The following is a 51786-nucleotide window of genomic DNA, read 5'->3' as shown; positions in this document are numbered from 1 at the left end:
GTCTCGGTATCTCTTCTCTCCCCTCTCGTCTCTCTCTCTTCTCTCCCCTCTCTCTTTCATACTCTCTCTCTTCTCTCCCCTCTCCCCTCTCTTCTCTCCCCTCTCGTCTCTCTCTCTTCTCTCCCCTCTTGTCTCTCTCTTCTCTCCCCTCTCGTCTCTCTCTCTTCTCCCCCCTCTCCTCTCCCTCTTTATACTCTCTCTTCTCTCCCTTCTCCTCTCTCCCTTCTCTCCCCTCTTCTCTCCCCTCTCGTCTCTCTCTTCTCTCCACTCTCCTCTCTCTCCCCTCTCTCTCTCCTCTCTCTCTTCTCTCCCCCCTCTCCTCTCTCTCTTCTCTCCCCTCTCCTCTCTCCACTCTCCCCCCTCTCCTCTCTCCTCTCTCTCTTCTCTCCCCTCCTCTCTCTCTTCTCTCCTCTCCTCTCTCCCCTCTCTTCTCTCCCCCCTCTCTCTCTCTCCTCTCTCTATTCTCCCCCTCTCCTCTCTCTCTCCTCTCCCCCCTCTCCTCTCTCTCTCCTCTCCCCCCTCTCCTCTCTCTCTCCTCTATCCTCTCCCTCTCCCCTCTCCCCTCCCTCTCCCCTCTCTCTATCCTCTCCCCTCTTCTCCTCTCTTCTCCTCCTCTTCTCCTCTCTTCTCTTCTCGTATCGTCTCGTCTCGTCTCGTCTCCTCCTCTCCTCTCTCCCCCTCCTGTCACATATCCTCCTCTCCTCTCCTCATCTTCTCCTCTCTTCTCCTCCTCTTCTCCTCTCTTCTCTTCTCGTATCGTCTCGTCTCGTCTCCTCCTCTCCTCTCTCCCCCTCCTGTCACATATCCTCCTCTCCTCTCCTCCTCTTCTCCTCTCCTCTCCTCCTCTTCTCCTCTCTTCTCCTCCTCTTCTCCTCTCCTCCTCTTCTCCTCTCGTCTCGTCTCGTCTTCTCCTCTCTTCTCTTCTCGTATCATCTCGTCTCCTCTCCTCTCCCCTCCTCCTCTCTTCTCATCCTCCTCTCTTCTCCTCCTCCTCTCCTCTTCCTCTCTTCTTTTCTCTTTTCTCTTCTCCTCCTCCTCTCGCCTCCTCCTCACTTCTCCTCCTCCTCCCCTCTCTTCTCTTCCTCTGCTCTCGTCTCCTCCTCCACTCCTCTCTTCTCTCCCCTCTCTCTCTTCTCTCCCCTCTCCCTTCTCTCCCCTCTCCCTTCTTTCCCCTCTCCTCTCTCTCTCTTCTTTGCCCTCTGCTCTCTCTCTTTTTTACTCCCCTCTCTCTTCTCTCCCCTCTCCTCTCTCTCTTCTCCCCTCTCCTCTCTCTGTTTTCTCCCCTCTCCTCTCTCATTTCTGCCCTCTCTCTTTTCTCCCCTCTTTCTTCTCTCCCCTCTCTTCTCTTCCCTCCCCTCTCTCTTCTCCCCACTCCCCTCTCTCTCCTCTCTCTCTCCTCTCTCTCTTCTCACCCCTCTCCTCTCTCTCTTTTCTCCCCTCTCCTCTCTCTTCTCTCCTCTCTCTCTTGTCTCCCCTGTCCCCTCTCTCTTTCATACTCTCTCTCTTCTCTCCCCTCTCTTCTCTCCCCTCTCCCCTCTCTTCTCTCCCCTCTCGTCTCTCTCTCTTCTCTCCCCTCTTGTCTCTCTCTTCTCTCCCCTCTCGTCTCTCTCTCTTCTCTCCCCTCTCTCTTTCATACTCTCTCTCTTCTCTCCCCTCTCCCCTCTCTTCTCTCCCCTCTCGTCTCTCTCTCTTCTCTCCCCTCTTGTCTCTCTCTTCTCTCCCCTCTCGTCTCTCTCTCTTCTCCCCCCTCTCCTCTCCCTCTTTTATACTCTCTCTTCTCTCCCTTCTCCTCTCTCCCTTCTCTCCCCTCTTCTCTCCCCTCTCGTCTCTCTCTTCTCTCCACTCTCCTCTCTCTCCCCTCTCTCTTCTCCTCTCTCTCTTCTCTCCCCCCCTCCTCTCTCTCTTCTCTCCCCTCTCCTCTCTCCACTCTCCCCCCTCTCCTCTCTCCCCTCTCCCTCTTCTCCCCCCTCTCCTCTCTCTCTTCTCTCCCCTCCTCTCTCTCTTCTCTCCTCTCCTCTCTCCCCTCTCTTCTCTCCCCCCCTCTCTCTCTCTCCTCTCTCTATTCTCCCCCCTCTCCTCTCTCTCTCCTCTCCCCCCTCTCCTCTCTCTCTCCTCTCCCCCCTCTCCTCTCTCTCTCCTCTATCCTCTCCCCTCTCCCCTCTCCCCTCCCCTCTCCCTATCCTCTCCCCTCTCCCCTCTCTTCTCTCCCCTCTCCTCTCCCCTCTCCCCTCTCTTCTCTCTCCTCTCTCCCCTCCTCCTCCTCACATTCGTCTCCTATTTTATTTTCTCATCCCACCTCACTTTAGACTCCATCCATCTATTCCATTGTCCTGTTCTTCCAGAAATACTGAAAGTCATGTTTACGACTGGGTGTGGTGAGAGAGAGAGGCTTCACCTTCACAAAGAAAGGCATGCTAGTAATTCACCCTCTCCCCCCTTCTCTCTTCCTCTCATCCCCTCACAAAGGAGTGCTGCTGGTCCTACTGCATATCTCTCCTCCAATACTTCAGCCTTAAGACATTGACCCATCACCTCTCCTCCTCTCCTCTCATCTCCTCCTTCCCTCTCCCCTCCCCCCTCTCCTAACAACACAACCCTGGTCCTACTACATATCTCCCCTCCAGCCCTTCAGCCTTAAGACATTGACCTTTCACCCCACCTGTAATAGAATAAATAGAATGGAGACGTTGTAGAATTAGAATGACAGACATTCCTGTTCCATTTCAACGTTCTCTGCTGGCTGGACTGGACCAGCAGCCTTACAGGGTGTGATGTTAGGAATGTCTCTTTTATTGATGCTTAATAGAATCCTGGATAATACAAGTTATATGACGTTTTCTTTCATAGGTCCATTATGTAGTTTGCTGTACGACTGGTCTCATTTCAGATAGATAGTCAAGTTATAGATCTGTCATTCCCATGGAAAGTGAGTCTGATAAGTAGTTGACCTGCTCTATGTGCAATATGGTTTATTTTGACCTTAAGCTTCAAACACCTGAACATTTTTTGGTTATTGAAAATATATTTTACAGAGGTTTAGATGGTACAACGATTCTCTACACTCTACATTGCTTGTTTTGTCACATCAACTGAAATCAGGAGGATATTTTAGAATCGTAAAAACCAATGGAAATGGAACCAGGAAATGGCAGAGCTAAATTAGACAAACAGTATAACCCCTTTAGAGGTGACTATTTATGTGTTGCTCAGTTTACTAAACTCTAGTTAAGTAATTACCTCCTTATAAAGTTTTAAATTAAATCACACTGTGAGATTATGAGGTTTATGGTATTTTTTGGCACTTTGCACAATCCTTTTGCACTACGATTATGTAAAAACCTACTACAAACCTCCGCTAACATTAGCCACCGCTAGCTAAGAATCATTGGGAGTGGTGGGACATGCTGTGTCTGATGGGAAAAAGAAGGCTAAATCACCCTCTCCTCTCCTCTCCTCTCCTCTCCTCTCCTCTCCTCTCCTCTCCTCTCCTCTCCTCTCCTCTCCTCTCCTCTCCTCTCCTCTCCTCTCCTCTCATTTTTTTTTCAATTTAAAGTTTTATTAAGTTTTCAATCAACCAACCAAACACATTCCACATTCACAGATGTGAATTAATTTTTTTTTTTTTAAATAATAATAATAAAAAATCTCCTCTCCTATTTTTGCATTTTCAACGGTCTTAAGGGTGCTGGAAATTATTGTCTTGTAAATGCAAAGACCACGACACCCTGGAATAAAACCAAGTAGATTCTTTAAATTGATTGTAAAATGAGGTTACAAACAGCAACAGAAGACAGTGTAATACATGTGCTCAATTACATGGATAGCGTTCCAAATCACACCCTCCTCTCTTTATAGTGCACTAATTTTGACCAGAGTCATATGGGCCCTGTTCAAAAGTAGTGCACTATATCATAGGGGATAGGGAGACATTTGGGACATAGCCTTGGTAGGCCCCTAAGGGGCGAAGTGGCCCATCTCTGATGCAGTGGTTTGGGGTGAATACAGTTCAGAATGAGCTAATAGACAGACAGCAGGGTTGGCAGTTAATTCAAATTGAAGACAGTTAATTCAAATGAAAGTTTAAAATTCCAGCGCTAGCTAGCTAAAGTTATACTGAATCTAAAGTCTATCTGGTGACATCACAATGATGATGAAACGTTTTCCTACTCATTATTTGACTCCTTCTGAAATGTCATCGTGTTTCCAAGCCACTATAATGAACTTTAGACTAAATCTTCATCAGCACCAATTAGGTAGAATTAAGTACAACATTCAGTTAGACACCAGTGCTCAAGATAATATCCATAACCATATTGTGACCCAACATGCAACACAGGAATTTGTTACAAAAGTTGTTCAATTTTTAAATATAAATGACTACCTTCACTTTGAATTGACCCCAACCCTGTCAAACAGGTAGCTATCGGACAGGTCCAGCAGGTGTTGGGCTGGACAGAAAGAGATAGAGGGAGGGGTCTAACTGGACTGGTCCTTAAAAGGGAGAGGAGGGAGAGGTAGAACTCAACTCACAGGCAGGACAGAGAGATAGAGAGAGAGAGAGAGAGAGAGAGACCCAGTGAAGACCTTTGAAGATCTCTGAAGAAGTGAAGCTACAACTGAAGATTTGTGAAGGTGAGATTTTAGCATCTGTGCATTTAAAACTGTATCTGTCTGCATCCCAAATAGCACCCTTTTCCTTTTGTAGTGTGCTTCTTTTGACCAGGGCCCATATTACCTTTGTGGTCGTGGGCTATTCCCTATGTAGTGTACTGGGGACCCTGGTCAAAGGTAGTGCACTACATAGGGAATAAGGTAACATTTGGAAAGCATACATATTCCTGTGTACTAGGTTAATCTATTGTATGTGGTGGAAGATGATACCTGGTATTCCTTAGCCCTTCATTGGTAAAATCTAATCTGATAGTACATCTGATAAGTGGAATGGCTGAGGGTACTTGAGGAAAGGTTAGGGGAACACTGCACTCCGAGTTTGGAAAATGCTGTTTGAAAAAAACGAGTTTGGAAAATGCTGCCTTAGCAGTTGCATAGGTTTTGTACCTAACACAGGGTTTCCTTAACCTCTCCTCTGGTACCTCCAGCCATACAGTAGGTTATGTACCTAACACAGGGTTTCCTTAACCTCTCCTCTGGTACCTCCAGCCATACAGTAGGTTATGTACCTAACACAGGGTTTCCTTAACCTCTCCTCTGGTACCTCCAGCCATACAGTAGGTTATGTACCTAACACAGGGTTTCCTTAACCTCTCCTCTGGTACCTCCAGCCATACAACTGATTTGAAGTATTACAGTACAATCACAGCTGATTCTAATGGTCAACTTCTCTCTCTCTCTCTCTCTCTCGCTCTCGCTCTCTCTGAAGACTATCACCATGGCGATATTGACCATCATTCTGCTTGTCAGCATGGCTTTGGCTCTGGGAGATGCCATTATTCCGATAGGTAAGAGTGACATACCTCACACTTACTCACCAACATTTTTATTTAAAAACCATAAACATTATCTGTCCTATTTCACGCAAGTACAAGTGTGTATTAATACGTAGGTGTGAATTGAAAAAAATGTTTCTTTGCATATCCCATTCTCCCTGGGACACAAGCCATTATCAAACCGTGACACTGGAGAAATTAAGGTTGTGCCTTGCTCAAGGGCAAATAGACAGATATTTAAACTTGTCAGCTGAGGGATTCAAACTAGCAACCTTTCGGTTACCTTCCAAACCTCTAGTTCCAGAGATGTATATTGGTGTCTAGATGCTGGAGTGGTGAGGTATTCTGATATGAAAGGTTTGGTCCTTCAACTGGATGGATGCATGATTGGATTGTCAACTAACTATCAGGAAATAACACTGATATAATTTACCCCACTTTTACAGTCTTAGTTTCATCAGCTGTTGTACAATATGATACAAAGCACAGGCAAAACTGAATTTTGACTGCACTGGGCTTTTAAACAAGTAGCGTAATTTCAATATTTAGCCAGGAAGTCCCTTGAGATTGACATCCCAAGCTTCCAGAATGTATGTCCAGCAAAGGATATTATGTCCATGTATATGTCCATACATTCTCCAACTATGTTATGTCCACATTACAATGTATGCAGATGGTACGCGACCCAAGACCCGCTGTGAGCGTTTAAGAGATGCCATGATAAACAGCCCGCCTGGAGCCTACATCCCAACTTGTGACCGCAAGGGACAATACACCCCTAAACAATGTTCAGGATCTACAGGTTACCACTCTCTCAGACATACAAACACACACACACTAAATTCTCCAAGTCATTTAAAGGTGACAATTCATTTTGTGTTACAGTAACGTTTGTAATTATGTCAATATTGTATATGCAACAGGTTTTTAACATGTCCATTTCTGGTAGGTTACTGTTGGTGTGTGACCTGTAATGGACAGAAGATCAGGGGTACTGAGACTCCACCAGGCTCTGCTCCCATCAAATGTGCCCCCCTGGTAAACACACACATTCTCACTCATTCACTAAATGTTAATTATTTGCTGGTGGTTCTGCATGTTTTTAATGTTTATGTTGTTGTTTTTTTGTCTGTAATTGTAGATTTGCTCGTAGATGAAAGGCGTTGGAATGAAGACGTTAAAAATACTTTGACAGTTTCTTTACTGTCCTACAGGAACTGCTTCCCATTCCATACAAATAAATAAATGAAGAAATCCTGAGAGAATTTAAACTTTTAATGATTGGCTTCATTTATTGTTGGTTTGATATGCTGTACAATTTATATGAACCGGTCCATTTCTGGGAAATGGAGGAAGGAATATCAGTCTTTTAAATGAACCCTTTACATTAACTTTATAAGACAACATATTTTTGCTACAACGGTACAACAAGTACCATCTTACACAAGAAGCCTTACAAGATAGGATGGAAGCCAAATGGTTCTATTCCCTACATAGTACACTACATTTGACCAGAGCCCTATGGCCAGATTATGGTATTTTTTGTGCTTTGCACAATTCTTGCACTAGTAAAATGCGACACTAAGTACCTTCTTACACTAGAAAACGTACACGATGTCGTGTAGCTCAGTTGGTAGAGCATGGCGTTTCCAACGCCAGGGTTGTGGGTTCGATTCCCACGGGGAGCCAGTATGAAAATGTATGCACTCACTAACTGTAAGTCGCTCTAGAAAAGAGCATCTGCTAAAATGAAACGTCTTATTTTTTTTAAGTTCCTAACTTGATTGATAAGATTAGTACAGTTTTTCAGAGAGGACCCCACATTAGAGCCCTGCACGTGAATGAATTTTTAGCCCTACCCATGCCGGTCCTACACTACCCAGGCCCGATTGCTTTTGCTGAAACCCCAAATAACTTCCTCCATTAGTAAGTCCATTAACTGCGCCACTCCGTCTGTCACTCGGTCCCTGTGCATAGCTCACTCTGCATGCGTTCTGCATGGCTCTGAGTTTCCATATCAACTTCGCCACTTGGGCTGCTCTGCTCATGACACACAAGAGAGCAGTGAGGTGTTAGCTTCTTTTCCTCACTCTAAACTCAAGGAAAATTTTCTGTGAAATAATCTTATATTTCACGAGGTTGAATCACTGACACCAAGTTATGATTTTAGCAGACTTCTAAAAGGAATTTGATAAAGTACAACTGGGGTTTATATATAAATTCCTGGAGCATTTCAATTTTGGAGAATCTCTTATGAATTGGGTTAAAATCATGTATAGTAACCCTAGGTGTAAAATAGTAAATAATGGCTATTTCTCCTAAAATTTTAAACTGTCAAGAGGAGTGAAACAAGGTTGTCCACTATCTGCATATATATTTATTATTGCCATCGAGGACATCATGAAAATGATCTGAGGAAGTTCAGGAATAAAAACAAACAAAATATAATTATTATAGTGTCCATAAAATGTATATAGTATGTAAAAGCATGAAGTAGAAGCCTAAGCATTGTTGTTCACTAGTTTACTCCAATTAGGGAGGGGTGGTGGGGTTGGAAAGTAATAAAGAATGTACAGTGGGGAGAACAAGTATTTGAATCACTGCCGATTTTACAGGTTTTCCTACTTACAAAGCATGTAGAGGTCTGTCATTTTTATCACCAGCGACAGCCCCGAAACCTGAAGGATCTGGAGAAGGTCTGTATGGAGGAGTGGGCCAAAATCCCTGCTGCAGTGTGTGCAAACCTGGTCAAGACCTACAGGAAACGTATGATCTCTGTAATTGCAAACAAAGGTTTCTGTACCAAATATTAAGTTCTGCTTTTTTGATGTATCAAATACTTATGTCATGCAATAAAATGCTAATTAAATTACTTAAAAATCATACAATGTGATTTTCTGGATTTTTGTTTTAGATTCCGTCTCTCACAGTTGAAGAGTACCTACGATAAAAATTACAGACCTCTACATGCTTTGTAAGTAGGAAAACCTGCAAAATCGGCAGTGTATCAAACACTTGTTCTCCCCACTCTATATATATTTTTAAAGGATATGTACAGTGCTATGAAAAAGTATTTGCCCCCTTTCTAATTTTGTCTACTTTTGCATATTTGTGATACTTAATGTTATCAGATCTTCAACCAAAACCTAATATTAGATAAAGGGAACAATAGTGAACAAATAACACAACAATTACATATTTATTTCATAAACAAATTTATGCAACACCCAATTCCCCTGTGTGAAAAAGTAATTGCCCCCTTACACTCAATAACTGGTTGTGCCACCTTTAGCTGCAATGACTCCAACCAAATGCCTCCTGTAGTTGTTGATCAGTCTCTCACGTCGCAGTGGAGGAATTTTGGCCCACTCTTCCATGCAGAACTGCTTTAACTCAGTGACGTGTGGGTTTTCAAGCATTAACTGCTCGTTTCACGTCCAGCCACAACATCTCAATTGGGATTAGGTCTGGACTTTGACTAGGCCATTCCAAAACTTCCAATTTGTTGCTTTTTAGTAATTTTCATGTAGACTTGATTGTTTGTTTTTGATCATTGTCTTGCTGCATGACCCAGCTGCGCTTCAGCTTCAGCTCACAGACGGATGGTCTTACATACTGCTGTAGAATTCTCTGATACAGAGCAGAATTCATGGTGCCTTCTATTAAGGCAAGTCGTCCAGGTCCTGAGGCAGCAAAACATCCCCAAACCATCACACCAACACCACCATGCTTGACCTTTGGTATGATGTTCTTACTGTGGAATGCATCTATTGGTAAAGTGTGTATACATGCTATAGGAATGAACCATCTCTAAACAATAACATCTACTGGTAAAGTGTGTATACAGGCTATAGGAATGAACCATCTCTAAACAATAACATCTACTGCATAACTCTCATGTATTCAGTGCAATACAGGCACTTATAAACGACATACACATGGAGTATCTGAAATATACAAACTGCAGCAGTACTCTACAGCTACAGTTGTAATAAGGTATTTAGACCAAAGGCAAATGCTTGGAGTCAATCACCATAATGCAGTATGAAACCTAACAAACCCCACAACTCACTAAAATGAACACTGGTAACTTCGTCAGCAGCCAAACTTGCGTCTTAGTCGGGATTGGGTTGGCACCGCCACCTAGGATTTTAGACTAATGGAGTTGACCAAATAGCCTGACATTAAGGAATCAGTTTCAGAAAGCTTTTTAAAGTCTGAAACTAAAGATCTTTCAGTTAAAAATGTCCCAGTTATACTTTTTGGGAGTGTTTGGAATACCTTGCTCCAGACAACGGCAACATGCAAATTAATAATATTTAAAAGAATTCCAAAAGCAAATATTTCCCCTACATGTAATTTAAAATGAAAATCATTTTTTACTCAACCACTAAAAAAAATGAAGTGTTCCTAACAGTAGATGGTAAGCATGATACCTCTGCTTCAGGCCAGGTCCTTGCAGTCTTGACAAACATGAAGCAGCGTGATCCATAGTGGGTCCAACCGGAGGGACACAAGCGGTTTCCTGATGAAACTGTAAAGAGAAGTTGCAGCCGGCTTTTAAGACTAGTCGAGACGGATCTACAAATCACAACTACAATATTATTAGTATGTCAAGCAGTCACCTCTGCTACAACAAAACAAATACAGAATGAATCATGTAAAGTGGACTCTTACTTGCGTCTCCCAGAGCAAAGGCAGCACTGAGAAGCAGAAGAACGGTCAACATGGCCATGGGGAGTCTCCTGAGAGAGAAGCCATGAACACAAATTCAGTGAGTCCTTCAGAGTGTAGGGGAGTGCAGTGTTCCCCTAACCTCACCAAGTACCACAGCCATTCCACTTATCAGATGTATTCCAGTACTACCTAATCAGAGCAGATTCAACTAATGAAGGGCTAAGGAATACCAGGTATCGTCATCCCCATACAGTAGCTCACCACAGGAATATGTCTGCTTTCCAAAATGGCACCCTATTCCCTATGCAGTGAGGAGAATTTCTGGGGGGTTGGGGGGGTATTTCTCTCCACTCATACAGAAGTAATAAAGGCCTAGTTCACAAATTGAGGAATTCCCTGCAGCTATGTTATTGTCACTATGACGCGTCTGTCAGAATGCAGGAACTATGGTTGAAGACAAACTTCAATACTGTTTTGTTTTTTAATTATCCAACTAAAAATAAAGGCACAGAACAAACGGCCGGCAGGTAAGGCCTCGATAGCTGTTGTGTTCCTGGAGGGAATACACCACATTAACATACATGATTGACCAGTGCCATAACTAATAACAGCAGTATCTCAAGTAGGCTACGACAGCCCAACATTATACATTTTTATTAATTAATGAAGCAAGGTTTAAGGGCATTCCATAGCAACAGTTTGCTATGGAGCCCATTTTGCTACGGTGCCCATTTTGCGAGGCAGATTAGCTAGACAGACGTGCACAAAGTGATCATAACATGACATCCATTTTAGTTTTTGACTTGGGGGAAGGGGTGAATTTAACTACTGGAGTTCATAGTTTCTTGTTCACCGCGGTGCAACTGGCGACCAGTCAGAACAGTCTACCAGATTATAGACGTAAGACACATTCTGCTAGCAGGTACCATCATTGGACCATTCCTCATCTCACAAGCTGTCTCAATTCCCTCAGACTTAAATTAAATCAAAAAGGTCTAAATACTGGGCTAGCTACACCATATAATACACAAGCTAGGATAAACAGGATATTATGCTGCACTGCAGGAAATGTTCTAAGACAGTGTAGACATCAACCTAAAAATGTACAAAAGTTAGAATCACACAATAGACGGCACTTACTTTAGCTAGGACACAAAACAACAGGAACAATAAAGAAACTGGGCTACCACAAATGCTGAACAAACACAGATAAAACAAGCTGCTTATATAGCAGAAGAATGGGAGAGGAATTGGTGATTGGCAGAGTGAGTTCAGGTGTGGTGAGTTAGCAGGAGAGGGGCGTGTCCAGAGGGTAATTGGGAGTTTGTGGAATTGGCACGATCCTTCAAAACAAGTTCCCTACATTTGTCCAGGGCCACATATTCACTATGGGCTCTGGTCAAAAGTAGAGCACTACACAGGGAATGGAGTGATATTTGGGATGTAGACACATACAGTATTAGATGAACAGATGTTGAAATCTCACTTTCTGAAATCCTGCCTGTGAGTTGAGTTCTACCTCTCCCTCCTCTCCTTTTTAAGGACCCGTCCAGTCAGACCCCTCCCTCTGGAACCCCGAAGGGTTGGAGGTCAGAAATGGCGGCGAGTAGTGAGGACAAAATGGAGGAAGTGGATAAAATGTTGGTGAAGCAACAGCTGTGATGGAATGAGAACAATATGGCTGTCAGTTCTGATGGTATGGAGCGGGAAGATGAGGGTCAAGGACCTGAATGGTCGGTGGTGGAAAGACAAAGGAAGAAGAGAGATCATGATACAGAAAGACACAGGAAGAAGAGAGATCATGATACAGAAAGACACAGGAAGAAGAGAGATCATGATATAGAAAGACACAGGAAGGAGAGAGATCATGATACAGAAAGCAGTGGAGCGTCTAGTATAGAAAGCACAAAGACGGTCAAGGTAGGAAGTGTAGTGTCTAAACAATTTATGACTTTGCTGACATTTGCAAATGGTGTTAGAGGAAGTTGACTCAGCTTGTGGAAGCATCTGGAGAGCATTTCTATAGGGCACCCTAAAACAGAGGAAGTCTGTTATGTGGCGTCCTGGGGTTGGCCTGTAGGGAAAACGACCCATATCAGGTTACATAGGATATATATACTATGGTTTGGGACAAAGGAGGAGAGAACAACATATCAGAGATTGGGACGGTTGTTCTCCAGATGTCTGCAGAAGTCTGTAAATTGGCGCTGAAATCTTCAATGTAATAAATAATTATAATCGAGGACAGTGTCAGCGGATTACTTGTTATCACAGCATCTCAGCATTGTTCTTGGCACTACAGAAGCAAGAGTAGTGAAGTGTTGGAGTGGAAAGTGGTGATGGTGTTGGATGAGACCACAGAGCCTCACTTACACCCTATCTGACCCACTAATGCCGTAGAGAAAGCGGTAGGTGAAGTGAAATTAGCTGGGTTCATTGGAAATGGTAGATTGTTAATATTGTGTGGTAGCCAGGCTCCTGGCAGAAAAGGGAATTCCCAGTGGTTCCAGGGTAATATTCCAACCCGACCAGGCTGGTCTTTCCTCCTCCACCCAGACCCCTCTCGCATGGCCCAAGGACCCGGCCCTGGCGGCTATCCAGCCGTCTGTAATACGTCGGATCCCAGGCTACAGCGTATCCTTTCGTAGCAGAGTTTGTGGTAGCGTTCAGCGTTTGCCTCAATGTTTTGCTCCAATCTCGTCCCGGGAGAAGAGGGCTGATAAATTAGCCGTCATTCCGCTTTGATATTAACGTTATCATTCATTTCAGTTTTCAGATCTGGTTGGATTTATCGTAAATGCTAATTTTGCAGGTAGTCTCTCGAGGCTATTCACAGGGTACACGGAGGTGGTAGGTGTGGTGAAGTATCGGAGGTGGAAGGTGTGGTGAAGTATCGGAGGTGGTAGGTGTGGTGAAGTATCGGAGGTGGTAGGTGTGGTGAAGTATCGGAGGTGGTAGGTGTGGTGAAGTATCGGGGGTGGTAGGTGTGGTGAAGTATCGGAGGTGGTAGGTGTGGTGAAGTATCGGAGGTGGTAAGTGTGGTGAAGTATCGGGGGTGGAAGGTGTGGTGAAGTATCGGAGGTGGTAGGTGTGGTGAAGTATCGGAGGTGGTAGGTGTGGTGAAGTACTAGGAGCCCAAGGCTTGCACAGAGGGTCAGGATAAAGATGAGTCTATGACAGTAGGTGTGAAGTTTCTGGAAATAGTGGATCCTTGCCTTTTGTGGTTTCAAGAGGGGTCATATTAGTGTATTTTGATGGTGGGGTCATATTAGTGTCTTTTGATGGTGGGGTCATATTATTGGCGTTTGATGGTGGGGTCATATTAGTGGCGTTTGATGGTGGGGTCATATTAGTGCCGTTTGATGGTGGGGTCATTAGTGCCGTTTGATGGTGGGGTCATATTAGTGACTTTTGATGGTGGGGTCATATTAGTGCCGTTTGATGGTGGGGTCATATTAGTGCCGTTTGATGGTGGGGTCATATTAGTGGCGTTTGATGGTGGGGTCATATTAGTGTCTTTTGATGGTGGGGTCATATTAGTGCCGTTTGATGGTGGGGTCATATTAGTGGCGTTTGATGGTGGGGTCATATTAGTGGTGTTTGATGGGGGGGTCATATTAGTGTATTTTGATGGTGGGGTCATATTAGTGGCGTTTGATGGTGGGGTCATATTAGTGGTGTTTGATGGTGGGGTCATATTAGTGTATTTTGATGGGGGGGTCATTAGTACCATTTGATGGTGGGGTCATATTAGTGGCGTTTGATGGTGGGGTCATATTAGAGGTGTTTGATGGTGGGGTCATATTAGTGTATTTTGATGGTGGGGTCATATTAGTGCCGTTTGATGGTGGGGTCATATTAGTGTATTTTGATGGTGGGGTCATATTAGTGCCGTTTGATGGTGGGGTCATCTTAGTGTATTTTGATGGTGGGGTCATATTAGTGGCGTTTGATGGTGGGGTCATATTAGTGGCGTTTGATGGTGGGGTCATATTAGTGTATTTTGATGGTGGGGTCATATTAGTGGTGTTTGATGGTGGGGTCATATTAGTGTATTTTGATGGTGGGGTCATATTAGTGTATTTTGATGGTGGGGTCATATTAGTGGCGTTTGATGGTGGGGTCATATTAGTGGCGTTTGATGGTGGGGTCATATTATTGGCGTTTGATGGTGGGATCATATTAGTGGTGTTTGATGGTGGGGTCATATTAGTGGCTTTTGATGGTGGGGTCATATTAGTGTAGTTTGATGGTGGGGTCATATTAGTGTATTTTGATGGTGGGGTCATATTAGTGGCGTTTGATGGTGGGGTCATATTAGTGTATTTTGATGGTGGGGTCATATTAGTGTATTTTGATGGTGGGGTCATATTAGTGGCGTTTGATGGTGGGGTCATATTAGTGGCGTTTGATGGTGGGGTCATATTATTGGCGTTTGATGGTGGGATCATATTAGTGGTGTTTGATGGTGGGGTCATATTAGTGGCTTTTGATGGTGGGGTCATATTAGTGTAGTTTGATGGTGGGGTCATATTAGTGTATTTTGATGGTGGGGTCATATTAGTGGCGTTTGATGGTGGGGTCATATTAGTGTATTTTGATGGTGGGGTCATATTAGTGTATTTTGATGGTGGGGTCATATTAGTGGCGTTTGATGGTGGGGCCATATGTATGTAGACCAAACCTTTCTGACACTACAGACAGAAGTTGGTATATCGGGGGTACCCGTGATGCTTGTGGGGGTCGTAGATCAAAACGGAGAACAACATTGCGTTCGTGAGTCTCATTTATCTCCAAAAACTTTTGCCCAGTCCATTTAGTAGACATATCTCATTTTAGTCAACTCAAATGAAATATCATTTTCATTAGTTATAGTCTCATCAATTGTCACTGAACATGTGGTGTTTGACAAATATTTTTTGACAAAATTAACACTTTTCTGGCGGACTTGACGTTAGAGTTGTTTTATAGAGTTGACAGAAATTTCATTTCTTTTTCATTCAAGTGGTATACAAAGTAGCACATTAGTTTTTCCTCAGTTGCTTTATGACTAAAACCTAATGAAAATAAACATTCAAAGCCTATCTTAATCCATCAGGGAGATGTAGTTGACAGTTTCTGGTTGTGACCATGGTGATTTCCAAATGATTTGTTTAGATCTATCAAAAGTTGGAAGTTGAGTCGGAAGTTTACATACACTTAGGTTGGAGTCATTAAAACTCGTTTTTCAACCACTCCGCAAATGTCTTGTTAACAAACTAAAAGTTTTGCCAAGTCGGTTAGGACATCTACTTTGTGCATGACACAAGTAATTTTTCCAACAATTGTTTACAGACAGATTATTTCACTTATAATTCACTGTATCACAATTCCAGTGGGTCAGAAGTTTACATACACTAAGTTGACTGTGCCTTTAAACAGCATGGAAAATTCCAGAAAATGTTGTCATGGCTTTAGAAGCTTCTGATAGGCTAATTGACATCATTTGAGTCAATTGGAGGTGTACCTGTGGATGTATTTCAAGGCCTACCTTCAAACTCAGTGCCTCTTTTCTTGACATCATGGGACAATCAAAAGAAATCAGCCAAGACCTCAGAAAAAAAATGGTAGACCTCCACAAGTCTGGTTCATCCTTGGGAGCAATTTCCAAACGCCTGAAGATACCACGTTCATCTGTACAAACAATAGTACGCAAGTATAAACACCATGGGACCACGCAGCCGTCATACAGCTCAGGAAGGAGACGCGTTGTGTCTCCTAGAGATGAACGTACTTTGGTGGCAAAAGTGCAAATCAATCACAGAACAACAGCAAAGGACCTTGTGAAGATGCTGGAGGAAACAGGTACAAAAGTACACAGTAAAACGAGTCCTATATCGACATAACCTGAAAGGCCGCTCAGCAAGGAAGAAGACACTTCTCCAAAGCCGCCATTAAAAAGACAGACTATGGTTTTCAACTGCACATGGGGACAAAGATCGTACTTTTCTGAGAAATGTCCTCTGGTCTGATGAAACAAAAATATAACTGTTTGGCCATAATGACCATCGTTATGTTTGGAGGAAAAAGGGGGTTGCTTGCAAGCCGAAGAAAACCATCCCAACCGTGAAGCACAGGGGTAGCAGCATCATGTTGTGTGGGTGCTTTGCTGCAGGAGGGACTGGTGCACTTCACAAAATAGATAACATCACGAGGAAGGAAAATTATGTGGATATATTGAAGCAACATCTCAAGACATCAGTCAGGAAGTTAAAGCTTGGTCGCAAATGGATCTTCCAAATGGACAATGACCCCAAGCATACTTCCAAAGTTGTGGCAAAATGGCTTAAGGACAACAAAGTCAAGGTATTGGAGTGGCCATCACAAAGCCCTGACCTCAATCCTATAGAACATTTATGGGCAGAACTGAAAAAGCGTGTGCGAGCAAGGAGGCCTACAAACCTGACTCAGTTACACCAGCTCTGTCAGGAGGAATGGGCCAAAATTCACCCAACTTATTGTGGGAAGCTTGTGGAAGGCTACCCAAAACGTTTGACCCAAGTTAAACAATTTAAAGGCAATGCTACCAAATACTAATTGAGTGTATGTAAACTTCTGACCCACTAGGAATGTGATGAAAGAAATAAAAGCTTAAATACATCATTCTCTCTACTATTATTCTGACATTTCACATTCTTAAAATGAAGTGGTGATCATAACTGACCTAAGACAGGGAATTTTTACTAGGATTAAATGTCAGGAATAGTGAAAAACTGAGTTTAAATGTATTTGGCTAAGGTGTATGTAATCTTCTGACTTCAACTGAACATAAGATCCCTTTTCAGTTAAAATTCAATATTTGCCAGTTCAAGACTTTTAAAAAAAAATTTGGGAGAGTTTGAAATTGGGATCCCTTGCTCCGGACAACGGCATTTCTGGGCACGGAGCCGACATGGAAATGCATAATATTCAAAATATTAAAAGATTTCCAAAAGCAAATCTTTCCCCTTATAAAATTCCCCTAAATGTAACTCGTAATCTAAACTAATGAAACAAAATACAAAAAAATCCAACTATAATTGTTTGTTTTTTTTCCTATCGGAAAATGATTGTCCCGACTTTCATTAACCCCTGATAGACAGGAGTAATTATATAATTTTGGCAAGTTCAATTCCATTTACTTTAGCCTATTGAGCGCGCCTCCTTGTTAAGGATCGGACACATTTTTTTAGTTTTCGCCTAAAATGAAATAACCACATCTAACTGCCTGTAGCTCAGGACATGAAGCAAGCATATGCATATTCTTGATACCATTTGAAAGGAAATACTTTGAAGTTTGTGGGAATGTGAAATTAATGTAGGAGAATATAACACATTAGATCTGATAAAAGATAATACAAACATTTTGTTCGATCAATATAATATTGCAGTTTAGACGCAATTTAGATTTTGGCAACTAGATGGCAGAAGTGTGTGTGCAAAGTATCAGATTGATCCAGTGAAGCGTTGCAATACTGGACTATTTTGTATCAAGTCTGCCCAAATGTGCCGAATTGGTCAATTGATACATTTCCAAGTACATAACTATAGAGAACATACAAAAATTATATGGTAATACAAAATGTAAGTTTACACACTCCCAGGAATGTCATACATGATGGATCATTAGCTTATACACTAACTTTTACACATCTAGATGGCCGGGCACATCTATAAGCCAGTTCCCTATATTTGAATATAAAAATTGATTTTATCAAACAAAACTATGCTACATTTTATCTCAAAGACCCTTAGGATTACAAATCAGAGCAAGATAACTGAATGTAAGTACATTATTTACCTTCAGAGGTGAATGTATCAAACCAGTTGCCGTGATACGTTTTGTTGTTGTGCACTCTCCTCAAACAATAGCGTGGTCTTTTTTCACTGTAATAGCTACTGTAAATTGGACAGTGCAGTTAGATTAACAAGAATGTAAGCTTTCTGCCCATATAAGACATGTCTATGTCCTGGAATGTTTGCTGTTACTTATAACAGTCATGCTAATCACATTAGCGCACGTTAGCTCAACCGTCCCGCATATGGGACACCAAATCCATAGAGGTTAACATTCATGTTGTTTGTGGAGTAATAAAACATTTTGGGTTATAAAAGACACACATCTATTCTCTCAAAGGATTGGACAATTAAAGGATTGGACAATTAAAGGATTGGACAATTATGGTAGTTTAAAAACAACTCATGAGACAAAATAATGTGTACACCTGTTTTATTGACAACAAACCACAAAATCATTACTCAACATTTATGACCAACAAATAACTAATACTCATTTTACAGCAGCAAATAATCTCCACAAAGTATTTGACTTTACCATAACAAGTTTTCAGTTAGGATGCTGACACTATGGAGTAGCATTTTGGGTTTCAGGTGATGTTTTGCAGATTTAACAGGTTATCCGGGAGCACACCAAAGGCAATCTGTTTCCACATGCTATATCGTTCCAGCCTTGTACACCTTCAGAGGAAACACGGAACAGAAATTAACTCAGATGTAGTGCGTGTATCAGACTTATTTGTTGAAGTGGGCTGTGAATAAAGTTTAATTTGATGACTGGATAGTGAATGATAGTGGGCTTACTGTACCTCCAAAGTTCATCACAATACATGGCTCTCTGCCACCATTGTTGTTGGGCTCTCCTTGATTCCAGTTCTGGTAATTAAACTTGGACCCATCACTCCAGAACCATAGCCTGTCCTGTGGGGAAGTAGTGATGTCTCAGAATGAAAGAAATCCCACTGTGTTAGTGGATACTGAGCTATCTACACTCTTAGAAAATGGGTTTCCAAAAGTGTTCCCTGGCTGTCCCCATATGAGAACCCTTTTTGGTTCCAGGTAGAACCCTTTTGGAAAAAGGTTATTCAAAGGGTTCTCCTCTGGGGACAGCCAAATAACTGTTTTGTAGGTTCTAGATACAATACTAGCCCACTATACCCCGTGTGTTAGTAAATACTGATCAAATACTACAATATGTGCTTCCATTAAGTATTAACTCTGGGGTGTGAAGACATGCAATCAATGAAAAATATATATAAATTATTGATTTAGAAAATGTTGTATAATATTTATTTAAATTTGATCATGTAGATGGGTAGGAAAGAAATCCAATGTAATCTCTTTTTAGATTTAAATTTAAGGCAGCAAAATGTGAAGACTGTGCAAGGGGTGTGTAGACGTTCACTAGCGACTGTATCAAGAGAATGTGCCGTCATTCCTACGGCTTCTGAGCTGGCGGACTCACTAAACACAAATTCTGAATTTCTACATGTGTCAACATGTGTGAAAACAGCGCATTTCTACGTTTTGTAGAAAATATAGGAAGCTAAAAAGTTATACCCGATGACATCATCAACAGTTTCAAACATAGATTGGCGGAGACGTTGGAAGCAAGAAAACTCCCTCCCTCTGGCCAGAAACTCGATGCAGGTTTGGAAAACCCCTGTTTTGGTAACTTTTAATCCCACCATGTGACGGCACAGAGAAGCATTTTTTAGGACCTTTTTCCTTATCTAAACCACAGATCATAGAAACCGTTTTCACATATGTAGACACTGGTATGGTGCTGGAGATCAGGAACATCAGGTTGGAAAGTGGAGGAATTGCCCTTCAAGTAGAATTTTACTGGGTGACTTTCACTTTTACTTGAGTCATTTTCTATTAAGGTATCTTAGCTGTGACTCAAGTATGATAATTGGGTACCTTTTCCAGCATTACCTTAACAGCATCAAACCCTCCAATCCAGGTAGGAGTGAATCTGCCAGTCTCGGAAAACACCACCTCCTGTAGAATTTGCGCCTCCTCAGAGCTATGCACAGACGCCAGGTTTGCTCCAAGGGAAATACAATGCCGCTAGAGAAAGCAGCAGAGAGGGACAAGAGTTTCATAATGTAAGTATTAGTCAAGTTGTCCAGTCTTTTTGAGAATTTGTGTTCTGGACTCACACTATCAAATATTGTCCGTCGCAACTAGCTCTTTTCAACAGGCTCTTTGAGGTGTTAGTTTATCTCTGTCTTGACACGTGTCCTTTGGGTTCCATTATACAGGTGTCCTGACTCCACACATGAAATAAATATTCCAAACTTATAGAACCTCCCAATTAAACAATAACTTAAAGGGGAGGTTCAGTATTTTACATGAGGCATGCAGTGCCTGTTAAAAAAAAAAGCCAAATCATCTTCACGTTAACGTCAATCCAAGAAAGCGTGATACAGTACCTCTGCTTCTGGCCAGGTCCTTGCTGTCTTGATAAACATGAAGCAGTGTGATCTATATGCGGTCCAGCCTGAGAGACATGGTTTCACTGCTAAAAGTCCATCTGTAAGGAGAAGACTACCGACTTTAAAGGAGAGACTGACAAATCACCTTGCATCATAAATAATTACTCAATATTATTTTTATATCAGTCAACACACAAACACACACACACACCTCTGCTACATTTAAAATACAGAAAGAATGAATAATGTAAAGTTTGAGGTGGACTCTCGAACCTGCGTCTCCCAAAGCAAAGGCAGCGCTGAGAAGCAGAAGAACGGTCAACATGGCCATGGTGATAGTATCCTGAGAGAGGGAGAGAGAGACACACACAAACAGACAAAGAGAGCGAGACAGAGAATCCGTCAAGACCAACTCAGTGAATACTTCAGAGTGTAGGGCCTCCTGTAGCTCAGTTGGTAGAACATGGCGCTTGCAACGCCAGGGTTGTGGGTTCGATTCCCACGGGGGGCCAGTATGAAAAACTTATGCACTCACTAACTGTATGTCGCTCTGGATAAGAGCATCTGCTAAATGACTAAAATACAGTGCAGTGTTCCCTAACCTTTCCTCAAGTACCCTCAGCCATTCCACTGATCAGATGGATTTCAGTACTATCACATTAGATTTGACTAATGAACAATAGATTAACCTAGTACACAGGAATATGCATGCTTTCCAAATGTTACCTTGTTCCCTATGTAGTGCACTACCTTTGACCAGGGTCCCCAGTACACTACATAGGGAATAGCCCACGGCCACAAAGGTAATATGGTCCCTGGTCAAAAGAAGCACACTACAAAAGGAAAAGGGTGCTATTTGGGATGCAGACAGATACAGTTTTAAATGCACAGATGTTAAAATCTCACCTTCACAAATCTTCAGTTGTAGCTTCACTTCTTCAGAGATCTTCAAAGGTCTTCACTGGGTCTCTCTCTCTCTGTCCTGCCTGTGAGTTGAGTTCTACCTCTCCCACCTCTCCTATTTAAGGATCCGTCCAGTCAGACCCCTCCCTCTCTCTCTCTCCCATCCTTTAACCCCCCCGCATACTTTCTGTCCAGCTCAATACCTGCTGGACCTGTCCGATAGCTACCTGTTTGACAGGGTTGGGTTCAATTCAAAGTGAAGGTAGTCATTTATATTTAAAAATGGAACTACTTTTGTAACAAATGTTGGGTCACAATATGGTTGTGGAGATTATCTTGAGCACTGGTGTCTAACTGAATGTTGTACTTAATTCTACCTAATTGGTGCTGATGAAGACTTAGTCTAAAGTGCATTATAGTGGCTTGGAAACACGATGACATTTCAGAAGGAGTCAAATAATGAGTAGGAAAACGTTTCATCATCATTGTGATGTCACCAGATAGACTTTAGATTCTGTATAACTTTAGCTAGCTAGCGCTGGAATTTTAAACTTTCATTTGAATTAACTGTCTTCAATTTGAATTAACTGCCAACCCTGCTGTCTGTCTATTAGCTCATTCTGAACTGTATTCACCCCAAACCACTGCATCAGAGATGGGCCACTTCACCCCTTAGGGGCCTACCAAGGCTATGTCCCAAATGTCTCCCTATCCCCTATGATATAGTGCACTACTTTTGAACAGGGCCCATATGACTCTGGTCAAAAGTAGTGCACTATAAAGAGAGGAGGGTGTGATTTGGAACGCTAACCATGTAATTGAGCACATGTATTACACTGTCTTCTGTTGCTGTTTGTAACCTCATTTTACAATCAATTTAAAGAATCTACTTGGTTTTTTTCCCAGCGTGTCGTGGTCTTTGCATTTACAAGACAATAATTTCCAGCACCCTTAAGACCGTTGAAAATGCAAAAATAGGAGAGGAGAGGAGAGGAGAGGAGAGGAGAGGAGAGGAGAGGAGAGGAGAGGAGAGGAGAGGAGAGGAGAGGAGAGGAGAGGAGAGGGAGAGGGAGAGGGAGAGGGAGAGGGAGAGGAGAGGGAGAGGAGAGGAGAGGCACATAGAGCAGGTCAACTACTTATCAGACTCACTTTCCATGGGAATGACAGATCTATAACTTGACTCTCTATCTGAAATGAATCCAGTCATACAGCAAACTACATAATGGACCTATAAAATAAAACGTCATATAACTTGTATTATCCAGGATTCTAATATTCATCAATAAAAAAGACATTCCTAACATCACACCCTGTAAGGCTGCTGGTCCAGTCCAGCCAGAACGGAACGTTGAAATGGAACAGGAATGTTTGTCATTCTAATTCTACAACGTCTCCATTCTATTACAGGTGGGGTGAAAGGTCAATGTCTGAAGACTGAAGGGGAGATATGTAGTAGGACCAGGGTTGTGTTGTTAGGAGAGGGGGGAAGAGGAGAGGAGAGGAGAGGAGAGGAGAGGAGGAGAGGTGATGGGTCAATGTCTTAAGGCTGAAGTATTGGAGGAGAGATATGCAGTAGAACCAGCAGCACTCCTTTGTGAGGAGATGAGGGGATGAGAGGAGGAGAGAAGGGGGGAGAGGGTGAATAGCTAGCATGCCTTTCTTTGTGAAGGTGAAGCCTCTCTCTCTCACCACACCCAGTCGTCAACATAACTTTCAGTATTTCTGGAAGAACAGGACAATGGAATAGATGGATGGAGTCTAAAGTGAGGTGGGATGTGAAAAGAAGATAGGAGACAAATGTGAGGAGGAGAAGAGGAGAGGGGAGAGGAGAGAGAGGAGAGAGAGGAGAGAAGAGAGAGAGGAGAGGGGAGAGAGAGGAGAGGGGAGAGAGAGGAGAGGGGAGAGAAGAGAGAGAGGAGAGGGGAGAGAGGGGAGAGAAGAGAGAGAGGAGAGTGGAGAGAAGAGAAGAGAGAGAGAGAGAGAGAGAGAGAGAGAGAGGAGAGAGAGAGAGAGAGGGGAGAGAAGAGAAGAGAGAAAAGAGAGAGAGGAGAGGGGAGAGGGAGAGGAGAGGAAAGGAGGGGAGAGGAGAGAGAGTGGAGAGGGTAGAGAAGAGAGAGAGGAGAGGGGAGAGAAGAGAGAGAATAGGGGAGAGGAGAGAGGGGAGAGGGGAGAGAAGAGAGAGGGGAGGGGAGAGAAGGGAGAGAGGAGAGAAGAGAGAGAGGAGAGGTGAAAGAGTTTCTATATTTCTACATAACTACATATGAGGACACAGAGGTCCGGACCACAATAAAGAAAATCTATTATGGGTCAACATCTAAATATTGCTCCCATCATTTTGGAGTTATTTTTATTGTATAGTAAATGAGCTTCAACATTCAACACATTTCGTAGTTAGGATGGTCTTCCATCTAGTGGTTGTTGTGAACAGGATGGTCTTCCATCTAGTGGTTGTTGTGAACAGGATGGTCTTCTGTCTAGTGGTTGTTGTGAACAGGATGGTCTTCCGTCTAGTGATTGTTGTGAACAGGATGGTCTTCCGTCTAGTGGTTGTTGTGAACAGGATGGTCTTCCATCTAGTGGTTGTTGTGAACAGGATGGTCTTCCGTCTAGTGGTTGTTGTGAACAGGATGGTCTTCCGTCTAGTGGTTGTTGTGAACAGGATGGTCTTCCATCTAGTGGTTGTTGTGAACAGGATGGTCTTCCGTCTAGTGGTTGTTGTGAACAGGATGGTCTTCCGTCTAGTGGTTGTTGTGAACAGGATGGTCTTCCGTCTAGTGGTTGTTGTGAACAGGATGGTCTTCCGTCTAGTGGTTGTTGTGAACAGGATGGTCTTCCGTCTAGTGGTTGTTGTGAACAGGATGGTCTTCCGTCTAGTGGTTGTTGTGAACAGGATGGTCTTCCGTCTAGTGGTTGTTGTGAACAGGATGGTCTTCCGTCTAGTGGTTGTTGTGAACAGGATGGTCTTCCATCTAGTGGTTGTTGTGAACAGGATGGTCTTCCGTCTAGTGCAGGGGTGTCAAACTCATTTTAGCTCAGGGGCCACATGGAGGAAAATCTATTCCCAAGTGGGCCGGACCGGTAAAATCATGGTATATATAACTTAAAAACAACAACTTCAGATTATTTTCTTTGTTTTAATACGATCAACATACAACATAAAGCTGGAGCCTGAGGACAGTGTGTCCAAAATAGTACAAGCACAACATCACTATTAATCATAAAACACGTCAAGTTTATTTGAAAATTCTAAAGAAAAAGAACACACAAACACACAATGCCTCAGTGATTAACAGAACTGTTTCACAGATCACAGAACTATATCAGGGTGTCATTTCTCAGGCAGAAATGTAGATAAAAATAATGAAATCCTGTTCCCCAAACAAGTGCAAGAACCACAGAGTCAAGAATAGGTTAAATATACAAATAAAATAAAATCAATTAAAAACAATAGCACATCAACATAAAAACATATAAACATAAAGCTGGAGCCTGAGGACAGTGTCCAAAAGCACAACATCACTATTAATCATAAAACACCTCAAGTTCTTTGAAAGTTCTGAGGACAAAGAACACACAAACACACAATGCCTCAGTGATTCAAAGAAGTATATCACAGATCACAGAACTATATCAGGGTGTCATTTCTCAGGCAGAAATGTAGATAAAAATAATGAAATCCTGTTCCCCAAACAAGTGCAAGAACCACAGAGTCAAGAATAGGTTAAATATACAAATAAAATAAAATCTATTAAAAACAATAGCACATCAACATAAAAACATATAAACATAAATCTGAAAGCGTTGCTCAAACTCCCGTAACAGTCCAGTTATTTTATCTTTGAACCGCTTCATGTCTGCCACATGTTGGGTCGCGCACACATTTTTCAGACAGGGGAAGTGAGCTGCATCACCACCGGCAAGTTGCGTCTCCCACAATGACAGCTTCAACTTGAAAGAACGTATGCTGTCATAATACTGCGTGACAACTTTGTTGCGCCCTTGCAGCTGTTTGTTCAAGTTATTCAGGTGCTCTGTAACATCCACCATAAATGCAAGGTCCGGCATCCATTCTGCGGAATGAAATTCTAACACTGGTTTGCCCTTTTCTTCCATGAACTGTTCAATTTCTTCTCGTAAATCAAAGAAACGCCTCAGCACAGTACCTCGGCTTAACCATCTTACCTCAGTGTGGTATGGCAGGCCATAGATGTGGTCTTTCTCTCTGAGAAGGCTGTCAAACTGACGGTGATTCAGGCTTCTGGATCGGATGAAATTAACAGTTTGGATGACCACCTTCATGACGTTATCCATCTTTAATGACTTGCAACACAAAGCCTCCTGGTGCAAAATACAGTGAAAAGTCAAAAAATCACGTCCTCCATTTGCAGATTGCACTTTCTCTCTGAACTTTGTCACAACGCCTGCTTTTTTCCCGATCATTGAGGGCGCACCATCTGTAGCCAGGCTGACAGCGCGGGACCAGTCCACTCCGACCCTGTCCAGCGCGCCGACGAGTGCGGTAAAAATATCAGCTGCTGTCGTTGTATCTGTCATCGGCACCAACTCCACGAACTCCTCGGTGACGGTCAATGTGTCATCAACTCCGCGGATGAAAAAATGGCCAGTTGTGCAACATCTGTAATGTCCGTGCTTTCATCAATTGCAACCGAAAACGCAATAAATGACTTTACTTTTTGCTTCAACTGGCTGTCCAAATCCACTGAAAGATCGGAAATCCTGTCTGCAACTGTGTTTCTTGTCAGGCTGATATTTGCAAAAGCCTGCCGCTTTTCAGGGCACACAATCTCCGCTGCCTTCATCATGCATGTTTTTACAAATTCACCCTCACTAAATGGTTTTGAAGCCACTGCGATTTCATTAGCAATGAGGTAGCTAGCTTTCACTGCAGCGTCACTGATGTCTCGGCTGTGAGTAAACACAGACTGCTGTTTCTTCAGACCCGCCAACAGTTCATTCACCTTCTCTCATCTCTGCTGTCCTTGAAAGTTGTCATATTTGTCGGCATGAAGACTCACATAGTGGCGACGAAGGTTATATTCTTTCAGCACTGCAACATGCTCTGAACACACCAAACATACAGCTTTCCCATTCAATTCCGTGATTAAATAGGATGACCATTTTTCTTGGAACACTCTGCACTCTGCGTCCACTTTTCTCTTTTTTGACAGAGACATATTGGGGCAATGAGGGTGCCAAAGCACATAGTGTTAAAAGTAGAAGCCGTAATAAATATCGCGGGCAAAACAAAGTAGCTCATTGGCTGCACGTGCTTGACCTACTTGCTCTGCCCCGGTATAAACAGTTTGCTTGCTTAACACAATTGCTATTGCGCCATCCAGTGGACGCAATTGGAACAGCAGTTTATTTTATTGAAAAATTGCAGCGTATTTTTATACTTTAAAAAAAAGAAGAAAAAAAACATTTGTTTTTTTGTTTTTTCAAAATCATCTCGCGGGCCGGATTAAACCCGTTTGCGGGCCTGATCCGGGCCGCGGGCCGTACGTTTGACACCCCTGGTCTAGTGGTTGTTGTGAACAGGATGGTCTTCCATCTAGTGGTTGTTGTGAACAGGATGGTCTTCCATCTAGTGGTTGTTGTGAACAGGATGGTCTTCCATCTAGTGGTTGTTGTGAACAGGATGGTCTTCCATCTAGTGGTTGTTATGAACAAGATGGTCTGCCGTCTAGTGGTTGTTGTGAACAGGATGGTCTTCCGTCTAGTGGTTGTTGTGAACAGGATGGTCTTCCGTCTAGTGGTTGTTGTGAACAGGATGGTCTTCCGTCTAGTGGTTGTTGTGAACAGGATGGTCTTCCATCTAGTGGTTGTTGTGAACAGGATGGTCTTCCGTCTAGTGGTTGTTGTGAACAGGATGGTCTTCCGTCTAGTGGTTGTTGTGAACAGGATGGTCTTCCGTCTAGTGGTTGTTGTGAACAGGATGGTCTTCCGTCTAGTGGTTGTTGTGAACAGGATGGTCTTCCATCTAGTGGTTGTTGTGAACAGGATGGTCTTCCATCTAGTGGTTGTTGTGAACAGGATGGTCTTCCATCTAGTGGTTGTTGTGAACAGGATGGTCTTCCATCTAGTGGTTGTTGTGAACAGGATGGTCTTCCGTCTAGTGGTTGTTGTGAACAGGATGGTCTTCCGTCTAGTGGTTGTTGTGAACAGGATGGTCTTCCGTCTAGTGGTTGTTGTGAACAGGATGGTCTTCCGTCTAGTGGTTGTTGTGAACAGGATGGTCTTCCATCTAGTGGTTGTTGTGAACAGGATGGTCTTCCGTCTAGTGGTTGTTGTGAACAGGATGGTCTTCCATCTAGTGGTTGTTGTGAACAGGATGGTTTGTGAAGAAATAACAATCAAATCACACACACGCACTCACACACCCAAAGTCTTGATGAACCAATGCTTTATTTCTGTGTCACGTTAGTACCAGGGAAACAAGGGTTGAAGGTCAAGGTCAACAAGGAAGTGATGTCATCAGTGTTCGACGAACCTGGTCCTGTGCAGATTTTAGTGCCATCCAAGCACTAACTAACAGACTGGATACAGCTAATCAGCTAATCATCCAGACCTTGACTATAACTGTTAACAGACTGGATACAGCTAATCAGCTAATCATCAGACCTTGACTATAGGTGTTAACAGACTGGATACAGCTAATCAGCTAATCATCAGACCTTGACTATAGCTGTTAACAGACTGGATACAGCTAATCAGCTAATCATCAGACCTTGACTATAGCTGTTAACAGACTGGATACAGCTAATCAGCTAATCATCAGACCTTGACTATAGTTGTTAACAGACTGGATACAGCTAATCAACTAATCAACAGACCTTGACTATAGCTGTTAACAGGTGTGTTAGTGCTGGGTTGGAACTAATCCCTGCACGCCCTGTGGGTCCCAGGGACCAGGATTAAGAACAGTGATCTTAACCATTATATAGGCTTGTGTCCCAAATGGCGCCCTGTTATCTGTAGTGCACTAGTTTTGCCATAGGGCTCTGGTCAAAAGTAGTGCACTAGTTTTGCCATAGGGCTCTGGTCAAAAGCAGTGTGCTAGTTTTGCCATAGGGCTCTGGTCAAAAGCAGTGCACTAGTTTTGCCATAGGGCTCTGGTCTAAAGTAGTGCACTACGTAGGGACTAGGGTGCCATTGGAGAGGCAGAGTGAGATACAGAGTACAACCTATAGACCTAAACTGAGACGGTCACCTACTATATCATTAAAACAATTAGAAAATAACATGAAAACTAAGTGGAAATAACATTCCTGTTTAAAAGGCAGCATGAATGAATGTAAGGCTGTGTATTTAATGGCAATATGAACGAATGTAAGGCTGTGTGTCTCAAATAATGAGGTTAAGTAATTTCATTCGTTCGTCTGTACAATCTTTTCTCTAAACAAATTATCGTCAAGAAAGACAATCGTAAAACAATCTGTACAAACGTCGTTCATCGCAGATGAACAACTTTGATTTGAACATGACATGATAATGAAAATAAATATAAAATGGCGTGATAATGCATTTAGGCTATAAATAGAAGACTATGGTAGAATTCAGATGATTTACAGGAAAACATAAATAAATATATACATTATTCCTTAAATAAATAGCATTTTAAACGTCATCAAAAAATTATAATAAAGAAATGTTTTATTGTCACATAGTAGTACGATAGGTGTTGTTTTACAGGGTCAGTCATTGTAGTATGATAGGTGTTGTTTTGGGGGGGGGGGGGGGGGGGGCACAATGAGGAGACTTTCCCCAATGGCCCTTTCCCCCAAGCGTTTCCATGGCAATGGTCGAGTTCGATTGACCTCTTTACCATATCTACTGATACAGTGACTAAAAAGAAGAAGCATGCTTCTAGAATACTATGTTTTCTTTTCTAGAAATCACACTGGTATTATTCTAGAATACTCTGGTATCCCATTATGAGTGATATATTATTGTACTGACAAGCAACAGCACACATAATAATAATACTAATAATAATAATAATAATAATAATAATAAGGAAACTAATTTCGAATCCATGACAAGAAAATGATTAATCAAACATTAAGGGCTCGATTCACGAAGAGCTGCGCTACAGCGTGATGGAAATGTAAAGGCAATGTCCCCGCGTTCCTGGAGACTGCGTTCACGGTAGACACTGCATGTCGGCTCAATCGGAAATTACCTTTCAATTTAAATCGCGCCCTAGTTCTAATATTTCCTTCTTTTTTTCTTCTTTCTAAGGGTGAAACAGCACTGATGAGAGTTAGTTTGCAAATGGTTATTGATCAGTATTAATAATAAAGATAATTCCTCAATATATATATTCTTCCATGTTATCTTGCGACTGTGTATGTGTCCCAAATAGCACCCTAATAGCACCCTATTCCCTATATAGTGCACTACTTTAGACCAGAGAATGGCACCCTATTCCCTATATAGTGCACTACTTTAGACCAGAGAATGGCACCCTATTCCCTATATAGTGCACTACTTTAGACCAGAGAATGGCACCCTATTCCCTATATAGTGCACTACTTTAGACCAGAGAATGGCACCCTATTCCCTATATAGTGCACTACTTTAGACCAGAGAATGGCACCCTATTCCCTATATAGTGCACTACTTTAGACCAGAGAATGGCACCCTATTCCCTATATAGTGCACTACTTTCGGCCAGAGAATGGCACCCTATTCCCTATATAGTGCACTACTTTAGACCAGAGAATGGCACCCTATTCCCTATATAGTGCACTACTTTAGACCAGAGAATGGCACCCTATTCCCAATATAGTGCACTACTTTAGACCAGAGAATGGCACCCTATTCCCTATATAGTGCACTACTTTCGGCCAGAGAATGGCACCCTATTCCCTATATAGTGCACTACTTTAGACCAGAGAATGGCACCCTATTCCCTATATAGTGCACTACTTTAGACCAGAGAATGGCACCCTATTCCCTGTATAGTGCACTACTTTAGACCAGAGAATGGCACCCTATTCCCTATATAGTGCACTACTTTAGACCAGAGAATGGCACCCTATTCCCTATGTAGTGCACTACTTTAGACCAGAGAATGGCACCCTATTCCCTATATAGTGCACTACTTTAGACCAGAGAATGGCACCCTATTCCCTATATAGTGCACTACTTTAGACCAGAGAATGGCACCCTATTCCCTATATAGTGCACTACTTTAGACCAGAGAATGGCACCCTATTCCCTATATAGTGCACTACTTTAGACCAGAGAATGGCACCCTATTCCCTATATAGTGCACTACTTTAGACCAGAGAATGACACCCTATTCCCTATATAGTGCACTACTTTAGACCAGAGAATGGCACCCTATTCCCTATATAGTGCACTACTTTAGACTAGAGAATGACACCCTATTCCCTATATAGTGCACTACTTTAGACCAGAGAATGGCACCCTATTCCCTATATAGTGCACTACTTTAGACCAGAGAATGACACCCTATTCCCTATATAGTGCACTACTTTAGACCAGAGAATGGCACCTTATTCCCTATATAGGGCACTACTTTAGATCAGAGAATGGCAGCCTATTCCCTATATAGTGCACTACTTTAGACCAGAGAATGGCACCCTATTCCCTATATAGTGCACTACTTTAGACCAGAGAATGACACCCTATTCCCTATATAGTGCACTACTTTAGACCAGAGAATGGCACCCTATTCCCTATATAGTGCACTACTTTAGACCAGAGAATGACACCCTATTCCCTATATAGTGCACTACTGGGGAACTTACTGGATCACTTTTGTGTGTGGAGGGCTGGACTCTGTCTCACCCATCCCGGCCATGGGCACCCAGAATGCCCATGTGTGAGTTAGGAGCCATCCCCTGGTTCTCCTAGTGAAATCAGGCCTAAAATGACATGTGGCGCCCCCCTGTGGATGGATCCGGGTGGGGGTGCTGGTACCCCCTCTTGGGGTCACCCCCAAGCCGACCATGGGCACCCAAAACCCCCATGTGTGAGGTAAGAGCCTCCCCTGGTTCTCCTAGTGAAATCAGGCCTAAAATGACCTGTGGCGCCCCCCCTGTGGATGGGCCCATAGGGAGCAATTTGGGACGCACACAGTATATTCTTTCACGAAAAAATTGGATGGTTGAATATATACCTCATCCAAGTGTAAAGTCGCAAGCTGCCTTTTAGCTCAATCAAATCAACCAATCATCTATAATGAATCAATGTATTTATTTATTGATATATCTGTGGAGTATTAGAATAACCATAGCCACGTTCTTGAACAGTACTGAGCATTCCTTATTGATTTTGCAGACAACGATCCTCAAACTAACCATCGATATTATTATTCTATAGAACATACATTTATCTAGATTGTTCTGTAGAACCCATATGAACAATCTATACATTGTTCTGTAGAACCCATATGAACAATCTATATATTGTTCTGTAGAACCCATAGCAGTACGTAGGTTTAAGAGCAGATTAACTGGTTGAGATTAGTTTGATATTGAGCCAGATGAACAGGTTGAGATTAGTTTGATATTGAGCCAGATGAACAGGTTGAGATTAGTTTGATATTGAGCCAGATGAACAGGTTGAGATTAGTTTGATATTGAGCCAGATGAACAGGTTGAGATTAGTTTGATATTGAGCCAGATAAACAGGTTGAGATTGGTTTGATATTGAGCCAGATAAACAGGTTGAGATTGGTTTGATATTGAGCCAGATGAACAGGTTGAGATTGGTTTGATCTTGAGTGGTTGAGATAGGTCTTGCATGGGGGGGAGGGGGAGCTGTGACTTCATTTTGTCAAGCCGAGAGCAAGGTCCCAGGACTGTTTGACGTTGGCCAATAAGTGCTCTCACTGTGTAGCTCTGGCCAATAGTAAGGCAGATGAGTGACGTGTCGTCAGAGCAGAGAGAGGAGCTGATTTGAATGGCCGTCATTTAAGTTCATACTAAGTAGTGGTAGACATTGAAACAGTGATTCTGTCCGTCCAACCCTGCATCTCTCCAACTCTCTTCTCTCTCCATCCATCCATTCTCCCATACCTCCATCCCTTCACTACTGTAGGTATCTGTAGACCATGAAAGCAGTGGTTCTGTCCATCCATCTCCGCATTCCTCCACCCATCCCTCCCCCCCCCCCTCCATCCCTTCACTACTGTAGGTATCTGTAGACCTTGAAGCAGTGGTTCCCAGAGTCGGCCACCACCACGTGTCCATCAGAGGTGAGAGCCAGACCCTGAGGTCCGTAGAGAGGGTCAGCTGATGTATTGATGTAGGACAGGAAGGAGCCACTACCGTCAAACACCTTGGGGCGGGGGGGTGGGGGGGTGGAGATAGGATGACGAAATTACGTTTTGAATGTCGCTACTGTGTAAGTGATATGAAGTATTCTAAAAGTATTTTTAAAGTATTCTGAATAGATTACCTATTTTCTAAAGTAACTGAAAACAATACTTTTGTACCTGTATATCACTTTTTCCACATTTTGTTGTGTTACAGCCTGAATTTAAAATGGATTACATTTTTGTCACTGGCCTACACACAATACCCCATAATGTCAAAGTGGAATTACAGTACCAGTCAAAAGTGTGGACACATCTACTCATTCAAGGGTTTTTCTTTATTTTTACTATTTTCTACATTGCAGAATAACAGTGAAGACATCAGAACTATGAAATAACACATGGAATCATGTAGAAAGACTTACAGATGTAATCGCTGCCAAAAGTGCTTCTACAAAGTATTGACTCAGGGGTGTGAATACTTATGTAAATGAAGTATTTCTGTATTTAATTTTCAGTAAATTTGCAAACATTTCTAAAACCGTGTTTTCACTTGATCATTATGGGGTATTGTGTGTAGATGGGTGAGGGGAAAAAATATATTTGTGGAATAAGTCAAGGGATATGAATACTTTCTGAATGCACTGTAGATACATTACAGTGGGGAAAAAAAGTATTTAGTCAGCCACCAATTGTGCAAGTTCTCCCACTTAAAAAGATGAGAGAGGCCTGTCATTTTCATCATAGGTACACATCAACTATGACAGACAAAATGAGAAAAAAAATCCAGAAAATCACATTGTAGGATTTTTTATGAATTTATTTGCAAATTATGGTGGAAAATAAGTATTTGGTCAATAACAAAAGTTTCTCAATACTTTGTTATATACCCTTTGTTGGCAATGACACAGGTCAAACGTTTTCTGTAAGTCTTCACAAGGTTTTCACACACTGTTGCTGCTATTTTGGCCCATTCCTCCATGCAGATCTCCTCTAGAGCAGTGATGTTTTGGGGCTGTCGCTGGGCAACACGGACTTTCAACTCCCTCCAAAGATTTTCTATGGGGTTGAGATCTGGAGACTGGCTAGGCCACTCCAGGACCTTGAAATGCTTCTTACGAAGCCACTCCTTCGTTGCCCGGGTGGTGTGTTTGGGATCATTGTCATGCTGAAAGACCCAGCCACGTTTCATCTTCAATGCCCTTGCTGATGGAAGGAGGTTTTCACTCAAAATCTCACGATACATGGCCCCATTCATTCTTTCCTTTACACGGATCAGTCGTCCTGGTCCCTTTGCAGAAAAACAGCCCCAAAGCATGATGTTTCCACCGCCATGCTTCACAGTAGGTATGGTGTTCTTTGGATGCAACTCAGCATTCTTTGTCCTCCAAACACGACGTGTTGAGTTTTTACCAAAAAGTTATATTTTGGTTTCATCTGACCATATGACATTCTCCCAATCCTCTTCTGGATCATCCAAATGCACTCTAGCAAACTTCAGACGGGCCTGGACATGTACTGGCTTAAGCAGGGGGACACGTCTGGCACTGCAGGATTTGAGTCCCTGGCGGCGTAGTGTGTTACTGATGGTAGGCTTTGTTACTTTGGTCCCAGCTCTCTGCAGGTCATTCACTAGGTCCCCCCGTGTGGTTCTGGGATTTTTGCTCACTGTTCTTGTGATCATTTTGACCCCACGGGGTGAGATCTTGCGTGGAGCCCCAGATCGAGGGAGATTTTCAGTGGTCTTGTATGTCTTCCATTTCCTAATAATTGCTCCCACAGTTGATTTATTCAAACCAAGCTGCTTACCTATTGCAGATGCAGTCTTCCCAGCCTGGTGCAGGTCTACAAGTTTGTTTCTGGTGTCCTTTGACAGCTCTTTGGTCTTGGCCATAATGGAGTTTGGAGTGTGACTGTTTGAGGTTGTGGACAGGTGTCTTTTATACTGATTGGAGCCTCTTAAAGAAGAAGTTACAGGTCTGTGAGAGCCTGAAATCTTGCTTGTTTGTAGGTGACCAAATACTTATTTTCCACCATAATTTGCAAATAAATTCATTAAAAATCCTACAATGTGATTTTCTGGAAAAAAAAATCTCAATTTGTCTGTCATAGTTGACGTGTACCTATGATGAAAATTACAGACCTCTCTCATCTTTTTAAGTGGGAGAACTTGCACAATTGGTGTCTGACTAAATAATTTTTTCCCCCACTGTATATATATTACTGTACCTGTATACGGCTGTTGCCCCAGTCGGCTACGATGATGTTCCCGTTCACGTCGACGGCCACGCCTGTAGGAGCGTTAAACTGACCGTTGCCCTCTCCATTAGATCCAAACTTCAACAGCAGCTCTCCCTCTGGGGTGAACACCTGGGAGGGAGGGAGGGAGGGAGGGAGGGAGGGAGGGAGGGAGGGAGGGAGGGAGGGAGGGAGGGAGGGAGGGAGGGAGGGAGGGAGGGAGGGAAATCAGGACTTTTTCCTATTCATTCTATTGGGTTTAACGAAGGTTTGAGGTGTTTAGTTGATCCACCAGACCTTCTGAACATGAGTTGGTTGCTTAGTTACTGATGAGTTGGTTGCTTAGTTACTGATGAGTTGGTTGCTTAGTTACTGATGAATTGGTTGCTTAGTTACTGATGAGTTGGTTGCTTAGTTACCTTGACTGAGTGGTTGTGAAAGTCTGTCACTATGATCTCATTGTTGTTGTTGACGGCTGCAAAATGAGGACCTGGTCGGAAGAGAGGAGGAGAGAGGAGGAGAGGAGGTGGAGAGAGGAGGAGAAGAGGAGGAGAAGAGGAGGAGAGAGGAGGAGAGAGGAGGAGAGGAGGTGGAGAGAGGAGAGGAGGTGGAGAGGAGGAGAGGAGGAGAGGTGGAGAGGAGGAGAGGAGGTGGAGAGAGGAGGAGAGGAGGAGGAGAGAGGAGGAGAGAGGAGGAGAGGAGGTGGAGAGAGGAGAGGAGGTGGAGAGGAGGAGAGGAGGTGGAGAGGAGGAGAGAGGAGGAGAGAGGAGGAGAGGAGGAGGAGGAGGAGGAGGAGGAGGAGGAGGAGGAGAGGAGGAGAGGAGGAGAGAGGTGGAGAGGAGGAGAGGAGGTGGAGAGGAGGGAGAGGAGGAGAGGAGGAGAGGAGGAGAGGAGAGAGGAGGAGAGAGGAGGAGAGGAGGAGAGGAGGAGAGGAGGTGGAGAGGAGGTGGAGAGGAGGAGGAGAGGAGGAGGAGAGAGGAGGAGAGGAGGTGGAGAGAGGAGGAGAGGAGGAGAGGAGAGAGGAGGAGAGAGGAGGTGAGAGGAGGAGAGGGAGGGTGGAGAGGAGGAGGAGAGGAGGTGGAGAGGAGGTGAGGAGAGGAGGGAGGAGGAGAGGAGGAGAGAGGAGGAGAGGAGGAGAGAGAGGAGGAGAGGAGGAGGGAGGAGGAGAGGAGGAGAGGTGGAGCAAAGAGAGAGAGAGCAGAGAGGAGGAGAGATGGAAGTATCATGACGCCTTCATCACCATCGTCACCATCGTCATCATCACCATCGTCATCACCATCACCACCACCACCACCATCATCACCACCACCACCACCACCATCATCACCTGCGAACTGTTTGTCTCCATTGCCGCGGCTACCAAACTTAGTAACGAGCTTGCCGGTTGGCTGGAAGATGAAGACGGTGCATGCCTTGTTGTCAACGACGATCACATGACCGTTCTGATCCACGGACACACCCTTCGGTCCCATCAGCCTACCAGAGCCCAGCTTGGCCTGACAGACAGACAGATGACAACCAATCAGAGGACAGGTTAGCCTGACATACAGATGACAACCAATCAGAGGACAGCTTGGCCTGACAGATCAGAAAATAGAATAAAGTCACCCTTATGTCATTGAGGGGCAGATGCTCAAAGTACACCCCACCCAAAAAAATACAGTGCCTTCAGATAGTTCAGACCCCTTGACTTTTTCCTAATTTTTTTTAACAGCCTTATTTTAAAATGGATTAAATAAATAAAATGTCCTCAGCAATCTACACACAATACCCCATAATGCCAAAGCGAAAACAGGTTTTTAGAAATCTTTGCAAATGTATAAAAATAAAAAATAAAAAAAAGTCTTCAGACCCTTTGCCATGAGACTGTTTGTTCAGGTCCATCCTGTTTCCCATTGATCATCCTTGAGATGTTTCTACAACTTGATTGGAGTCCACCTGTGGTAAATTCAGTTTATTGGACATGATTTGGAAAGGCACACACCTGTCAATATAAAGGTCCCACCGTTGACAGTGCATGTCAGAGCAGAAACCAAGCCATGAGGTCAAAGGAATTGTCCGTAGAGCTCTGAGACAGGATTGTGTCGAGGCACAGATCTGGGGAAGGGTACCAAAACATTTCTGCAGCATTGAAGGTCCCCAAGAACACAGTGGCCTCCATCATTCTTAAATTGAAGAAGTTTGGAACCACCAAGACTATTGCTAGAAATGGCCGCCCGGCCAAACTGAGAAGGTACCTTGGTCAGGGAGGTGACCAAGAACCCTATGGTCACTCTGACAGAGCTCTAGAGTTCCTCTGTGGAGATGGGAGAACCTTCCAGAAGGACAACCATCTCTGCAGCCAGAGCCCGGACTTGAACCCGATCTAACATCTCTGAAGAGACCTGAAAATAGCTGTGCAGCGGACTCTCCCCATCCAACCTGACAGAGCTTGAGAGGATCTGCAGAGAAGAATGGGAGAAACTCCCCAAATACAGGTGTGCCAAGCTTGTAGCGTCATACCCAAGAAGTCTCGATGCTGTAATCGCTGCCAAAGGTTCTTCAACAAAGTACTGAGTAGAGGGTCTGAATACTTATGTAAATGTGATATTTCAGTTTTTTATTTGTAATACATTTATAAGAACATTTATAAAAACCTGTTTTTGCTTTGTCATTATGGGGTATTGTCTGTAGATTGATGAGGGGGAAAAAACTATTTAATCCATTTTAGAATAAGGCTGTAAAGTAACAAAATGTGGAAAAAGTCAAGGAGTCTGAATACTTTCCGAAGGCACAGTATAAAGGAAAGGGCATTACAATTTTACAAATCATTATAGTTTTACATGTACTCTACGGAGGGTCGGCTACAGACGGTAGGCTACGGAAGGTCGGCTACGGAGGGTCAGCTACGGACGGTAGGCTACGGAGGGTCGGCTACGGACAGTAAGCTACTGAGGGTCGGCTACGAACGGTAGGCTACAGACGGTAGGCTACGGAGGGTCAGCTACGGACGGTAGGCTACGGAGGGTCGGCTACGGACAGTAAGCTACTGAGGGTCGGCTACGGACGGTAGGCTACAGACGGTAGGCTACGGAGGGTCAGCTACGGACGGTAGGCTACGGAGGGTCGGCTACTGAGGGTCGGCTACGGACGGTAGGCTACAGACGGTAGGCTACGGAGGGTCAGCTACGGACGGTAGGCTACGGAGGGTCGGCTACGGACGGTAAGCTACTGAGGGTAGGCTGCATAAGCTACAGCTAGCTACCACTGCAGTGCATAAAATGTGGTGAGTAGTTGACTCAAATATCAATCTAAAAAGGGCAAAAGGGCTCAGAAACCCTTGGCCTCTATCTGTGCACGTGCCTGTATGTCACCTGTATGTCACCTGTATGTCACCTATATGTCACTTGTATGTCACCGGTTTGTCACCTGTATGTCACATACAGTACCAGTCAAAAGCTTGGACACACCGACTCATTCAAGGGTTTTTCTTTATTTTTACTATTTTCTACATTGTAGAATAATAGTGAAGACATTAAAACTATGAAATAACACATATGGAATCATGTAGTAACCAAAAAAGTGTTAATCAAATCAAAATATATATTTTATATTTGAGGTTCTTCAAAGTAGACACCATTTGCCTTGATGACAGCTTTGCACACTCTTGGCATTCTCTCAACCAGCTTCATGAGGTAGTCACCTGGAATGCATTTCAATTAACAGGTGTGCCTTCTTAAAAGTTAATTTGTGGAATTTATTTCCTTCTTAATGTGTTTGAACCAATCAGTTGTGTTGTGACAAGGTAGGGGTGGTATACAGAAGATATCCCTACTTGGTAAAAGACCAAGTCCATATTATGGCAAGAACAGCTCAAATGAGCAAAGAGAAACGACAGTCCATCATTACTTTAAGACATGAAGGTCAGTCAATACGGAACATTTCAAGAACTTTGAAAGTTTCTTCAAGTGCAGTTGCAAAAACCATTAAGCGCTATGATGAAACTGGCTCTCATGAGGACCGCCACAGGAAAGGAAGACCCAGAGTTACCTCTGCTGCAGAGGATAAGTTCATTAGAGTTAACTGCACCTCAGATTGCAGCCCAAATAAATGCTTCACAGAGTTCAAGTAACAGACACATCTCAACATCAACTGTTCAGAGGAGACTGTGTGAATCAGGCATTCATGGTCTAATTGCTGCAAAGAAACCACTACGAAAGGACACTAATAATAAGAAGAGACTTGCTTGGGCCAAGAAACACGAGCAATGGACATTAGACCGGTGGAAATCTGTCTTTTGGTCTGATGAATCCAAATTTGAGATTTTTGGATCCAACCGCAGTGTCTGTTGAGACGTAGAGTAGGTGAATGGATGATCTCTGCATGCGTGATCCTCTGTAGCTCAGCTGGTAGAGCACGGTGCTTGTAACGCCAAGGTAGTGGGTTCGATCCCCGGGACCACCCATACACACAAATGTATGCACGCATGACTGTAAGTCGCTTTGGATAAAAGCGTCTGCTAAATGGCATACTATTATTATTATGTGTGGTTCCCCACCGTGAAGCATGAAGGAGGAGGTGTTATGGTGTGGGGGTGCTTTGCTGGTGACACTGTCAGTGATTTATTTAGAATTCAAGTCAAACTTAACCAGCATGGCTACCACAGCATTCTGCAGCGATACGCCATCCCATTTGGTTTGCGCTTAGTGGGACTATCATTTGTTTTTCAACAGGACAATGACCCAACACACCTCCAGGCTGTGTAAGGGCTATTTGACCAAGAAGGAGAGTGATGGAGTGCTGCATCAGATGACCTGGTCTCCACAATCACCCGACCTCAACCCAATTCAGATGGTTTGGGATGAGTTGGACGGCAGAGTGAAGGAAAAGCAGCCAACAAGTGCTCAGCATATGTTGGAATTCCTTCAAGACTGTTGGAAATGCATTCCAGGTGAAGCTGTTTGAGAGAATGCCAAGAGTGTGCAAAGCTGTCATCAAGGCAAAGGGTGGCTACTTTGAAGAATCTAAAATACATTTTTATTTGTTTAACACTTTTTTTGGTTACTACATGATTCCATGTGTGTCATTTCATAGTTTTGATGTCTTCACTATTATTCTACAATGTAGAAAATAGTAAAAACAAAGAACAACCCTTGAATGAGTAGGTGTCCAAACTTTTGACTGGTACTGTATGTGTAACCTATATCTCACCTGTATGTCACCTGTATGTCACCTGTATGTCACCTGTATGTCACCTGTATCTCACCTGTATGTCACCTGTATGTCACCTGTATGTGACCTGTATGTGACCTATATGTTCACCTTGTATTTGCCATCGCTGGAGAAGATGCTGACCCACTTGTTGTCGTAGTCGGCGATGATGATGTCACCGTTGGGGTGAACAGCCACACCCGTCGGTCGTTGAAGTTGCCCTGGCGACCGACCCCTCACCCCAAAACGACTCTTAAACTCCCCCTCATTAGAGAAGATCTGTCCGGCGGGACGGACACAAACAGACACAAACTATCAAAATTAGGCAAATGTGTGCGTGCATGCGTGTGTGTGTGTGTGTATTTACCTGGACACACTGGTTATTGCTGTCTGCTATTAGAATCCTGCCACTGGAGGACGCTGCCACACCCTGCAGGTTAGTAAACTCTCCTTTATTCCTCCCCTTAGTCCCTGGAGCACACGCACACACACACACACACACACACACACACACACACACACACACACACACGCACACACACAGTGAAAACATTATTAATGGAGAAATTAAAGGCAGAGAGAGAGAGAAACAGACAGAGAGAGAGAGAAACAGACAGAGAGAGAGAGAAACAGACAGAGAGAGAGAGAAAAACAGACAGAGAGATGGAAACAGAGAAATAGAGAGAGAGAGAAACAGAGAGATAGAGAGAGAGAGAAACAGACAGAGAGAGAGAGAAACAGACAGAGAGAGAGAGAAACAGACAGAGAGAGAGAGAAACAGAAAGAGAGAAACTCTCTCTCTCTCTCTCTCTCTCTCTCTCTCTCTCTCTCTCTCTCTCTCTCTCTCTCTCTCTCTCTCTCTCTCTCTCTCTCTCTCTCTCTCTCTCACCTATCCTGAAGATGAGGTCATCTTCGATGGGGTTCTCTCTGCGTCTGGGTGTCCCCAGGGCACTGCCCGTCCTCCTGGACCCCTTCTTCTTACTCCCAGACCCAGGGGATTTCCCTCTTCGCTTAGCCCCCTCAGAGGAGCCTGTAGACGTGGTGGCGGTGGCCGTCAGAGAGGTGGCTGTGGTGGTGGGAGGAGACACCTGGAAGAGACAGTTAACATTGAGTTAGAGGGAGGAAGGGACGGTAGACAGACACAAAATTCCGGTAACTTTCGCTAAATTCCCAGGTTTTCCAGAAATACTGGTTGGAAGATCTGGGAGTCCTCCAAAAAACCCTACTCTCCTTACCTCTCTCACTCTTAAACTCTCTCACACAGTCTCTCTCTCACACAGTCTCTGTCTCTCACACAGTCTCTCTCTCACAAAGTCTCTGTCTCTCTCACTCAGTCTCTCACACAGTCTCTCTCTCTCTCTCTCTCACACAGTCTCTGTCTCTCACACAGTCTCTCTCTCACACAGTCTCTGTCTCTCACACAGTCTCTCTCTCACACAGTCTCTGTCTCTCACACAGTCTCTGGCTCTCACACAGTCTCTCTCTCACACAGTCTCTGGCTCTCACACAGTCTCTCTCACACAGTCTCTGGCTCTCACACAGGCTCTCTCTCACACAGTCTCTGTCTCTCACACAGTCTCTCTCACACAGTCTCTCTCTCACACAGTCTCTGTCTCTCACACAGCCTCTCTCTCACACAGTCTCTGGCTCTCACACAGTCTCTCTCTCACACAGTCTCTGGCTCTCACACAGTCTCTCTCTCACACAGTCTCTCACACAGTCTCTCTCACACAGTCTCTCTCTCTCACACAGTCTCTGTCTCTCACACAGTCTCTCTCTCACACAGTCTCTGGCTCTCACACAGTCTCTCTCTCACACAGTCTCTGGCTCTCTCACACAGTCTCTCACACAGTCTCTCTCACACAGTCTCTCTCTCACACAGTCTCTCTCTCTCTCCCACAGTCTCTGGCTCTCTCACACAGTCTCTCACACAGTCTCTCTCTCTCTCCCACAGTCTCTGTCTCTCTCACACAGTCTCTGTCACGCTGTCTCCCTCACTCCATCTCTCTCACTCCGTCTCTCTGTCTCTCATTACCTCAGGGTCAGGGGACCTGGTAACTCTGAGTCTGAAGGGACTTCCTTTGATGTGTTGGTCATAGAGCCGGAGAGCCAATGAGAACTCTCCTTCCTTGTTTACAGTGTAAACAAAATCATATGTCCCGTTCTTGTGGTCGATTATCTCCCCGTCCGCTACGCTACAATCTGGGGTACACACCTGGAACAAGATATAACAACTCTATTTATCCATGTAGGGCAATTAGTTTAGCTTAGTTTAGCGTAACGTAGCATAGCTTAGCGTAGCGTAGCATACATTAGCTTGGTTTATTTTCTTTTCTTTTAGCTTAACGTGCGTGTGCGTGTCGGTCCCCCACCTCAGCAGACAGGATGGCGTTGCCGCCCCTGCAGGGTCCCCCGGCCTTGTCTCTGGTCGTTATGGTTACACAGGCTGGGAGACCCACGATGCACTGCTCCAGCCCAACACCCGACGCCTCACTCTGGCTCGCCACCGCGCTTGGGACGTCAAATCATGATGTCATTATTTTTATTTCATTTATATTAATTGTTTCATTTCTATTTTTTGTAAAAGAAAATGTGTTTATTAATATTTTATCTAGCTAACATATTTGATCTCTGATACCAGCAGCCAGTTCAATTCCTACCCTTCCATCGTCCCTCTCAGATCCACAACACAAAAAAACATTCGAAAAAACTCTGAAAATTAATTTAAATGAAAAACAGTAAAATACCCTATTTGGATAAGTGAACACCCTCCTGAGTTAATACTTGGTGGAACCACCTTTTGCTTGAATTACAGCCATGAGTCTCTTCGAATACGTCTGTGACTGTGACCTAGACGGTGCAATATTTGCCCATTCTTCCTTGCAGAATTGTTCAAGCTCAGTCAAATTGCATGGGTGACCGCTCATGGACTACAGTCATTCCACAGATTCTCAAATGGGATTTAGCTCTGACTAGGGCCAATCAAGGACATTCATTCACCTTCTTGTCCTTCAACCACCGTACGGTTGCTTTGGCGGTGTGCTTTGGGTCATTGTCACGTTGAAACGTGGACCATCTTCCCATTTTCAACTTCCCGGCAGAGGGCTGCAGGTTCTCCTCAAGAATCTGTGGGTATTTTGCACTGTCCCATCTTCCCTTCTCTCCTGACAGGTGCTCCAGTCCCTGCTGAAGAGAAACACCCCCACAACAGGATGCTGCCACCGCCGTCCTTTACTGTAGGCACGGTGTTCTTTGGGTGGAAAAAATGTATTGGGTTTTCGCCAGACATATCGTTTTTGCATTCAGGCCAAAAAGTTCAATTTTGGTCTCATCTGACCACAGCACCTTTTGCCACTTGGCCTCAGAATCTACAATGTGCTTTTTGGCAAAGCTCAAAACAAGACTTGATGTGGCTTTTTTTTGTGGAGTGTTTTATTTCTTGCCACCCTCCCATAGAGGCCAGAACTGTGGAGCGCTTGTGATATTGTGGTCACATGCACACGTTGATCGGTCTTTTGCCATAAAGGCCTGAAGCTCCTTCAATGTCGCCATTGGCTTCCTGGTAGCCTCTCTGATCAGTCTCCTCCTTGCTCGATCATCCGGTTTGGAGGGACGGTCTGATCTATGCAGGGTCTGGGTGATGTCATACACCTTCCACTTCTTAATAATGGTCTTAACTGTGCTCCGAGGGATAGACAAAGCCTTTGAAATATTTGTATATCCATCCCGTGACTTGTGCCTTTCCACAACTTTATCTCGTAGATCTTTTGAAAGTACCTTTCCGCCCATAGTGGATTCTTTGCTTTGAATTGCACTACTAAGCAGTGGAGTCCTCTATGAACAATTGCTTTTATTCTGAACTAATCAAAGTCACTACAATTGATCACAGATGGAAGCCAATTAGCTTGATTTGTGATCTGGAAGGTGGTTGGATATACCTCAGCAAGTTTGCAATTCTACGGGGGGGGGGGGGCGTTCACTTATCCAAATAGGGTATTTTACTGATTTACTTTTAATTAATTTTCAGAGTTTTTTTTCGATTTTCTTTTACACTTGGGTATTGTGGGTTACTGTGTGTAAATAAAGCTGGAAAAAGTATAATTTTAAGGCAATAAAAGATGAACATTTTGAAAGGGGATGGTGACTTTCTATACCCACTGTAGACTGACCTGGTAGTGATGATAATCCCCAGTTGATGTAGACTGGCCTGGTAGTGATGATAATCCCCATCTGATATAGACTGACCTGGTAGTGATGATAATCCCCAGTTGATATAGACTGACCTGGTAGTGATGATAATCCCCATCTGATATAGACTGACCTGGTAGTGATGATAATCCCCAGTTGATATAGACTGACCTGGTAGTGATGATAATCCCCATCTGATATAGACTGACCTGGTAGTGATGATAATCCCCAGTTGATATAGACTGACCTGGTAGTGATGATAATCCCCATCTGATATAGACTGACCTGGTAGTGATGATAATCCCCATCTGATATAGACTGACCTGGTAGTGATGATGATCCCCAGTTGATATAGACTGACCTGGTAGTGATGATAATCCCCAGTTGATATAGACTGACCTGGTAGTGATGATAATCCCCATCTGATATAGACTGACCTGGTAGTGATGATAATCCCCATCTGATATAGACTGACCTGGTAGTGATGATAATCCCCATCTGATATAGACTGACCTGGTAGTGATGATAATCCCCAGTTGATATAGACTGACCTGGTAGTGATGATAATCCCCATCTGATATAGACTGACCTGGTAGTGATGATAATCCCCATCTGATATAGACTGACCTGGTAGTGATGAAAATCCCCATCTGATATAGACTGACCTGATAGTGATGATAATCCCCATCTGATATAGACTGACCTGGTATTGATGAAAATCCCCATCTGATATAGACTGACCTGGTAGTGATGATAATCCCCATCTGATATACACTGACCTGGTAGTGATGATAATCCCCAGTTGATATAGACTGACCCAGTAGTGATGATAATCCCCATCTGATATAGACTGATCTGGTAGTGATGATAATCCCCATCTTATATAGACTGACCTGGTAGTGATGATAATCCCCAGTTGATATAGACTGACCTGGTAGTGATGATAATCCCCAGTTGATATAGACTGACCTGGTAGTGATGATAATCCCCATCTGATATAGACTGACCTGGTAGTGATGATAATCCCCATCTGATATAGACTGACCTGGTAGTGATGATAATCCCCATCTGATATAGACTGACCTGGTAGTGATGATAATCCCCATCTGATATAGACTGACCTGGTAGTGATGAAAATCCCCATCTGATATAGACTGACCTGGTAGTGATGATAATCCCCATCTGATATAGACTGACCTGGTAGTGATGATAATCCCCATCTGATATAGACTGACCTGGTAGTGATGATGATCCCCAGTTGATATAGACTGACCTGGTAGTGATGATAATCCCCATCTGATATAGACTGACCTGGTAGTGATGATAATCCCCATCTGATATAGACTGACCTGGTAGTGATGATAATCCCCATCTGATATAGACTGACCTGGTAGTGATGATAATCCCCATCTGATATAGACTGACCTGGTAGTGATGATAATCCCCATCTGATATAGACTGACCTGGTAGTGATGATAATCCCCATCTGATATAGACTGACCTGGAAGTGATGATAATCCCCAGTTGATATAGACTGACCTGGTAGTGATGATAATCCCCATCTGATATAGACTGACCTGGTAGTGATGATAATCCCCATCTGATATAGACTGACCTGGTAGTGATGATAATCCCCATCTGATATAGACTGACCTGGTAGTGATGATAATCCCCATCTGATATAGACTGACCTGGTAGTGATGATAATCCCCATCTGATATAGACTGACCTGGTAGTGATGATAATCCCCATCTGATATAGACTGACATGGTAGTGATGATAATCCCCATCTGATATAGACTGACCTGGTAGTGATGATAATCCCCATCTGATATAGACTGACCTGGTAGTGATGATAATCCCCATCTGATATAGGCTGACCTGGTAGTGATGATAATCCCCATCTGATATAGACTGACCTGGTAGTGATGATAATCCCCATCTGATATAGGCTGACCTGGTAGTGATGATAATCCCCATCTGATATAGACTGACCTGGTAGTGATGATAATCCCCATCTGATATAGACTGACCTGGTAGTGATGAAAATCCCCATCTGATATAGACTGACCTGGTAGTGATGATAATCCCCATCTGATATAGACTGACCTGGTAGTGATGATAATCCCCATCTGATATAGACTGACCTGGTACTGATGATAATCCCCAGTTGATATAGACTGACCTGGTAGTGATGATAATCCCCATCTGATATAGACTGACCTGGTAGTGATGATAATCCCCATCTGATATAGACTGACCTGGTAGTGATGATAATCCCCATCTGATATAGACTGACCTGGTAGTGATGATAATCCCCATCTGATATAGACTGACCTGGTAGTGATGATAATCCCCATCTGATATAGACTGACCTGGTAGTGATGATAATCCCCATCTGATATAGACTGACCTGGTAGTGATGATAATCCCCATCTGATATAGACTGACCTGGTAGTGATGATAATCCCCATCTGATATAGACTGACCTGGTAGTGATGATAATCCCCAGTTGATATAGACTGACCTGGTAGTGATAATCCCCATCTGATATAGACTGACCTGGTAGTGATGATAATCCCCATCTGATATAGACTGACCTGGTAGTGATGATAATCCCCATCTGATATAGACTGACCTGGTAGTGATGATAATCCCCATCTGATATAGACTGACCTGGTAGTGATGATAATCCCCAGTTGATATAGACTGACCTGGTAGTGATGATAATCCCCAGTTGATATAGACTGACCTGGTAATGATGATAATCCCCAGTTGATATAGACTGACCTGGTAGTGATGATAGTTCCCAGGTTGTGGATAGACCTCCTCAGCCCGTCTGCCTCCATCAGTAAGTCCAGCTGATCATTCTCCTCAGCCTGGAATGGTAGCCCTACCGGAAATATACATGTTAAAACGGTAGCCCTACCGGAAATATACATGTTAAAACGGTAGCCCTACCGGAAATATACATGTTAAAAACAGTAGACCTACCGGAAATATACATGTTAAAAACGGTAGCCATGGTAGCCATGAATGGTAGCCATGAACAAACATATAAAGGCAACATGTAAAGTGTTGGTCCCATGTTTCATGAGCAAAAATAAAAAATCCCATACATTTTTCACACGCACAAAAAGCTTATTCCTCTCAAATTGTGTGCACAAATTAGTTTACATCCTTGTTAGTGAGCATTTCTCCTTTGCCAAGATAATCCATCCACCTGCCAGGTGTGGCATATCAAGAAGCTGATTCAACAGCATGATCATTACACAGGTGCACCTTGTGCTGGGGACAATAAAAGGCCACTCTAAAATGTGCAGTTGTGTCACACAACACCACAAATTTGGAGGGAGTGTGCAATTGGCATGCTGACTGCAGGAATGTCCACCAGAGCTGTTTCCAGATAATTTTATGTTCATTTCTCTACCATAAGCCGCCTCCAACATCGTTTTAGAGAACTTGGAAGTACATCCAACCGGCCTTACAACTGAAGACCACATGTAACCACGTTCACCTACTCTGCGTCTCACAAAGACATGGCGGTTGGAACCAAAATCTCCAATTTGGACTCATCAGACCAAAGGACAGATTTCCACTGGTCTAACGTCCATTGTTCGTGTTTCTTGCTCGTGTTTCTTGTCTCTCAACAAGCTTCACCTGGAACGCTTTTCCCCTCGTTGGTTGGATTTGAAAATCCAACCATTGTAATGGAAGGGGTTGGCACTTGGGGGGGCTGTGTGCGGCTGTCTGTGTTTGAGTGAGAAACACACAGAGGAAAGCCAACCAGTAAAAACACAGCGCCCTTCATTAACAACGCAATGTACCGACAACATCAAAGAGACATTCCAGACTCTGAAGCTAGGAGGACTTTCAAAGTTAGGTGCTAGCCTAACTAATATCACATGCCATGGAACGGAACATGTTAGAATTTCCAGACCTTGGCTGGCCAGCTCCCCCAGCCTCTCCCCAAGGCCTCTCTCAGCCTGCAGGCTCGCGGCGCTGGCCTCCCCGCTCAGGGCCTTCTCTGTCTGGGTACAGGTGTCAACTATACCCCCCTGGCCATGGAGCAGGGTATCCAGCTGGCCCTGCAGGACCTGGGAAGGAGAGAGGAGATAGAGAATTGGCCTTTTACCAGATTACCATAGAACAGACCACGTATTCACCCTGCACACCCTAATTTGACAAACAAACAAACCAAAACAAAGGCAAAGTCTTCTCATGCTTTGTTGATTTAAAAAAAGATTGACTCAATTTGGCATGAGGATCTGCTATACAAATTGATGGAAAGTGGGGTTGGGGGAAAAACATATGACATTATAAAATCCATGTACACAAACAACAAGTGTGCGGTTAAAATTGGCAAAACACACACATTTCTTTCCACAGGGCCGTGGGGTGAAACAGGGATGCAGCTTAAGCCCCACACTATTCTACATATACAGTACCAGTCAAAGGTTTGGACACGCCTACTCATTCAAGGGTTTTGCTTTATTTTTACTATTTTCTACATTGTAGAATAATAGTGAAGACATCAACACTATGAAATAACACATATGGAATCATGTAGTAACCAGAAAAGTGTAGCCACCCTTGATGACAGCTTTGCACACTCTTGGCATTCTCTCAACCAGCTTCACCTGGAATGCTTTTACAACAGTCTTGAAGGAGTTCCCACATATGCTGAGCACTTGTTGGCTGCTTTTCCTTCACTCTGCCGTCCGACTCATCCCAAACCATCTGAATTGGGTTGAGGTTGGGGGATTGTGGAGGCCAGGTCACCTGATGCAGCACTCCATCACTCTCCTTCTTGGTAAAATAGCCCTTACACAGCCTGGAGGTGTGTTGGGTCATTGTCCTGTTGAAAAACAAATGATAGTCCCACTAAGCCCAAACCAGATGGGATGGCGTATCACTGCAGAATGCTGTGGTAGCCATGCTGGTTAAGTGTGCCTTGAATTCTAAATAAATCATTGACAGTGTCACCGGCAAAGCACCCCCACACCATAACACCTCCTCCTCCATGCTTTACGGTGGGAACTACACATGCGGAGATCATCCGTTCACCCACACCGCGTCTCACAAAGACACAGCGGTTGGAACCAAAAATCTCAAATTTGGATTCATCATACCAAAGGACAGATTTCCACCGGTCTAATGTCCATTGCTTGTGTTTCTTGGCCCAAGCAAGTCTCTTCTTATTATTAGTGTCCTTTAGTAGTGTTTTTTTTTTGCAGCAATTCGACCATGAAGGCCTGATTCACGCAGTCTCCTCTGAACAGTTGATGTTGAGATGTGTCTGTGACTTGAACTCTGTGAAGCATTTATTTCGGCTGCAATTTCTGAGGCTGGTAACTCTAATGAACTTATCCTCTGCAGCAGAGGTAACTCTGGGTCTTCCTTTCCTGTGGCGGTCCTCATGAGAGCCAGTTTCATCATAGCGCTTAATGGTTTTTGCGACTGCACTTGAAGAAACTTTCTAAGTTCTTGAAATGTTCCGTATTGACTGACCTTCACGTCTTAAAGTAATGATGGACTGTCGTTTCTCTTTGCTTATTTGAGCTGTTCTTGCCATAATATGGACTTGGTCTTTTACCAAATAGGGCTATCTTCTGTATACCCCCCTACCTTGTCACAACCCAACTGATTGGCTCAAACGCATTAAGAAGGAAAGAAATCCCACAAATTAACTTTTAAGAAGGCACACCTGTTAATTGAAATGCATTCCAGGTGACTACCTCATGAAGCTGGTTGAGAGAATGCCAAGAGCAAAGCTGTCATCAAGGCAAATGGTGTCTACTTTGAAGAACCTCAAATATAAAATATATTTTGATTTGTTTAACACTTTTTTGGTTACTTCATGATCCCATATGTTTTATTTCATAGTTTTGATGTCTTCACTATTTTTATACAATGTAAGAAATAGTAAAAATAAAGAAAAACCCTTGAATGAGTAGGTGTGTCCAAATTTTTGACTGGTAGTGTGCATCAATGAATTGGCGAGGGCACTAGAACAGTCTGCAGCACCCGGCCTCACCCTACTAGAATCTGAAGTCAAATGTCTACTGTTTGCTGAAGATCTGGTGCTTCTGTCCCCAACCAAGGAGGGCCTACAGCAGCACCTAGATCTTCTGCACAGATTCTGTCAGACCTGGGCCCTGACAGTAAATCTCAGTAAGACAAAAATAATGGCGTTCCAAAAAAGGTCCAGTTGCCAAGACCACAAATACAAATTCCGTCTAGACACCGTTACCCTAGAGCACACAAAAAAACTATACATACCTCGGCCTAAACATCAGCGCCACAGGTAACTTCCACAAAGATGTGAACGATCTGAGAGACAAGGCAAGAAGGACCTTCTACACCATCAAAAGGAACATTACATTTGACCAACCAATTAGGATCTGGCTAAAAATACTTGAATCAGTTATAGAACCCATTGCCCTTTATGGTTGTGAGGTCTGGGGTCCGCTCACCAACCAAGGATTCACAAAATGGGACAAACACCAAATTGAGACTGCATGCAGAATTCTGCAAAAATATCCTCTGTGTACAACGTAAAACACCAAATAATGCACGCAGAGCAGAATTAGGCCGATATCCACTAATTATCAAAATCCAGACAAGAGCCGTTAAATTCTACAACCACCTAAAAGGAAGTGATTCCTAAACCTTCCATAACAAAGCCATCACCTACAGAGAGATTAACCTGGAGAAGAGTCCGCTAAGCAAGCTGGTCCTGGGGCTCTGTTCCCAAACACAAACAGACCCCACAGAGCCCCAGGACAGCAACACAATTAGACCCAACCAAATCATGAGAAAACCAAAAGATAATTACTTGACACATTGGAAAGAATTTACAAAAAAACAGAGCAAACTACAATGCTATTTGGCTCTAAACAGAGAATACACAGTGGCAGAATACCTGACCACTGTGACTGACCCAAACTTAAGGAAAGCTTTGACTATGTACAGACTCAGTGAGCGTAGCCTTGCTATTGAGAAAGGCTGCCGAAGGCAGACCTGGCTCTCAAGAGAAGACAGGCTATGTGCACACTGCCCACAAAATGAGGTGGAAACTGAGCTGCACTTCCTAACCCCCTGCTAAATGTATGACCATATTAAAGACACATATTTCTCTCAGATTACACAGACCCACAGAGAATTCGAAAACAAATTCAATTTTGATAAACTCCCATATCTATTGGGTGAAATACCACAGTGTGCCATCACAGCAGCAATATTTGTGACCTGTTGCCACAAGAAAAGGGCAACCAGTGAAGAACAAACACCATTGTAAATACAACCTATATTTATGTTTATTTATTTTCCCTTTTGTACTTTAACTATTTGCACATTGTTACAACACTGTATATAGACATAATATGACAATTGAAATGTCTTTATTCTTTTGGAACTTTTGTGAGTGTAATGTTTAGAGAAAGCGAGAGAGAGAGATGGTGACACTTTTTCTACCTCCCTCCCTCCCCCCACACTCTTTCTCTCTCCCCCCTCTCTCTTTCTCTCTCCCCCTCTCTTTCTCTCCCCCCCTCTCTCTCTCTCCCCCCCCTCTCTC

General features: G+C 43.5%; 1 protein-coding gene across 1 annotated transcript; it reads right to left on the bottom strand.

Moving 5' to 3' along the window:
• Positions 1-32464: 32464 nt before the first annotated feature.
• LOC311125052 (tripartite motif-containing protein 2-like) lies at positions 32465-48307 on the bottom strand (the record flags this gene model as incomplete). Its single annotated transcript, XM_084199131.1, has 11 exons — positions 32465-32617; positions 34824-34964; positions 35252-35322; positions 36160-36328; positions 40134-40301; positions 40390-40493; positions 40912-41110; positions 42058-42237; positions 42395-42533; positions 47001-47103; positions 48151-48307. Coding segments are annotated over 11 exons (1584 nt in total), but the record flags the coding sequence as incomplete, so codon positions are not given.
• Positions 48308-51786: the final 3479 nt, after the last annotated feature.

The sequence above is a fragment of the Coregonus lavaretus genome (genome assembly GCF_964263955.1).
Source record: "Coregonus lavaretus genome assembly, contig: HAP1_SCAFFOLD_4296, whole genome shotgun sequence".
Classification (NCBI taxonomy): domain Eukaryota; kingdom Metazoa; phylum Chordata; class Actinopteri; order Salmoniformes; family Salmonidae; genus Coregonus; species Coregonus lavaretus.
This window is presented reverse-complemented; position numbering and strand designations above follow the sequence as displayed.